The sequence below is a fragment of the Oncorhynchus clarkii genome, chromosome 27 (genome assembly GCF_045791955.1).
Source record: "Oncorhynchus clarkii lewisi isolate Uvic-CL-2024 chromosome 27, UVic_Ocla_1.0, whole genome shotgun sequence".
In the NCBI taxonomy this organism is placed as follows: Eukaryota; Metazoa; Chordata; class Actinopteri; order Salmoniformes; family Salmonidae; genus Oncorhynchus; species Oncorhynchus clarkii.
The window spans coordinates 144,774-205,721 of NC_092173.1; the positions used below are offsets into that span (position 1 = coordinate 144,774).

Below are 60,948 nucleotides of genomic sequence, written 5' to 3' on the forward strand. Positions count from 1 at the left end.
ATACCGTTAAGCTAGCTATGTTTATAAACTGTCTATGCTATTCATGATACAGGTTTAAAGTCACAGCTTGCATCACTATCAGTGACAATAACATAACCAGTTGCTACAATTATAAAGAACAAAACAAAATGTAACTGACATGTTCAGTAGCTAGTGCATTAGCGGCATGCCTATCATTAGCCTTCGAGTAAAGGATAGCCTAAAGCTAGCCAGCTAGGTGTCCTTCCTTGAAAGACGATCGATGGGATGTGAAAAAATGTCATTCGTTTTTCTGAACACGAGCGGCAATGCCCGCTTTACAACAAGTTATGGACTGCATGAGCGTGTAACAGCTCAACAGAATTTTAGATATGTCCCTTTGTAATAACTAACTATAAATACTAGTCTCAAACAGCTGTCTCCGCATACATGCAAGATGTTGCCAATCGCTTTTTGGAAATATCCGATGATGACTATTTTTCTGCTAGCGGCACTAACGATGATGTCACGTTCTTATGATAATGAGGAAACCTTCAAAGTAAAAGCCCCTATTTCAAAACATTGCAAGGTGGATAAATCATTCTAAAGATAATACATTTGAATCCATGTCGATTTTTATTGTGCTTCTTAGCAAATGCAAGAAGGAATTTATGGAAAATATATGTTTAAAAAAAAAAAAATTCAGACCACTGTTGAAAAATACACATTTTAGACTGGCATGTCACAATATTGGTGTTATAATGAAAAAACTATTATTTGTGCCAGTTTCAAAGTGGAGTTGGAAGTACTCATTAGAGTTTGTAGAATCTATATATGGTGTCATTTCATAGGGTACTGAATCATATGGAGTGTTGCTAGCCTTTTACTCCACCCATTTCATTGGCCACAATGAAAATCACTGTATATGCATTACATATAGGCTTATATAGAAAAAACGGTTGTTTGTGCGGATGTAAAAGTGGGGTTGAGAGTACTCATGATGGTCTGTAGAATCTACAGTGCCTTGCGAAAGTATTCGGCCCCCTTGAACTTTGCGACCTTTTGCCACATTTCAGGCTTCAAACATAAAGATATAAAACTGTATTTTTTTGTGAAGAATCAACAACAAGTGGGACACAATCATGAAGTGGAACGACATTTATTGGATATTTCAAACTTTTTTAACAAATCAAAAACTGAAAAATTGGGCGTGCAAAATTATTCAGCCCCCTTAAGTTAATACTTTGTAGCGCCACCTTTTGCTGCGATTGCAGCTGTAAATCGCTTGGGGTATGTCTCTGTCAGTTTTGCACATCGAGAGACTGAAATGTTTTCCCATTCCTCCTTGCAAAACAGCTCGAGCTCAGTGAGGTTGGATGGAGAGCATTTGTGAACAGCAGTTTTCAGTTCTTTTCACAGATTCTCGATTGGGTTCAGGTCTGGACTTTGACTTGGCCATTCTAACACCTGGATATGTTTATTTTTGAACCATTCCATTGTAGATTTTGCTTTATGTTTTGGATCATTGTCTTGTTGGAAGACAAATCTCCGTCCCAGTCTCAGGTCTTCTGCAGACTCCATCAGGTTTTCTTCCAGAATGGTCCTGTATTTGGCTCCATCCATCTTCCCATCAATTTTAACCATCTTCCCTGTCCCTGCTGAAGAAAAGCAGGCCCAAACCATGATGCTGCCACCACCATGTTTAACAGTGGGGATGGTGTGTTCAGGGTGATGCGCTGTGTTGCTTTTACGCCAAACATAACGTCTTGCATTGTTGCCAAAAAGTTCAATTTTGGTTTCATCTGACCAGAGCACCTTCTTCCACATGTTTGGTGTGTCTCCCAGGTGGCTTGTGGCAAACTTTAAACGACACTTTTTATGGATATCTTTAAGAAATGACTTTCTTCTTGCCACTCTTCCATAAAGGCCAGATTTGTGCAATATACGACTGATTGTCTCCCACCTCAGCTGTAGATCTCTGCAGTTCATCCAGAGTGATCATGGGCCTCTTGGCTGCATCTCTGATCAGTCTTCTCCTTGTATGAGCTGAACGTTTAGAGGGACGGCCAGGTCTTGGTAGATTTGCAGTGGTCTGATACTCCTTCCATTTCAATATTATCGCTTGCACAGTGCTCCTTGGGATGTTTAAAGCTTGGGAAATCTTTTTGTATCCAAATCCGGCTTTAAACTTCTTCACAACAGTATCTCGGACCTGCCTGGTGTGTTCCTTGTTCTTCATGATGCTCTCTGCGCTTTTAACGGACCTCTGAGACTATCACAGTGCAGGTGCATTTATACGGAGACTTGATTACACACAGGTGGATTGTATTTATCATCATTAGTCATTTAGGTCAACATTGGATCATTCAGAGATCCTCACTGAACTTCTGGAGAGAGTTTGCTGCACTGAAAGTAAAGGGGCTGAATAATTTTGCACGCCCAATTTTTCAGTTTTTGATTTGTTAAAAAAGTTTGAAATATTCAATAAATGTCGTTTCACTTCATGATTGTGTCCCACTTGTTGTTGATTCTTCACAAAAAAATACAGTTTTATATCTTTATGTTTGAAGCCTGAAATGTGGCAAAAGGTCGCAAAGTTCAAGGGGGCCGAATACTTTCGCAAGGCACTGTATATAAACATTATTTAAGTGGCATTATTTAAAGTGACAAGTGATCCATTTATTAAAATGGCCAATGATTTGAGTCTCTATGTAGGCCGCAGCCTTTCTGTGTTAGTGATGACTGTTTAACAGTCTGATGGCCTTGATATAGAAGCTGTTTCTCAATCTCTCAGTCCCAGCTTTGATGCATCGGTACTGACCTTACCTTCTGAATGGTAGCGAGGTGAACAGGCAGTGGCTCGGGTGGTTGTTGTCCTTGATTGTCATTTTGGCCTTCCTTTGATGGGAAAGTCTATACCAGTTGTATTCAGTGCATGTGACAAATACAATTTGATTTGTTTCACTCAATTGGAGAGGACACATCAGAGTAGGCATAATAAGGCCACATTATATGTAATCATCGTGTTTCTTCTATGTTGGTACATTTGCTTTTATTGTTTACAGAACTTATGAAAGCGATGTGTGTATCTAATCATCAGACAGTCTGTATTTAAAATACCATAAAGATAAACATTAGCTATATTGTTTTACCATAATTCTGACTAGGACTACACATATTATGATTGTATACATTCTAATCAATTCCATGTTTCAGGGCAGAATATTCTCATCATTCAATTAACAGATAAATCCAACTAACAAATGGTCACACCTATATTAAATCAGGCCACACCTACCAAACGGGAGCAAATACACCTGACTGTTGAAGAACTGTATGCCCCGATGTGGTCAATGAATTGAACGCACCCTTGGTGTCCATTCTGTTGTTTCTTTGACAGGTCTTTACAATAAAGACCTGTACGTGATAAAGACAGTGGTGTCCCTGTCGCCACGGTGATATGAGTCTATTCCGAAGACATCAACAAACTCTCCCTCAGACACTCCATCCAGAGAGCAGCTACTCAGGTCAGACGCTCGCTAGTCCACGGACCAGATACTCAGTTCAGACACAGTCTACTGTCCACTACCCAGGACGGACACTCTAGTCGAGACAAGTATCAGAGCATATCGCTGACACGGAGTCCATTCCTTTCAGGTATGGAGAGAAGAGGATGATTTTACCAGGGGCTCAAGAGAACCCAGAGAGGATTCATCTTCACTAGTTTTGTTTATCAGTGTGAGGACGTATACAATGCAAAACATTATATTGTACTTCGCTACAAATGGCCCCCAAAGGTATTTTTAATCACATTAAAGATCTTGTGTTTCAGGGCTACATTAAACAGATGCATCACTTGTGAATTACAGAAATATTAAACTATCAATAGGATCAATTAAACAAGTTGTGTTGCAACAATGAAAACTATCTTGAATGGAAACAGTGCATATAAAGATTGCTTTCGTAAAGCATTCTTACATGCTACTGATTTGTCAAAACTTGCATGTCATGATAGAGACTTGGTTTTAGCTTCCTCACTCATCCCTTTTTCACTCTACTGAGGGGAGCCAAACTGAGCCAAGCCAGTACTGCGCCAGCCTTGACCGGGATCCAATCGGATCGCGCTTGTAGACAATACAGCTTTTAAAGGCAATGTTACCTCATTCGTGGAGATTGCAAGGTAATGTCAGCTCAATTAGAATTATTTGTCAGCTCAATTATTGTCAGCTCAATTATTAGTCAAGCTCACTATAGTGCGGTTTTGGATTGAATCCCGACACTTGAAACTGTACTGGAAAGTAGAATGTGAAAGGAAAATATCCAAGCCAGCATGGTATTGTGCATCATTGGTATCATTCCACCCTGAACTGTGGTATACTAACCTACATACCTGTAATGTATGTAGTTTTCTGGCGTGCCATAGGATGGCACTGACACTAACAGTATTATGAAGTGTAGTCTATTAAATTAGTCTGACAGGTAGTAAATGTTGTTCTGTACCCGCATCCCTGGCCTCAGTGTATCAGGAAATTGAGAACATTGGTAGAATAAACAGATTATGATTAGGACGAGTAAATCAATCACAAGAAGGAGATTCATACTAATTATTTATTAATGGGCTAAAAACATACACAGACAAATTCTATTTAAAAATTGTAATTTTTAAAAATCAACCATAAAATCTGTACACCAGTATCATAGTAGTGAGTCTAGACATGCTGCACTGGACTGACAGGCTTATGCAACTACCACGGCTCAATGACTACAGAAATGTTTCACGTTTTCCGGGAGCTATTAATATGCGAACCCCGGACATTCAGCAAGCAGCAACAGACCTACAGTGCAACATTTCACAGTATCATCTAGGACATATGTCTGATCATTTGCCCCCAAAATTATATTGGTTTAGTTCAGCTGGACAACATGTTAACACCAAATCACACAGACAGCATTGACATTACAGCACTTGACTTAATTAAGCATTCTTAAATAACAGCACATGGCTCCTTAGAACGCGACCCATTATACACAGGTGGTCCACAGAAAGGGATACCAACACGTCACAGAACGTTGCTGCAAGGTTGGTTCCTCTTGTATTTTGCGGAACATATGAAGACAAATACAGGCAGAATTAGCATTTGAGAGACCCATTCCACCACTATATAACATAATGGTCAATAGTTAGTCTAAGAGGCAAATGGAAGGGGGGGGGGGGCGGGGGGGTATCCTATAAGTTCCTCTATGGCTAAAAACAGAAGAGCAAAATTTAGAGAGGGAAAACTTAAATGACTTGATTCCTTGGCAGACATTTTTCATAGTTATTGGTGGTCCATTGATAGCAGCATTGGAACGGAGGATAGAAGTCTTGGGAATAGGGTGCCATTTGGGACGCAGACCATATATACCGTGGCCCTGGGTCTCTGGACACTGCTTATTGGGTGCCTTCCATTTTCGAAACACTACCTCTTAAAACAACACCTCAAGAATTTGAACAGTACCTTCAACATCTCTTAAAAAATAGTGTACTTTTTGTCTTTGAGGCGCAAGATTAATAAATCATGATAAAAAATTAAATCAAACTTGTTAAAACCAAGTCATATGTTCCAAACCTGGACCTTCTCGGCCACCACGCACCAGTTGGCGTGGTCGAAGCAGGAGTAAAGGACGTGGAGCTCTTGGACGTGGCTCTCGATCAGCTCCGCCAGCTCGCCCTCCCGGAACACGTGGTAATAGCGCAGACACGAGGTGGCCTCCGGCTCCCCTTCACTGTCCTGTTTGAGGTCTCCTGGTGGGCCTGCTTCCCTCTCTCCTGGTCCCTCTGTGTGCTCCCTCTGGTAGGAGGAGACCAGGTCAGGCAGGGCCACAGAGCCACACTCCTGGACCAAGGCAGTAGGGACACTGGTCTTCTCTGTGGAGTTGGAGTGGTTGTCGTTGCCATGATCTCTCTGGCTCCTGGCTAAGTCTGTGACCGAGTCAAAGACATCTTCCTCCGAGTTGTTCCTGGAGAAGCCAGAAAAGAGGCTGGACAGCTGCTTGATGAGGCCCGCTCCCCTGCCTCTGCGGCCGACCTTTCCCCCCGCCGCCTCCCCAAGCCGGGAGGAGACGGTGCTGATGAGTTCCCTGGAGGTGGATCTGGAGATGGTCAGGCTGCCAAAGTCAAAGACCGAGTCCAGGGAGCGTGAGAAGAACCAGAGCCTGTGGCTCTGATGGGGACTGCAGGTCATTTCCTCTTTGTCCAGCATGGACGATGTGCTTTTCACCTTCCTGTTCTTGTCGCTGTAGAGGCATTCTTGGATAGGTAAGAAAATAAATCTTACTTGGTTAGTCCAAACACACACACACAATAAAACATATTTTAGGGGTTAAGAGCGTTGCTCAAGAGCACAACACCTGGGATCAACAACAAAAAAAATAGCAGCCTTCAAGATATTAAACCAGCAACCTTTCGGCACCTAACCAGCTACCTACCGCTCATGCTCTGTACAGCGCCCCTCCTCCTGGGTGTGGGCCGCTCCCTGCCCAGGGTGGGGGACGGGGGGTTGGGGTTCCAGGGCACAAAGATGTCCTGCTTCTGAAACTTCCGCCGTGTCTGCTCCATGGCCCACACGTAGATCATGATGCGCCCGCCCACGCGCAGGGTCCTTGCCATTTCCTTTATTGCTCGAATACGACGCTCTTTGGTGGACAGATGATGGATGACTAGAAGGAGAAAAAACATTTTGAGGGTTGGAAAGTTGAGCAGTTCAGCAGTGCAACTAGGAAAGTGGTGGGCATTGGAGCTTCTTGTACAGTATTGTCACAAGTTCAACAGATCTTTCTGAATGGCAAGTTCAGAATGGGAGGGGGGGCATTGAGATAGCGAAGAGGGTTCAATAATAGCATAAGGGGCATCAAAATATTTATTTATTTCAAAAGTTTTAAATTCAAATGACTTCCTGAATTGACTTCTTTCAATATGAATTGACCCCAATACTGATGGGCTGGATTGGAACCCACGCCAACGTCGCTATACTTGTGCTCTGAAGGCAGCGGCAGTAACTGTTCGACCTCCTGAGGCCACCGAGGGGCCAGTGTTTATGATTATTAATACTGTCCTAGGGCAAATGATCACCTGAATCCTGCCTACTCACGCGTTGGTAATTAGACACAGCTTTACCTTGCAATAAAACCATTCATTATTTCCCCAAACATACCCTTGTTATCTTGGTAACCCGGCTGCCGAGGCAACAAGGGCGCTGTGCCAGGAGGTGTATCTCATGTCAACTATGAAACTGGCCTCGTTTTCAACATTCGATTCATGTCACAACCGCTCTGATTTGAAGTGAAGCACTGAACATGAACAGCTACATGATACCCAAGCAGAGGCAGTTTGGAGTATGTTAAATGGGAAATTTGGGATTCAAAAACAACAAAACGGAACCAGACACTTTTTGGGTAAACAGCTTTGGGATGGGGCTGGAGAAATGGAACCACTAAAATTAATAGACAGAGCTATGGTTGCAAGGACTGACCATCCATGAGATCAAAATGATTTTTAACCATGTTTTGAAGCTGTACAGTATTTGTTTACAAATTACGATTGCAACATTTACAAACAATGGAGTAAAACCAGCTTATATTTTGGATGGTGAGGTAAGACAGTTCAACTAAGCTCATGAGGCATGCATACATTATATTTAAGCAGTAAGGCCCGTGGGGGTGTGGTATATAGCCAATATACCACGGCTAAGGGCTGTTCTTGGGCACAACGCAACGCTGTGGTATAGCCGTGATATATTGGCCATATATCACAAACCCGAGGTGCCTTATTGCTATTATAAATGTAATTTACAAAAAAAAATGTAGTTACCAATGTAACTAGAGCAGTTAAAATAAATGTTTTGTCGTACTCGTGGTATACAGTCTGATATATCACGGCTGTCAGCCAATCAGCATTCAGGGCTCAAACCACCCAGTTTATAATCAATGGCCATATATCATGAATTTAGAAGTCCAAAAATGTATGTACCAATCCCACATTGCCCCTTTAAATTGAAGAGAGATGGATAAATGAATATGATGCATGTGAGCCTCATGCCAAAGACGGATATACAAAGCTTTTTTTTTTTATTGAATTGAATGAAGTGCCCAGTTAGCCTAACACTGGGTCCCAATTCACCCTACCACAGTTCTTGATTTGGGCCGGAGCTTTCCAGAGCACCGTACTGGCACCTCTAATTTTTGGGGAATTGCATTTTGGCTCCTCTATAAAACAAAGTAGCATATCGCAGGCCCAGATTCACATACGGAGGTAAAAAAAAAAAAGGTTGATCAAAGCACAAAGGCAGGATCTGCATTGAATAGCCATGGAGAGCAGGCATTCAGTTCCTGATTCCGTTTTCTTCAAGTTTATTTGCCGCTAGTCTGTGAACCTGCATTAGTTAAAGGCTGTTAAAGATTGCGTTGGTACTGAAAAGGACACAACTTCCAACATTCTGGCACAGCCAGAAGAGGACTGGCCACCCCACATAGCCTGGTTCCTCTCTAGGTTTCTTCCTAGGTTTTGGCCTTTCTAGGGAGTTTTTCCTAGCCACCGTGCTTCTACACCTGCATTGCTTGCTGTTTGGGGTTTTAGGCTGGGTTTCTGTACAGCACTTTGAGATATCAGCTGATGTACGAAGGGCTATATAAATAAATTTGATTTGATCTGATTCAGTATAAGCAGGCCCAGGCCCTGGTGAGGAGAACTAAGAGGTCATGTTGGCGTTGGTTCTGTGACACCATTGGAAGGGCGACACCTGTGGGAGAAGTGTGGGGGATGATTAAGACGATGAGTGGGATCAGAAGGGCGTGGGAAAATCCAGTATTGATGAGTGGGGCCAGAAGGGCGTGGGATAATCCAGTATTGATGAGTGGGGCCAGAAGGGAGTGGGATAATCCAGTATTGATGAGTGGGGCCAGAAGGGAGTGGGATAATCCAGTATTGATGAGTGTGGTCAGAAAGGAGTGGAATAATCTAGTATTGATGAGTGGGGCCAGAAGGGAGTGGGATAATCCAGTATTGATGAGTGGGGCCAGAAGGGAGTGGGATAATCCAGTATTGATGAGTGGGGCCAGAAGGGAGTGGGATAATCCAGTATTGATGAGTGGGGCCAGAAGGGAGTGGGATAATCCAGTATTGATGAGTGGGGCCAGAAGGGAGTGGGATAATCCAGTATTGACGAGTGGGAAGGATGTGCCAGTAACAGATGAGGAGAGATGATGTCCAAAGCATTTGTCCAAATGAAAACCTGGTTAATTTGTCAGATGGAAGGGCAGAGAGAGAATGAGAGAGAAGCATCCAGGAGTGCTAGATAGGAGTTAGGATGTAAATTATGCGTTGAATGCACAAAAGGGAAATAGGTAAGACTGGGTTACCTTCACCTGGGAAATTTGAGGTGTGCCATGTTATGTTGGCCCATCTTATTGTTGAGGTACTGGATAAGGTATTGGGTGTTGTACAAGAGTGTGGGAGGAAGGTAAACTACAGTAGTGGTACCAATCTGAAAGGCAGGGAAGGACACGAGGCCAACAAGCTATCGGCCAATAGCTTTAACATCACATGCATTTAAGATTATGGAACATATGATTACAGAGAGGCTAACTTACTTCCTGGAGTGCAAGGGGCTAGTATCGCCACATCAGAGTTGGTTCAGGAAGGTTAGGGGAACTATGGACCCAGTGCTCTGCTTAGAAGCAGAGGTCAGGAAGGCTCAAGTGAACAAGGAGACTGTTGTATCTGTCTTTTGTGATGTGGTCAAAGGTGTATGATATGATGTAGGAGGGGTTGTTTATCGAGCTCAATATTCCGGGGGTTAGGAGGAAGAACGTACACTGGATAAAGGATTTTCTGTTTGGAAGGTCTATCCATGTGAGGTTGGGGAAGCCTCTCAGGCAGCTACCTGGTGGATAATGGTACACAGCAGGCGAGCATGATTAGTTCTCTGTTGTTCTCAATCATGATCAATAATGTTTACTCTCAGGTACAGCCAGATATTGGGAGGTCGTTATTTGCAGATGGGGCCTTATGGAAGAGGGGAAAAATGTGCCATACATAGTCAAGAAGGTACAGGAAGTAATTGAGGAGGTAGAGTGGTGGGCATTAATGACATCTTAGGGCTAGGCCCCTTTTTTTTCCCATTTCTGCCTGAATGATGTGCCCAAAGTAAACTGCCTGTCGCTCAGGCCCTGAAGCCAGGCTATGCATATAATTGGTACTATTGGAAAGAAAACACTAAAGTTTGTAGAAATTGTAAAATAATGTAGGAGAATATAACACAATAGATATGGTAGGAGGAAATGCAAAGAAAAAAAAAGAAAATACGGTTGGTTTGAGAGACCATCCTCTTAGAAATGCAAGAAAGCTAATATTGTAAAATAGCTCCCTGGATGTAATTCCTGTGGCTTCCACAGGGTGTCAGTCTATGTTCAAGGTTTCAGGCTTGTAAACTTCAAAAACAAATAAGAAATAACAGTTTTAGTATGAGGACACAGACTTGGAAATCTGTGTTATTGCACGCCACGACGAAGTTGCACACCTGCTAAAATTGGTTTCCTACTGAAAGTAAGACAATATTTAATCTTTATATTTGAATGTATGAAACCTGTGCCGGTGGAAAAATATTTTGATGTGGGGCGCCGTCCTCAAACAATCGTATGGCATGTTTTCGTTGTAATAGCTACTGTAAATCAGACAGTGCAGTTAGATTAACAATAATTAAAAATTTCAGCTGATATAAGACACTTACATGTACCTAAAATGTTTCAAATCCATAATATTTATTAGAATTTATTTTAATTACGCGCCCTCCCCGCTAGCGGGACACCGATCCTTAACATGTGGGGATTCAGGTCCTCTGTAGATAAAACTCAGACCGTGTTCTTTACCAGGAGGAAGGTGGGAGATGAGGTATGCTTGAGGTTGTATGGGAGAAACTTGGAGAGGGTGGGGGCCTTCAGGTTCCTTGGGGTATACTTTGACACTAGACTGACCTGGGCAGCACACATTGAGAGGAGTGGTGGGAAAGTGTAAGAAGGTGCTAAATGTGATGCTCTGTCTAACGGGGAAGGAGTGGGGGGCTGGGCTTTCCTTATTGAGGACCATGTATGTTGTATTAATCCAGTCTGATGGGGAAGGAGTGGGGGGGCTGGGCGTTCCTCATCGAGGACCATGTATGTTGCATTGATCCGGTCTGACGGGGAAGGAGTGGGGGGGGCTGGGCGTTCCTCATCGAGGACCATGTATGTTGCATTGATCCGGTCTGACGGGGAAGGAGTGGGGGGGCTGGGCGTTCCTCATTGAGGACCATGTATGTTGCATTGATCCGGTCTGATGGGGAAGGAGTGGAGGGGCTAGGCATTCCACATCGAGGACCATGTATGTTGCATTGATCCGGTCTGATGGGGAAGGCGTGGGGGGCTGGGCGTTCCTCAACGAGGACCATGTATGGACCATGTATGTTGCATTAATCCGGTCTGATGGGGAAGGAGTGGGGGGGCTGGGCGTTCCTCACTGAGGACCATGTATGTTGCATTGATCTGATCTGTAATAGACTATAGCAGTGAATGGTTCGACAGCCCGGACCTCATTTGAATGGCTAGATGTCATACAGGGGAAAGGACTCAAAATATGTAGTGGGGCATTTCAGACCTCCCTAGTGTCTGGACTACAGGTGGGGATGGGTGATATGCCATTGCAGATTAGGAGACACCAGCTGGCAATTAACTATTGGGTCAACCTACAGGTACATGGGGTGTCTCATCCTGAGAAAGGGGTTTTACAGGCATGCTGGGAACATGAGCGAAGACAGAACAGAGCGTTTGGGTGGGTGGGTAATACCCAGACGAGGGAGACAGGACTGTATGGAAGGGAGTTTAGTCCAACGGTAGCTATTCCTGTGAATCCACCATGGCTGCTCCCGCCTCCAGTAGTCTGGCAGTGTTGGGGAGATTATGGAAAGATAAGGAGGGTGTTGATCCATCTGATTTGTTTAAGAGACATCTGGATACTGTGTACTTCACTACATTCCGAAGGAAAATTATGTACTTTTACTCCATACATTTTCCCAGACATCCAAAAGTACTCGTTACATTTTGAATGCTTAACAGGCCAGGAAAATTGTGAAATTCACACACTTATCAAGAGAACACATGGTCATCCCTACTGCCTCTGATCTGGCGGACTCACTAAACACATATCGATCTTTTGTATATTATGTCTGTGTTGGAGTGTGCCACTGGATATGCATATTTTTTTAAAACAAAATGGTGCCGTCTGCTTTGCTTAATATAAGGAATTTTAAATTATTTATACTTTACTTTTGATACTTAAGTATATTTTAGCAATTACATTTACTTTTAATACTTAAGTATATTTAAAACCAAATACTTTTACTCAAGTGGTATTTTACTGGGTGATTTTCACTTTTACTTCAGTCATGGGCAACCATCCTCAGAGGTGGCACTCTTTTGTTCCAGCCCTGGTCTAACCACATTGTAGCATTAACATCAGCTGCTCAACAGAACCTCAATAAACAGACTAGGGTGTTTCACGGCTAGATCAAAAGACAAGCCCGCACACCCAGGAGCTCTCCAGACGGAGGGTTGACCACATGTGACTAACCGTGCAGTTCTACTTTGTGGGGGTTAAGTGCCTTGATCAATGGCACAATGGCAGGAGACGGTAGGTCTACATGGGATCAGACACAGCAGCCTTCCAGTGTCAATAATGCTTACTTTTTCATGTAGGCTATAATAGTCATGAACAATATGTACAAACCCTTAACAGTGAATAAACAGAGGTCTCTATAGCACAATGCAATTTGTGAACTTCGATGAACATAATCTAATGGACCGACCTGGAAGAAGACAGCTCCTGCACTTTCATCCTAAGTCAAGCACTATCCAGTGGATACCTGGATACCTATCCAGACACTTCCGATATGCAAACATTGTAGGGTTAGGCCCGAGGGGGAGTGAGGAGGACAGTGAAAATAAAGTAATGGTAGCAGGAGTGTGAGTCAGAATGCAAGCCAGTTGGTCTGACCCCCAATTGAACCGGGGTCTAGCAGTTAGTGTGTCTGACAACACAGGCCAGTACCCTCCCATGTTGAGTTGAAGCATTGGCCTACCTGCGATAGAGAGGACACCGTCAAAGCAGCTATCCCTGTAGGGCAGCCTGAGGCTGTCACACAGCTGCACCTCGTGGCCTTGGCTCCAGGCAGAGTCCACCAGGGGGCGACAAATGTCACAGCCCAGCTTGAACACACTGCCGTTGATGTGCAGGTACTTGCCATTGCCACAGCCTGTGATGGGGATGAGGGCAGACAATCAACAACAAACACCAGGTCCCAGTCCTGATTCTCCCCCCTTCTCCCAAACTGTGCACTTGCTCACTCACAATCATAGATTTCAAAGAATTGGATTGGTGTAAGCACTGGCTGGAGGGAGTTTCCACCATTGTTTAATCCATGACCGGGAGTGTGCATGTGCACCCTTTCGGAGAAGTGCAGAGAATCAGGATGCAGCTTAGATGTCAACCCCAGGAGAAAGACATGCATGAGGCCAGTATGAAATGGCACCCTATTTGCTTGCCTATACGGTGCACTCCTTTGGGAGTGCAACTTGTGTTTTGACATTGACATCATGACTTGAATAAAGGCCATCTCAGAATGACTGGTACTTTCGAGTGTGAAAACCAACTCCCTAGCGGGAAATTAAGAATATCACACACCATCTTAGACAGTAGCTGAAAGCAAGAGTCAACCAAAGACTAATATGCTTGTCAACAACGAAACATTGCATCATGAAATCAATCAATAGCAGGTAGAAAAACTTAGGCAGCATATGTTGTTATTGGACTTTTTGTTAGTTTCAATTGAACTCAGGCCACCAGAGATAGTCAGTGGTAGGACAGACCGAGGCCAGTATTAAGACAGAGACACATACACACTTAATGCATGTCCATCAGCAGTAGAACAGACACAGTAGCGTACATACCCACGTCAGCGATGATACTGCCAGGCTCATGGTCCAGTAGGAACTGGCGCACCTTGGGCCAGGCCTTGTAGCGGCTGTCGTTAAAATAAGAAGCAATCTTCTCGTAGACGCTGTGCACATGCTCCCTCTCCAGCCGAGTGGCAGCCTCCTCCATCACGGTCATCCAGGCTCGCTCATAAAACCAGCCCACCTCAGCCGCACAGCTACAGGGCAGACAATAACAACAGGTTGGATTTCCAAGGGAGAGGTAGCATTCCAAATGATACCCCTATTCCCCAGTGTACTACATAGGAAATAAGATGCCATTTGGGACATAACGCGAGTGTTCTTATGGGATAAGTTCAGGACAAGTAGTCCCTTGTCCAGTGGTGTAAAGTACTTTAAAGTAATACTTAAGTCATTTTGGGGGTGGTATCTGTACTTTACCTTACTATTTATATTTTTGACAACTTTTACTTCCCGAAGAAAATAAATGTACTTTTTACTCTATACATTTTCCCTGACACCCAAAAGTACTCGTTACATTGAGTCCTTAGCAGGATAGGAAAACGGTCCAATTCACACACTTATCAAGAGAACATCCCCGGTCATCCCTACTGCCTCTGATCTGGCAGACTTACTTAACACAAATGCTTTGTTTGTAAATTATGCCAGAGTGTTGGAGAGTGTCCCTGGCTATCAGTAAATAAAAATGCAAAAATAAAATTGTCTGGTTTACTAAATATAAGGAATTTTAAATGATTTATACTTTTGATACTTAAGTATATTTTAGCAATTACATTTACTTTAGATACTTAAGTATATATAAAATCAGATACTTATAGACTTATACTCAAGTAGTATTTTACTAGGTGACTTTCACTGTTACATGAGTAATTTTCTATTAAGGTATCTTTACTTATAGAAAAGTATGACAATTGGGTACTTTTCTACCAATGCCTTTGTCCCATTTCCACCCACCCAAAAATCAATTCCATTCATACAAAACACAACCCTGGCCTTTTTGTTCAGGACAGGTAGTCCCTTGTTCCATTTCAAAACATTTTCTGTCGTTTTGTTCCTACAGAACACGATCCTGGCCTTTTAAAATGTCCCTACATGATTAACAAAAGTATTCTTAAATCAATCAATATAAATGATTGGTGTGAGAATTACAATGCCAGTATGGATGTCAAACCCAGCAACATCATAGCAGATTTAGCATGATTGCTAGAGGTCAAGAAAGGTTCAAGGACAGGCAAAATAGAGGATCCTTATGTCATTAGGGACAGATCCAAATTCACAGAATGATTACCTGGAGGAAAGTCATGCTTTTTCTATTTCAGGCAAAGGGAGGGTTTAGTATATATATATATATATATATATATATATATATATATATATATATATATATATATATATCTTTTTTTTTTATCTGGTCCAGGGGAGGGTCATGTAATATGAAATGTATTACATTGCTATATTTCTAAGTGTTTTAGAATGAGTTGCTTATTAGGATATATAAACTATATAAAAAATAATTCGTAAAAATCCAAATAACTTCACAGATCTTCGTTGTAAAGGGTTTAAACACTGTTACCCATGCTTGTTCAATGAACCATAAACAATGAATGACCATGCACCTGTGGAATGGTAGTTAAGACACTAACAGCTTACAGACGGTAGGCAATTAAGGTCAAAGTTATGGAAACTTACGACACTAAAAAGAGGCCTTTCTACTGACTGAAAAACACCAAAAGAAAGATGCCCAGGGTCCCAGCTCATCTGCGTGAACATGCCTTAGGCATGATGACTGCAGATGTGGCCAGGGTAATAAATTGCAATGTCCGTACTGTGAGACGCCTAAGACTAGAAGTCGACCGATTAATTAGGGCCGATTTCAAGTTTTCATAACAAAAATCGGTAATCGGCATTTTTGGACGCCAATTATGGCCGATTACATTGCACTCCATGAGGAGACTGCGTGGCAGGCTGACCACCTGCTACGCGAGTGCAGCAAGGAGCCAAGGTAAGTTGCTAGCTAGCATTAAACTTATCTTATAAAAAACAATCCATCTTAACATAATCACTGGTTGACGACATATGGTTGATGATATTACTAGTTTAACTAGCTTGTCCTGCTTTGCAAATAATCAATGCGGTGCCTTTTTTCATCGATTCACAGCCTACTTGGCCAAACGGGTGATGATTTAACAAGCGCGTTCGCAAAAAAAAGCACTGCCGTTGCACTAATGTACCTAACCATAAACATCAATATCTTTCTTAAAATCAATACACAAGTATACTTTTAAACCTGCATATTTAGTTAAAAGTAATTCATGTTAGCAGGCAATATTACCTAGGAAAATGTCACTTCTCTTGCGTTCTGTGAAAGTAGAGTCAGGGTATATGCAGCTGTTTGGGCTGCCTGGCCCGCTGCGAAATGTGTGAAGACCATTTCTTCCTAACAAAGACCGTAATTAATTAGCCAGAATATTACATAAGTATGACATAACATTGAAGGTTGTGCAATGTAACAGCAATAATTAGACTTGTGGATGCCACCCGTTCGATAAAATACAGAACGGTTCCGTATTTCCCTGAAAGAATAAACGTTTTGTTTTCGAAATGATAGTATCCGGATTTTAACATATTAAATGACCTAAGGCACGTATTTCTGTGTGTTTATTATATTCTAATTAAGCCCGTCATTTGATATTTGATAGAGCAGTCTAACTGAGCGGTGGTAGGCAGCAGCAGGCTCGTAAGCGTTCATTCAAACAGCACTTTCCTGCGTTTGCCAGCAGCTCTTCGCAATGCTTGAAGCACAGCGCTGTTTATGACTAAGCCTGACTAATCACTGTGGGGATGGTGTTCTCGGGGTAATGGGGGGGTTATTAGGTTTGCGCCAGCGTTTTCCTTGATGGCCAAAAAGCTACATTTTAGTGTCGTCTGACCAGAGAGTACCTTCTTCCATATGTTTGGGTTGTCTCCCACTTGCCTTTTAGTGTACACCAAACGTGTTTTCTTATTTTTTCTTCAAGCAATGGCTTTTTTCTGGCCACTCTTCCGTAAAGCCCAGCTCTGTGGAGTGTACGGCTTAAAGTGGTCAAATGGGAGATAATCCAATATCCGCGGTGGAGCTTTGAAGCTCCTTCAGTGTTGCCTGGTCTGTGAGTTTTGGTGGGCAGCCCTCTATTGGCTGGTTTGTTGTGGTGCCATATTCTTTCCATTTTTTACTGATGGATTTAAATGGTGCTCCGTGAGATGTTAAAATGTTCAGATATTTTTTTATAACCCAACCCTGATCTGTACTTCTCTATACCTTTTTCTGGACCTGTTTGGAGAGCCCCTTGGTCTTCATGGTGCCCCTTGCTTAGTGGTGTTGCAGACTCTGTGGCCTTTCATAACATACATATATACATACACACACTGAGATCATGTGACAAATCATGTGAAACCTAAATAAAGTCCACCTGTGTGCAAACTAATTATGTAACATCTAAAGATAATTGGTTGCACAAGATCTTATTTAGGGGCTTCATAGCAAAGGGGGTGAATACATATTAATACACACCTCTTTTCAGTTTTTTATTTTGTCAATTTTTTTGGAAACATGGTTATTTTTCAAAATTTCACTTCACCAATTTGGAATATTTTGTGTATGTCCATTACATGAAGTCCAAATAAAAATGTATTTAAATTACAGGTTGTAATGCAACAAAATAGGAAAAACGCCAAGGAGGATGAATATTTTTGCAAGGCACTGTATTCCACCTCAGTTTCACTTCCATTCACTAAACTCTACTAATCAACTCAATCAATTAATATTATGTAATCACTTGTGAGATGCAAGGCTCCCCTGCCCAGTGCTCAGCCTCTGAATGACAAGAGACTAAAATTAGTTCACAGGTAACACAAAAAGATCAGCCCCAAAATTAATAACAAAGAATTCTGTGTTTGGGAGAAATTGTGCTCTTGTTTCTTTTCTCTCTGGTAGTCAAGATCATTTAAACAGTACTTTATGTTGCCCTCTCCTACTTGCTGCAATTACATTATAGGCAACAGGATTTTAAAAAATATATATATAACCAGGTAAAGGTTTGGACACACCTAATCATTCCAGGGTTTTTCATTATGTTTACTATGTTCTACATTGTAGAATAATAGTGAAGACATCCAAACTATGCAATAACACATATGGAATCATGTAGTGACCAAAAAAAAGTGTTAAACAAATCAAAATCTCTTTGATATTCTTCAAAGTAGCCACCCTTTGGCTTGATGACAGCTTTGCTCCATCTATCTCTCTGATTTGAACAGACACAGGCCACTGACCTTTAAATCTCAGCAGTTGCTAAAGGCTTTCTGCTGTGCAATGCGAGTCGGTTAGGCTAATGAAAATACTGCTAGGTAGTGTTACTTCCCCGCAGAGTACCATTGTAGAGATTAAAGAGGAACAGCCAGAGCGCGGCTTGAGCCAGCAATCCTGCAGTTATAGGGAACATGCCCCATCTACCACCTGTGCTATAAGGGCCGCTTTCTAGGACACAGATTAAGCCTAGTCCTGGACTAAACTTTGTAATCATTGTTTTTTGTATTCAAGTGAAATGTCTAACTGTTTGAGCAGGGTTTCCCAAACTCAGTCCTGGGTCCATTTAACAAACCATACGACTCTATGCACAAGGACTACTTTGAACAATTTACACGGAACATTTGACAAAAACACATTTACTTGAACAATGCAGATGCAAAGTTTGGAAACAGAATGACAGTTTGTGCCATGTGTGTCTTTATTCTGTTACCAAACTTTGCATCTGAGCAGAAAGATCAGAGTCTCTGTTACCGTGGAATTTCCCCATACAGTAGTTACAGACTGATTATTATTTAACTTCGATTAAGCTGATAATGCAACGAGGGCCTCAGGGGTCACAATAGAGCTAAATATGTGAGATCAGGATTGATTACATTGATGTACCCTTACCCTATGAAAATATGCTTAATTCTAATCCTAATGTCTAACCCCCATCAGAAGTTTGTAAAATGAAATGCAGTAAAAAATATATAAAATATTTAAAAGTGGTTTAACAATGTATTAAGCCAAATATATATTCTAGACAATACACGCATGCTTCTGAAATGTGGTTCACGAGCTCCAATACATTGACTGAAAAGTGATATGATTTACCATACATTGGTAGACGCATAAGTAATTGTTGTCCTCTTTTAGACAAATAAAAGGGGAAACTTCCCTTTCAACAACTCATACAGTGGTTCCTAGCCCATTACATTACAGAGTCATTAAAGGAAGGCTTCTTCTGTACGGGGGGAGGTAAGGTTTTGGAAGCACAAGGACCTTATTTTTCATATCAGTGAGATATCATTATCGAAAAAGAAAAATGTTAAATTGATACACACCTTTATAAGGTTAGTGTTCCCACATGGCCATATCTCCATTTTACAGCACGTGTTTACGGAAGACAGAGGGACCACCTGTGCTAATTAGCTACAGTATATTGTATGCTCTGAACACCTGTGTGTAATGGAAGGCCGCCAGAAATGTATTATCACTGAAAAATACAGTCTGCTGCAACTGTGACGAAGCAGGTTAAAACAGTTTACAGTGCGCAAATCTCACCATCTTCCTCATCAATCTACACATAATATATAATAATTATCTTCTTAATACACATAATTCTCTTCTATTATAATCACAGCCGTATATATGGCTCTGAACAAACTTTATTTGACTCTTTGCAAACTGGAATCCATACATCCTGAGGCTGCATTCATTGTAGCTGGGGATTTTAACAAGGCTAATCTGAAAACAAGACTCCCTAAATTGTATCAACATATCGATTGCGCAACCAGGGCTGGAAAAACCTTGGATCATTGTTATTCTAACTTCCGCGACGCATATAAGGCCCTGCCCCGCCCTCCTTTCGGAAAAGCTGACCACGACTCCATTTTGCTGATCCCTGCCTACAGACAGAAACTAAAACAAGAAGCTCCCACGCTGAGGTCTGTCCAACGCTGGTCCGACCAAGCTGATTCCACACTCCAAGACTGCTTCCATCACGTGGACTGGGATATGTTTCGTATTGCGTCAGATAACAACATTGACGAATACGCTGATTCGGTGTGCGAGTTCATTAGAACGTGCGTTGAAGATGTCGTTCCCATAGCAACGATTAAAACATTCCCTAACCAGAAACCGTGGATTGATGGCAGCATTCGCGTGAAACTGAAAGCGCGAACCACTGCTTTTAATCAGGGCAAGGTGACCGGTAACATGACCGAATACAAACAGTGCAGCTATTCCCTCCGCAAGGCTATCAAACAAGCTAAGCGTTAGTATAGAGACAAAGTAGAATCTCAATTCAACGGCTCAGACACAAGAGGTATGTGGCAGGGTCTACAGTCAATCACGGACTACAAGAAGAAAACCAGCCCAGTCACGGACCAGGATGTCTTGCTCCCAGGCAGACTAAATAACTTTTTTGCCCGCTTTGAGGACAATACAGTGCCACTGACACGGCCTGCAACGAAAACATGCGGACTCTCCTTCACTGCAGCCGAGGTGAGTAAAACATTTAAACGTGTTAACCCTCGCAAGGCTGCAGGACCAGACGGCATCCCCAGCCGCGCCCTCAGAGCATGCGCAGACCAGCTGGCCGGTGTGTTTACGGACATATTCAATCAATCCCTATACCAGTCTGCTGTTCCCACATGCTTCAAGAGGGCCACCATTGTTCCTGTTCCCAAGAAAGCTAAGGTAACTGAGCTAAACGACTACCGCCCCGTAGCACTCACTTCCGTCATCATGAAGTGCTTTGAGAGACTAGTCAAGGACCATATCACCTCCACCCTACCTGACACCCTAGACCCACTCCAATTTGCTTACCGCCCAAATAGGTCCACAGACGATGCAATCTCAACCACACTGCACACTGCCCTAACCCATCTGGACAAGAGGAATACCTATGTGAGAATGCTGTTCATCGACTACAGCTCGGCATTCAACACCATAGTACCCTCCAAGCTCGTCATCAAGCTCGAGACCCTGGGACTCGACCCCGCCCTGTGCAACTGAGTACTGGACTTCCTGACGGGCCGCCCCCAGGTGGTGAGGGTAGGCAACAACATCTCCACCCCGCTGATCCTCAACACTGGGGCCCCACAAGGGTGCGTTCTGAGCCCTCTCCTGTACTCCCTGTTCACCCACGACTGCGTGGCCACGCACGCCTCCAACTCAATCATCAAGTTTGTGGACGACACAACAGTGGTAGGCTTGATTACCAACAACGACGAGACGGCCTCGGAGTGTGGTGTCAGGAAAATAACCTCACACTCAACGTCAACAAAACTAAGGAGATGATTGTGGACTTCAGGAAACAGCAGAGGGAACACCCCCCTATCCACATCGATGGAACAGTAGTGGAGAGAGTAGTAAGTTTTAAGTTCCTCGGCATACACATCACAGACAAACTGAATTGGTCCACTCACACAGACAGCATCTTGAAGAAGGCACAGCAGCGCCTCTTCAACCTCAGGAGGCTGAAGAAATTCGGCTTGTCACCAAAAGCACTCAAACTTCTACAGATGCACAATCGAGAGCATCCTGGCGGGCTGTATCACCGCCTGGTACGGCAACTGCTCCGCCCACAACCGTAAGGCTCTCCAGAGGGTAGTGAGGTCTGCACAACGCATCACCGGGGGCAAACTACCTGCCCTCCAGGACACCTACACCACCCGATGTTACAGGAAGGCCATAAAGATCATCAAGGACAACAACCACCCGAGCCACTGCCTGTTCACCCCGCTATCATCCAGAAGGCGAGGTCAGTACAGGTGCATCAAAGCTGGGACCGAGAGACTGAAAAACAGCTTCTATCTCAAGGCCATCAGACTGTTAAACAGTCACCACTAACATTGAGTGGCTGCTGCCAACACACTGACTCAACTCCAGCCACTTTAATAATGGGAATTGATGGGAAATGTAAAATATATCACTAGCCACTTTAAACAATGCTACCTAATATAATGTTTACATACCCTACATTATTCACCCCATATGTATACGTATATACTGTACTCTATATCATCTACTGCGTCCTTATGTAATACATGTATCACTAGCCACTTTAACTATGCCACTTTGTTTACATACTCATCTCATATGTATATACTGTACTCGATACCATCTACTGTATCTTGCCTATGCTGCTCTGTACCATCACTGATTCATATATCTTTATGTACATATTCTTTATCCCCTTACACTGTGTATAAGACAGTAGTTTTGGAATTGTTAGTTAGATTACTTGTTGGTTATTACTGCATTTTCGGAACTAGAAGCACAAGCATTTCGCTACACTCACATTAACATATGCTAACCATGTGTATGTGACAAATAAAATTTGATTTGATTTGATTTAATACCCCATAATGACTAAGTGAAAACACATTTAGAAATGTTTGCTAATGTATTAAAAAGAAAAACAGAAATTTCACATTTACACAAGTATTCAGACCCTTTACTCAGTACTTTGTTGAAGCACCTTTGGCAGCTACTACAAACAAGTATTTTTGGGTATGACGCTACAAGCTTGGCACACCTGTATTTGGGGCGTTTCTCACATTCTTCTCTGCAGATCCTCTCAAGCTCTGTCAGGTTGGATGGGAGCGTTGCAACACGGCTATTTTCAGGTCTCTCCAGAGATGTTCGATCAGGTTCAAGTCCTGGATCTGGTAGGGCCACTCAAGGACATTCAGAGACTTGTCCCGAAGCCACGCCTGCGTAGTCTTGGCTGTGTGCTTAGGGTCGTTGTCCTGTTGGAATGTGAACCTTTGCCCCAGTCTGATGTCCTGAGTGATCTGGAGCAGGTTTTTATCAAGGATCTATGCACGTTGCTCCGTTCATCTTTCCCTCGATCCTGACTAGTCTCCCAGTCCCTGAAAAACATTCCCACAGCATGATGCTGCCACCACCATGCAGTATTTTTATTAACCTACGAAATTGTAAAAACATGGACTTTGTAGCAGTGGTAAGGGCATGAAATCAGCAGAAGGAAAGGCAGGTTGACGTACTCAGTGTCGAGTTATTGACAGGTCTTGGTGATCCAATGGTGAAAGACCCATATCATACAAAATATACAAGTAGATTTACCAAATATACACAGGCAATAGCCCAAAAGAAATAGCCTCTGTATCAGGCTTAACTTGTCCTCCCTGACCAAGGCCCTACTCCCACGATTGCTCAGTTTGGCAGAGGGGGCCAGAACTAGGAAGAGTCTTGGTGGTTCCAAACTTCTTCCATTTAAGAATGATGTTGGCCACTGTGTTCTTGGGGACCTTCAATTTTCAGGATGCTGGGGAAACTCCATTAAATCCAATCAATTTAATTTACCACAGATGGACTCCAATCAAGTTGTAGAAACAGCTCAAGGATGATCAATGGAAACAGGATGCACCGGAGCAAAATTTGTCTGAATATTTACGCAAATCTTTTTTCTTTTTAATACAAATTTCTAAAAACCTGTTTTCACTTTGTCATTATAAGGTATTATGTGTAGATTGATGAGGAATATTTTTTATTCATTACATTTTGGAATAAGGTTGTAACGTAACAAAATGAGAAAAAAGTCAAAGGGGTCTGAATACTTTCCGAATGCACCGTATGATTTGCACTCTTTCAGAGTTCTAAAAGCAAGCACAGCAGAAACTGGTTACTCTTTAGTTGACAAGGTAACTGCTGTTTAACTTTACATACAAAAAACTAAACTAGTGTTTATTCCCAGTGCTGAGCTAGTATTGTAACTGACATGTAACGTTAGCGAATGTTTAATCCCCTCTCGACCGAGGTGAATTAGCTGCACTAGCTAGTAGCTACCACATTCAGGTAGAGGCTAGAGCTGACCCATCTGTCAGACAGATAGCAATATGAGGCAGCTATTATTACTAACAGCTTTTGGTCGGTATGGAAATGTATGTAGCCTTTGTTTTGAGAGGTTTTATTAGTCATGTATGGCAATGTAACGTTATTGAGCTGTCCGTTTCCCTTGCTAATTCCCTACTTTTCACACTGACACAGTAATACACAGCTCTAACATTACAGGCTTCACGGTCTCGACGCACAGTAGAGGTCTGCGCCAGCATCCGCAGCTTTTCATACCTCACCGGCTTTCTGTCCGACTCCCACAAGAACTGGTCCCAAACCCAACTGCAGTCCCGCAATGTTATTTTAGGCGTATGTGATGCAGCTCACTTGGTCGCAGCAATTTTGAGCCCTAATATCAAATGAGCAAAAATACCTTCAAATAGTTTAAATTACCAGGAGATTCTCACATGGCCCCGATATTAGGCTATCTGTATTACTGGGCTAGATCAGCCAATATGTTAGATTGAAGATAGCAGAGTTGGAGAGACTTGCACTTTCTCTTGAGCTATTTTAAAGGATACTTTCTAGGAGTGGGAAGATTTTCAGACAGACATTTTTTATTTATTTTATTTTACCTTTATTTAACTAGGCAAGTCAGTTAAGAACAAATTCTTATTTTCAATGACGGCCTAGGAACAGGTTAACTGCCTGTTCAGGGGCAGAACGACAGATTTGTACCATGTCAGCTCAGGGGTTTGAACTTGCAACCTTCCGGTTACTAGTCCAACGCCCCAGAAATGTGGGTGATTAGTATTTAGAACTTTCTAGGCAATATAGGAAGTACATTTCCTTGGAAAGAGAACTGCGCTGTGCTTCTCTGCTCATGCATAGGCTATATCCTACTCTATTTAATTGAGACCACACGCACCTGATCTTGCAGGTAGCTACTGAACTGGAAGCAGCATGAATAACACACTTGCTACGTTTTGCTTAGTCCAATAGAATATCGCCCACCTATTAGGAGGACAATTTGCAGGCAGAGGCAAATAAAAGGATAATCAATACTTAAATGAATAGGCGCAATGGTCGCTCACCATAGTAACCTAACCTGTGTGTGCTTTGTGCCTTTTCAATGATGATTCCATGTTTTGATTGCAGGTCGACTCACGTTGGTTGAGCGCCCTCCACTTCTTTCCATTATCTTTTTTAAAATGTTTTTACACACACTGTCAACTGAAGTATAATCTTATTTGATATTTAACTGCCACGTGATTATCTGCCTATGTAGGCAGCCTACTCTATTTTAATGAGACCACACATACTAGGAACACTTGAACGCTCACGTCCAACTGTGAGATAGGCTACTGAAGAAGTTGAAGCAGCAAAATCTGAGTGTGTGAATAATGCGAAAAGGATGTGAGGCTAACGCATACCAAGCAGACAGAGGACCGTTTCCAAATAATCTGTGGGACAACAATAAATAAAAACTAAAATATAGAACACCACAATACTACATAAAGAGAGACCTAAGGCAACACAGCATGGCAGCAACACAACATGGCGGCAACACAACATGGCGGCAACACAAAACATGGTACAAACATTATTGGGCACAGACAACAGCACAAAGGGAAAGGTAGATAGAACATTACATCACGCAAAGCAGCCACAACTGTCGGTAAGTGTCTATGATTGCGTCTTTGAATGAAGAGATGGAGATAAAACTGTCCAGTTTGAGTCTGTTGCAGCTTATTCCAGTTGCTAGCTGCAGCGAACTGAAACATGTAAAACAAAAGTGTGAAGACCTGGTAGAAGCTATTGATGATGATGTTTGAATGTCCAGTCATGTTCATATCATCTCAGACATAAATTACTAGTTTAAGGCCATCCATAGAAAGTACTATATGCCAGTGAAACTGAATAACATGCACTCAACCATGTAATTCCTCTGCTAGAGGTGTATAACACAAAAAGGGGACACATTTGCATATGTTATGGTCTCGTGAAGGCTGGCTGAATTCTGGCAAACAGTATGTTCCTTTATCTCTGCATGTCTACAGATTCACTCTTCTTATTGGTTTTGTTTGCTTGGAAATGTTGATACTGGAGACCTATCTGAAGAAACTGTTTAACCAAGCATTTATAGCAGATAAGAAACATGTCCATTAATTGGAAGGTTGGTTATCCTGCCAGTGTCAAGTTATGCATCAATAGCTTTGATTTATTACCAGATTAAGGGTATACTGAGCAACTTGCAAAAGGTCTGGATGCCTAATATGGAATACATTATGACTGAAGGAGTCTGTATTGAAAACATTCATACTTCTGGGGATATAACAATTTAGGCAATCCCTAGCTGATGGGCTGCTCAGTCCTTGCCATGTGGGTCTGCCGTCCTGTGGGTTATCACTCTGGCTTTGGCCTAACACACCCAAAACTAAAAATACATGTTTTCATTAAGATCCTAAACCTGAGTAGGTTGTGTGGTTTGGGGTTACATACATACACCTTAGCCAAATACATCTAAACTCAGTTTTTCCACAATTCCTGACATTTAATCCTTGTAAAAAGTCCCTGTCTTAGGTCAGTTAGGATCACCACTTTATTTTAAGAATGTGAAATGTCAGAATAATAGTAGAGAATAAATTATTTCAGCTTTTATTTATTTCATCACATTCCCAGTAGATCAGAAGTTTACATGCACTCAATCAGTATTTGGTAGCATTGCCTTTAAAATTGTTAACTTTCTTCAAACTTTTTGGGTAGCCTTCCACAAGCTTCCCACAATAAGTTGGATGAATTATGGCCCATTCCTCCTGGCAGAGCTGGTGTAACTGAGTCAAGTTTGTAGGCCTCCTTCCTCGCACATGCTTTTTCAGTTCTGCCCACAAATTGAGGGATTGAGGTCAGGGCTTTGTGATGGCCACTCTAATACCTACACTTTGTTGTCCTTAAGCCATTTTGCAACAACTTTGGAAGTATGCTTGGGTTCATTGTCCATTTGGAAGACCCATTTGCGATCAAGCTTTTAACTTCCAGACTGAGGTCTTGAGATGTTGCTTCAATATATCCACAATTTTCCTACCACATGATGCCATCTATTTTGAAGTGCACCAGTCCCTCCTGCAGCAAAGCACCCCCACAACATAATGCTGCCACCCCCATGCTTCACGGTTGGAATGGTGTTCTTCGGCTTACAAGCCTCCCCTTTTCCCCCCCAAACATAACGATGTTCATGATGGCCAAACAGTTCTATTTTTGTTTCATCAGACCAGAGGACATTTCTCCAAAAAGTACGATCTTTGTCCCCATGTGCAGTTGCAAACCGTAGTCTGGCTTTTTTTTAATGCCGGTTTTGGAGCAGTGGCTTCTTCCTTGCTGAGCGGCCTTTCAGGTTATGTCGATATAAGACTAGTTTTACTGTGGATATAGATACTTTTGTACCGGTTTCCTCCAGCATCTTCACAAGGGCTTTTGCTGTTGTTCTGGGATTGATTTGCACTTTTCACACCAAAATACAGTCATCTCTAGGAGACAGAATGAGGGGTCTGACAGCTGCGTGGTCCCATGGTGTTTATACTTGCGTACTATTGTTTGTACAGATGAACGTGGTACCTTCAGGCATTTGGAAAATGCTCCCAAGGATGAACCAGACTTGAGGTCTACAATTTTTTTTCTGAGGTCTTGGCTGATTTCTTTTGATTTTCCCATGATGTCAAGCAATGAGGCACTGAATTTGAAGGTAGGCCTTGAAATACATCCTCAGGTACACCTCCAATTGACTCAAATGATGTCAATTAGCCTATCAGAAGCTCCTAAGCCACAGTCAACTTAGTGCATGTAAAATTCTGACCCACTGGAATTGTGATACAGTGAATTATAAGTGAAATAATCTGTCTGTAAACAATTATTGGAAAAATTACTTGTGTCATGCACAAAGTAGATGTCCTAACCGACTTGCCAAAACTACAGTTTGTTTTCAAGAAATTTGTGGAGTGGTTGAAAAATGAGTTTTAATGACTCCAACTTAAGTCTAAGTAAACGTCTGACTTCAACTGTATGTTTTTTGTTTCCAAAACGTTCCCTTGGGAACAAAAAAAAATTAAGGTGGGAACTATTTACTGGACTGGTGGGGCTCGGGCTGGCAGGTCAGTCTGACTGAAATTTGATATAGAGGATGTCTTAATAAAGTCAATCAAAAGTCGACTTAGTTTTTCAAGTTGTTCATTTGTTAGTATATAATATTGTGCAACAATATTTATTATTGAATTACCTTTGATCTTGTTCAGTCTGATTAATCACATTAAACATACTTAATAATGATCTCTTACCTAGCTTGATGACAGTGGGCATGTTTGCTTACTTCTTGTTCTAAATAGAGACAGCATATTGGATTGTGTAAAAATGCAAGAAAATAGCTTTAGATGTCCCCCAAACAATCTGGGGGAGGACCACCACCAGATTATGTCCCCCCCACTTCTAAAACCAAAGTGGTGCCCCTGGTGTACAGTAAGTGTATATTTTGTAATTGTGGAATTATTCTGATGTGATAGTAAAGGGCTTTATGTTTCTAGAATCATATCGCAATTGAGAAATCAATTTATTTTCAGATGGAGTATTTGGCTGTTTTGGCTGCCAGAGCCAGTTTACCGCTGAAAATAACATACAAGGTTGTTAGACCTTAAAATTAAGAATACATCTTGGGTTTAGTGGGCTAACCTTTTTCGGTTACTGTACCACTGGCGGGCAAATTAATTTTGGTCTGCCTGGAGTACCCCTGAAGTGTCCCTCATGTGCATTTTACCAGTAGGCCTAAGGTCTCATGAGACTTCTCAATTATCAACTGTGGCTAGGCCAAGTACCCCTGGTTGAGAACTAGGCTGGGAACAACTGCATTTGTACATATACTCTAGCTAGCCTAAAGAGACCGCTCTACGTTAAAACTAGAACCACAAATTCATCCGAGAAGGTATCTTCGCGTAGCATACTCACTTACATTTGTAACGCTTACACTCGGCAACAATGTAACATCATAATTACCGTAAATACTTCTGCCGGCCAATTTATCGTGTCGGCTACATGTCAGCAACGGATGAAATATGTTCAAATCGGTTGTCAGCGTTGATAAAGGCTGAGTGAAATTGGCGTTCTGATTCAGTCCTATTTTGACTAGATGGGATACAGTTTATGTCAGAATTGACTTTCCGTGGCAGGTTAGGATAATTTACTCTGCAGGTAAAGCGAATTGATGTAGCAGGTCAGGAGAATTAGATTAAGGTTATGAAAATGGTTATGGTTAGCTAGAATGAAAAATAATTAAACTTTATTAGAAGTCAATTTGACCCAAACAGTCTCCCATCTAGCCATTGTGTCCGCGGTCAAGGCACACTGGCGGCGTCTAATCCACGACTGCCATTGGCTAGCTGTCTCACATGACCACACACACACACACACACACACACACACACACACACACACACACACACACACACACACCGACTATAGAAAGTCTACGCCCCATGAATTTTTACATTTTGTTGCGTTACAAAGTGGGATTGAAATCTGTTGACATGACAAGAAATTACAATTAAAAGTGAAAATAAAATTATACACATTTTTACAAATTAATATCTAATCTGAGAACATGGCAACCATGTTCTGTGTACGTTTGGTGGAACATTGATGGGATATTCTCCTAACCCACAGAAAACTGGATTCATGAATATTCTTGCAACATTCTCATGAAACATGGTCTAACAATATCATCAATTCTGGGAACATGGTAACCACATTCTGTGAAAATTCTAATTGGAATTAAGGAGATGGTCTCTTGGAAACATTACTTGCCCATCACAGGAACATTCCTATGAAAATGATTTTTTATTTTTATTTTACCTTTATTTAACCAGGCAAGTCAGTTAAGAACAAATTCTTATTTTCAATGACGGCCTGGGAACAGTGGGTTAACTGCCTGTTCAGGGGCAGAACGACAGATTTGTACCTTGTCAGCTCGGGGGTTTGAACTCGCAACCTTCCGGTTACTAGTCCAACGCTCTAACCACTAGGCTACCCTGCCGCCCCCTATGAAAATGATAGTTAATGACCCAACGAGACTCTTAAAGAAATGTTCTCTAGTTGTGGGAAAGTTTTTTGTTAACTGGGAGCTCACCGGTCCTGTCAAACAAAACTGTTCAAAGGAGTAACAGTATAACTTTAGACCATCCCCTCGCCCATACCCGGGCGCGAATCAGGGACCCTCTGCACACATCAACAACAGTCACCCACGAAGCATCGTTACCCATCGCTCCACAAAAGCCGCGGCCCTTGCAGAGCAAGGGGAAACACTACTTCAAGGTCTCAGAGCAAGTCACCGCTAACTAGCTAGCTATTTCACATCTGTTATACTCACCCCCCTTTTGACCTCCTCCTTTTCCACAGCAACCAGTGATCCGGGTCACGGCACCAATGTAACAGTATAACATCGTTACCCATCGCTCCACAAAAGCCGCGGGGAACACTACTTCAAGGTCTCAGAGCAAGTGACGTCACCGATTGAAACGCTATTTAGCGCGCACCACCGCTAACTAGCTAGCTATTTCACATCAATTCATTAACTATGAATTGTTAGAAAAGGCCCCATCAGTAAGCATTTCACTGTTCGTCAACACCTGTTGTTTGCGAAGCATGTGACAAATAACATTTGATTTGGGACACAGACACCATGCAGAAGGACCAATTCCACAGAGGAATACAAAGGAAACACATATTTCATATAGAATATTTGATTAATTAAACAGACTGGAAAAATGTATGAGGAAATTGCAATTAGTTAATTGTATTCTTATCTATTTAATACTCCTTTCTCCGTCTCAAAACACTAATAAAACAATGCCTGGCAGCAAAATGGACCAAATACTTGATTTAATCTTGGATTTGTCACTTGTCATTTTTTTTCATAATCTGCAAAAGCACCTTTGCACATGCACAATAAAATGCAAATCGCCTAGGCGATCGATGTACAGCTCCTCTCCATTTGTTCTTGTCCTCGTGGTCACGGGCCCCCTGACCTTGGAGAAAAAAACATGATCTCTGTCTCATCTTCTCCTGCCCATCTTCCGTCGCACCTGAGCACAACAACAGCATGGAGGTCCTGGTTAGAAAGCCCACTAGACATACAGTAACAGTCAAACGTTCGGACGAACCTACTCATTCAAGGGTTTTTCTTTATAATAGTGAAGACATCAACACTAGTAAATAACACATATGGAATCATGTAATAACCAAAAAAGGTGTTAAACAAATCAAAATATATTTAATATTTTAGATTCTTCAATGTAACCACCCTTTACCTTGATGACAGCTGTGCACACTAACATTCTCTCAACCAGCTTCATGAGGAATGCTTTTCCAACAGTCTTGCAGGAGTTGCCACATACGCTGATGGCTGCTTTTCCTTCACTCTGGAGGCCAGGTCATCTGATGCAGCACTCCATCACTCTCCTTGGTCAAATAGCCCTTACCCAGCCTGGAGGTGTGTTGGGTCATTGTCCTGTTGAAAAACAAATGATAGCGCAAACCAGAAGGGAAGGCATATCGCTGGAGAATGCTGTGGTAGCCATGCTGGTTAAGTGTGCCTTGAATTCTAAATAAATCACAGACAGTGTCACTAGCAAAGCACCCCCAGACCATCACACCTCCTCCTCCATGCTTCACGGTGGGAACCACACATGCGGAGATCATCCGTTCACCCATTCTGCGTCTCACAAAAACACAGTGTTTAGAACCAAACATCTCCAATTTGGACTCATCAGACCAAAGGACAGATTTCCACCGGTCTAATGTCCATTGCTCGTGTTTCTTGGCATAAGCAAGTCTCTTCTTCCTATTGGTGTCCTTTAGTAGTGGTTTCTTTGCAGAAAATCGACCATGAAGGCCTGATTCACGCAGTCTCCTCTGAACAGTTGATGTTGAGATGTGTCTGTTACTTTAACTCTGTGAAGTATTTATTTGGGCTGCAATCTGATGAACTTATCCTCTGCAGCAAAGTAAACTCTGGGTCTTCCTTTCCTGTGACGGTCCTCATGAGAGCCAATTTCATCATAGCGCTTGATTTTCAAAAGTTCTTGAAATTTTCCAGATTGACTGACCTTCATGTCTTAAAAGTAATGATGGACTGTCATTTCTCTTTGCTTATTTGAGCTGTTCTTGCCATAATATGGACTTGGTCTGAACTTGGTCTTCTGTATACCACCCCTACCTTGTCACAACACAACTGATTGGCTCAAACGCATTAAGAAGGAATGAAATTCCACAAATTAACTTTTAACATGGCACACTTGTTAATTGAAATGCATTCCAGGTGACTACCTCATGAAGCTGGTTGAGAGAATGCCAAGAGTGTGCAAAGCTGTCATCAAGGAAAAGGGTGGCTTCTTTGAAGAATCTAAAATACATTTTGATTTGTTTAACACTTTTTTGGTTACTACATGATTCCATATGTATTTCATAGTGTTGATGTCTTCACTATTATTCTACAATGTAGAAAATAGTAAAAAATAAAGAAAACCCCTGGAATTAGTAGGTGTTCCAAACTTTTGACTGGTCCTGTATATAAAGACTTTACCAGCACAGCTGAGAGATGGCACATTGAGGTGGGTGAGAATTGAGAGAGGCGGGTCAAGGGGTAGAGGAGTATGTGGAGGAGGGTGACGAGGTGGGGAGGGGGCTGAGAGGAGAGGGGTGGGTGAGGGAGTGTAGGGTCAGGTGAAGAGGTGGAGGTGAGGCGGGGACTGGAGGTCAAGGGGGAGGTAGGTGAGGGGTGGAGTGTGTGTGAGGGGGGGGGGGCAGAGGTGAGTGAGGGGACTACTTACTCTGGTTGTGGTCTTGCTCTCCTCCTCTTCCTGGCTCTGAGACATCTCCATCTCCTCCACCTCGGACTCGTTCTCTTTACTCAAACGTCCTGTGTGACTGAAACACACAGCAGGTCATTGTACAGCCTGATCCTCACTGAGGAACAGGGTTAACATTGAAGTCAAATCAAAACAAAAAACAAAAACCTACAAACAGCAACTCAAGGCACTGAATTAATTCAAAATATAAAGGATAAGGAATGAAGTTGAAGAAAATGCCACATGAGTTACATATTTTTCATGGCTGAATGTTGCTGTGCTTTGAGAGGTCTCCCCCATCTTTTCTGTGGCGTGGATTCTGCAGTCGTCTGTAAAATAACACATACAAAAACAAAATGTCACAAAAGATTTCCCATCCACACCTTCTCTTTCAAGAGATTAGTAGCATGTTAGGCGTTGGCTATCGATTTATCAACCTATCAATGTGTCCATTTAGACCAAGGGCCTGAAACCCGAGGCTCCAGAGCAACATATTGCTCCACGGCGATCTACAATTAGCCATTTAAAAAAAGTAATCAGTAGCCTCTGCTTCGACCTCCGTGGTGCCCTGCCTCCTCTCTGCACCGTGGGCTTCACTTCCATGTTCTCACTGCTGCCTTCTTCCTCCTCTCCCTGCTCCTCTTCCTCCTCAGCTTGACAAGCAGCCTTCTTCCGGCCCCTCATGCCCTTGGTAAGTGTGTCATTATTAGGCACAGCAGCCTCAATATTGATCATAATAATACATTTTATTACAACTAACTTCCAAGAACACTTTATAGAGTAAAAGTATTAAGTACAAGAACAGATCAAACAACCGCAACAAGACCCACAGTCTTGTTGTAAACATTGGTTGCGTTCCAGACCATCTTTATAGCAGTGGCGCTATAAAGATGGTCTGTATAAACACTTCTCTTGAGTATTGTGAGATCTGATAAATTATGTGAGCTGTGTTGAAGATAGGTTGGATAGCAACCATTAAGCGGTAAGTTCAGGATTTTACAACTTGATATAGATGGTTCCTCACACTGTATTTGTCTATGGGCCACTAAAAATTAAGTTGTAAAATCCTGAACTTCCCCATTAAAATAAGGCAACCGGGGTCAAAAAACAAAATGGTACCTTGGGGGCTGTCTCCTGCGACCCCTTTTGGGAGGATTGTTCTGTTCACCTTTCGTCTCCAGGGTGGTGTCTGCGGCATTGGTCTCGGCCCACGGCTCCTCCCCCACGTTTGGGCTTGGCCTCCTGGCCTGCCTTGTCGTCCTGGCTGGAAGCGGCTGTCCGTCGTTTGCGTCACCTGCAGGGCTTGCTGTCGTCGTCCTGTGCAGCCAGACTCTTCATGACTGTGATATCCTCGTTCTCACTGTGGTCCAACCTCGGCACTGTCGATCCTGGGACATTAAGAGATAGTGTTTTATTAAGCGTGTTTGCCTTGACACAGGGACTGGACAAAAAAAATACAATTAACTGTAGATGTGGTCTGGGTGGTCTAAGCCAGTGGTTCCCAAACTGCCAGTGGTTTCTTACTGAGTAACTATAGGAAAAAGGTAACATTCCTGCTCTCTTTTGTGGAAGTAGCAGTGAGTGGATTTGACCCTTTTTTCTGCAGCTCTCCTGGAACATGGCTGCATCATACTGTTCCTGCAGTGTAAATGTAGCTAAACAACACCTGCTACAGACTATAATATATGCACCTGTCCTCTCAAGGCAAAGTGGAAAGATTGACGAGTAGCGACATCCATCTGACTTCCCACTCCCTCCACCTACGTATACAGCTATAATATTTTATTTAGGCATCTAGTAGCGACATCCATCTGACTTCCCACTCCCTCCACCTACGTATACAGCTATAATCTTTTATTTAGGCATCTAGTAGCAACATTCATCTGACTTCCCACTCCCTCCACCTACGTATACAGCTATGATCTTTTATTTACTCATCTAGTAGCGACATCCATCTGACTTCCCACTCCCTCCACCTACGTATACAGCTATAATCTTTTATTTACTCATCTAGTAGCGACATCCATCTGACTTCCCACTCCAGGACCTTGAAATGCTTCTTACGAAACCACTCCTTCGTTGCCCGGGCGGTGTGTTTGGGATCATTGTCATGCTGAAAGACCCAGCCACATTTCATCTTCAATGCCCTTGCTGATGGAAGGAGGTTTTCACTCAAAATCTCACGATACATGGCCCCATTCATTCTTTCCTTTACACGGATCAATCGTCCTGGTCCCTTTGCAGAAAAACAGCCCCAAAGCATGATGTTTCCACCCCCATGCTTCACAGTAGGTATGGTGTTCTTTGGATGCAACCCAGCATTCTTTGTCCTCCAAACACGATTTTTGCTCACCTTTCTTGTGATCATTTTGACCCCACGGGGTGAGATCTTGCTTGGAGCCCCAGATCGAGGGAGATTATAAGTGGTCTTTTATGTCTTCCATTTTCTAATAATTGCTCCCACAGTTGATTTCTTCAAACCAAGCTGCTTACCTATTGCAGATGCAGTCTTCCCAGCCTGGTGCAGGTCTACCATTTTGTTTCTGGTGTCCTTTGACAGCTCTTTGGTCTTGGCCATAGTGGAGTTTGGAGTGTGACTATTTGAGGTTGTGGACAGGTGTCTTTTATACTGATAACAAGTTCAAACAGGTGCCATTAATACAGGTGCCATGAGTGGAGGACAGAGGAGCCTCTTAAAGAAGAAGTTACAGGTCTGTGAGAGCCAGAAGTCTTGCTTGTTTGTAGGTGACCAAATACTTATTTTCCACCATAATTTGCAAATAAATTCATTAAAAATCCTACAATGTGATTTTCTGGATTTTTTTCTTCTCATTTTGTCTGCCATGGTTGAAGTGTACCTATGATGAAAATTACAGGCCTCTCATCTTTTTAAGTGGGAGAACTTGCACAATTGGTGGCTGACTAAATACTTTTTTGCCCCACTGTACACTAAATTGACTGTGCCTTTAAACGGCTTGGAAAATTCCAGAAAATTATGTCATGGCTTTAGAAGCTTCTGATAAGCTAATTGACATCATTTGAGTCAACTGAAGGTGTACTTGAGGATGCATTTCAAGGAATACCTTCAAACTCAGTGCCTCTTTGCTTGACATCATGGGAAAATCAAAAGAAATCAGCCAAGATCTCAGAAAAACATTTGTAGACCTCCACAAGTCTGGTTCATCCTTGGGAGCAATTGAAGGTACCACATTCATCTGTACAAAAAAATAGTATGCAAGTGTAAACACCATGGAACCACGCAGCCGTATACCGCTCAGGAAGGAGACGCGTTCTGTCTCCTAAAGATGAACGTACTTTGGTGCGAAATGTCCAAATCAGTCCCAAAACAACAGCAAAGGACCTTGTGAAGATGCTGGAGGAAACAGGATACAAAAGTATCTATATCCACAGTAAAACAAGTCCTATATCGACATAACCTGAAAGACTGCTCAGCAAGGAAGAAGCCACTGCTCCAAAACCCCAATAAAAAAGCCAGACTATCGTTTGCAACTGCACATGGGGACAAAGATCGTACTTTTTGGAGAAATTATAGAACTGTTTGGCCATAATGACCATCGTTATGAGTGTGGATGGCTACCTGAAAGGTTTGACCCAAGTTAAACAATTTAAAGGCAATGCTACCAAATAATAATCGAGTGTATGTAAACGTATGATCCACTGGGAATGTGATTAAATAAATAAAAGCTGAATTAAATAATTCTCTCTACTATTATTCTGACATTTCATTCTTAAAATAAAATGGTGATCCTAACTGACGTAAGACAGGGAATTTTTTACGAGGATTAAATGTCAGGAATTGTGAAAAAATGAGTTTAAATGAAGTTGGCTAGGGTGTATGTAAACTTCTTAACCAACTTGCCAAAACTATAGTTTGTTAACAAGAAATTTGTGGAGTGGTAGAAAAATTGTATGTAAACGTCCGACTTCAACTGTATATATTTTTTATCTAGTCCAGGAGAGGGTCATGTTATTTGTAATTGATTACACTTCTATATTTCTAAGTGTTTTAGTTGCTTATTAGGATATATAAACTCAGCAAAAAAGAAACGTCCCTTTTTCAGGACCCTGTCTTTCAAATATAATTCATAAAAATCAAATTCCGTTGCACTAATGTACCTAACCATAAACATCAATATCTTTCTTAAAATCAATACACAAGTATATTTTTAAACCTTCATATTTAGTTAAAAGTAATTAATGTAAGCAGGCAATATTAACTAAGAAAATGGTGTCACTTCTCTTGCGTTCTGTGAAAGTAGAGTCAGGGTATATGCAGCATTTTGGGCCGCCTGACTCGTTGCGAACTGTGTGAAGACCATTTCTTCCTAACAAAGACCGTAATTATTTAGCCAGAATTTTACATAAGTATGACATAACATTGAAGGTTGTGCAATGTAACAGCAATAATTAGACTTATGGATGCAACCCGTTCGATAAAATACGGAACGGTTCCGTATTTCACTGAAAGAATAAACGTTTTCTTTTCGAAATGATAGTTTCCAGATTTGAACATATTAATTACCTAATGCTCATATTTCTGTGTGTTTATTATATTATAATTAAGTCCATCATTTGATATTTGATAGAGCAGTCTGACTGAGCGGTGGTAGGCAGCAGCAGGCTCGTAAGCGTTCATTCAAACAGCACTTTCCTGCATTTGCCAGCAGCTCTTCGCAATGCTTGAAGCACAGAGCTGTTTATGACTTCAAGCCAATCAATTCCCGAGATTAGGCTGGCAATACTATAGTGCCTATAAGAACATCCAATAGTAAAAAGGTATATGAAATACAAATGGTATAGAGAAACAATCCTATAATAACTACAACCTAAAACTTCTTAACTGGGATTATTGAAGAAAAAGGAGCCACCAGCTTTCATATGTTCTCATGTTCTGAGCAAGGTTCTTAAATGTTAGCTTTTTTACATGGCACATGTTGCACTTTTACTTTCTTCTCCAACACTGTGTTTTTGCATTATTTAAACCAAATTGAACATGTTTCAATATTTATTTGAGACTAAATTGTTTTTATTTGTGAATCATATTAAGTTAAAATAATAGTGTTCATTCAGTATTGTTGTAATTGTCATTATTACAAATGTTTAAAAAAAAAAACAAATATAAAATATTAAAAAATATTAAAAAATTGTCCGAATAATCAGACAATTTTTTGGGGTCCTCCAATAAATCAGTATCGGCGTTGAAAAATCATAGTCGGTCGACCTAAACCTAAGACAGACAGACAGGACAGACAGCTGATTGTCCTCGCAGTGGCAGACCACGTGTAACAACACCTGCACAGGATCGGTACATCCGAACATCACACCTGCGGGACAGGTACAGGATGGCAACAACAACTGCCCGAGTTACACCAGGAACGCTCAGACTGTCCCAAATAGGCTGAGAGAGGTTGGACTTAGGGCTTGAAGGCCTGTTGTATAAGGCAGGTCCTCACCAGACATCACTGGCAACAACGTTGCCTATAGGCACAAACCCACCGTCGCTGGACCAGACAGGACTGGCAAAAAGTGTTCTTCACTGACGAGTCGCGGTTTTGTCTCACCAGGGGTGATGGTCGGATTCACGTTTATCGTCGATGGAATTAGCGTTACACCGAGGCCTGTACACTGGAGTGGGATCGGAGGTGGAGTGTCACAGTATCATCGGACTAAGCTTGTTGTCATTGCAGACATTGCAGACATCCTCCTCCCTCATGTGGTACCCTTCCTGCAGGCTCATCCTGACACGACCCTCCAGCATGACAATGCCACCAGCCATACTGCTCGTTCTGTGTGTGATTTCCTGCAAGACATGAATGTCAGTGTTCTGCCATGGCCAGCTAAGAGCCCGGATCTCAATCCCATTGAGCACGTCTGGGACCTGTTGGATCGGAGGGTGAGGGCTAGGGCCGTTTCCCCCAGAAATGTCCGGGAACTTGCAGGTGCCTTGGTGGAAGAGTGGGGTAACATCTCACAGCAAGAACTGGCAAATCTGGTGCAGTTCATGAGGAGGAGATGCACTGCAGTACTTAATGCAGCTGGTGGCCACACCACATACTGACTGTTACTTTTAATTTTGACCCCGCCTTTGTTCAGAGACACATTATTCAATTTCTGTTAGTCACATGTCTGTGGAACTTGTTCAGTCTAAGTCTCAGTTGTTGAATCGTGTTATGTTCATACAAATATTTACACATGTTAAGTTTGCTGAAAATAAACGCAGTTGACAGCGAGAGGACGTTTCTTTTTTTACGGATATATAAATATATATATCCGCAAAAAAAGAAACGTGAGAGGACGTGAAATATCAAATGCACCTATAGGCTATTTAGTGTGGTCTGAGAAGCACAGAGCAACGTTACATTTCTAAGATGGCTGCTGGGTAGGTGGGAATAAAACTAGGCTGCATTACAGACTGCAATGGAGCAGGCCAGGCCTCTTGCTGATCAAAAACGTTTTTGTGTGCTGCTAAACCAATCGCTGTGCTGTATAGGGCTACAGTTCAGAAGGAGAGTCAAAGGTTTCTTCTGAAAATACATTTTGATTAGGGTTAGTCCCCACAAAAAATAAAAAAATCTTGGGCGCAGACTAGCCTATAGCCTATGTTCTGTTCAGTTTGAGAAGGAGAACCAGAGGTCAACTTTGACAGCATGATACTATTTATTTTTTAAATAACATGATCCTCCAAATCGTGCTTCTTAACACCAGCCCGTTTAACCCGGAAGCCAGCTGCACGAATGTGTTATTGGAGGAAACACCGTTCAACTGATGACCGGGGTCAGCCTGCAGGCGCCCGGTCTACCACAAGGTGTTGCTAGAGCACGATGTGCCAAGTCAAACCCCCCTGGGCCAAACCCTCCCCTAACCCGGACGACGCTGGGCCATTTGTGCGCCACCCTATGGGACTCCCGGTCACGGCCGGTTGTGACACAGCCTGGGATTGAACCTGGGCTGTCGGAAGTTTACATACACCTTAGCCAAATACATTTAAACTCAGTTTCACAATTCCTGACATTTAATTCAAATAAAAATTCCCTGTTTTAGGTCAGTTAGGATCACCACTTTATTTTAAGAATGTAAAATGTCAGAATAATAGCAGCTTTTATTTCTTTCATCACATTCCCAGTGGGTCAGAAGTTTAAATACACTCCATTAGTATTTGGCAGAGGTGTGGACTCGAGTCACAAATATGATGACTTGCAACTCGACTTTGACTTTAACACCAATGACTCGTGACTTAACTTGGACTTAGGCCCTTTGACTCAAACTGACTTGATACCCTCCCCAAGCTCAAATATTAAAAGTTATGTTATTTAAAAAAGTGTGCAGTGCCTCAACTCTTCATTTAACGGATTACAGTTTGAATCGGACAGCAGCCAATCAAATTGTGCTAGCTGAGAAAAAGTTGCACTTGACAGTGCAGAGGAACATCGGCGGGCGAATTCAGATGGAGCCCTTGGAAAGGTGATACCCCAAATTATTATTTTCGGATATAAAGACTACACTGTATCAACAAAAAACAGATTGCAACTTGCAAAACATGCGGGGAGAAAATGACAGACGGAGGCGCAACAACTTCCAACTTTGTTAGACATTTGAAGCTGCACAAAGAACAGTAAGTCATGGCTAATATAGCCGACAGCTATATCATTCATAACTTTGCTAGTGTAGCATGTTGGCTAACGTAACGTTAATCAATGAGAATCCACACAGTCAGTACGAGAACGTGATCATTGCACCCAAGATTGAGCTACAACTGGCTAGGCAGTTGGTAGCCTAAATCCTGCCTGACGTTACTGCAGTTCCTAAAACCATTGACATATGTTAGCCTACTGTAACCATGTACACAGCGTGTGTGTGTGTGTTAAGGTTGGGCGATTATGTACAAGCCTACATCACCATATTGCGCCCCATAGCGATCCTCGATAGTCGATAGCTATTGGGAGGTTTTTATTTTCTCTTATGGCTACCCATGTATTTCCATGGAAATATGAAGTTTATTTGAAAAGTAATAAATATATTTCCTAAAAGAATTCATGATTTGCGTAAATGTAATATACTAACTATTACTCTTGTTAAAAATATAGTAGTTTAGGACTTGAGACTTGCCTTGAGACAGTTGGCCTTGACTTGAGACTTGACTCGGACTTGCCTGTCTTGACATGGGACATGAGTGCTAAGACTCGAGACATACTTGTGACTTGTAAAACAATGACTTGGTCCCACCTCTGGGATTTGGTAGCATTGCCTTTAAAACAAGCTTCCCACAATAAGTTGGGTGAAGTTTGGCCCATTTCTCCTGAAGAAGCTGGTGTAACTGAATCAGGTTTGTTGGCCTCCTTGCTCGCACACGCTTTTTCAGTTCTGCCCACAAATGTTCTATAGGATTGAGGTCAGGGCTTTGTGATGGCCACTCCAAAACCTTGACATTGTTGTCCTTAAGCCATTTTGCCACAACTTTGGAAGTATGCTTGGGATCATTGTCCATTTGGAAGACCCATTTGCGACCAAGATTCAACTTCCAGACTGGTATCTTGAGATGTTGCTTCAATATATCCACATAATGTTCCTACCTCATGATGCCATCTATTTTGTGAAGTGCACTAGTCCCTCCTGCAGCAAAACAACCCCACAACATGATACTGCCACCCCCGTGCTTCACGATTGGGATGTGTTCTTCGGCTTGCAATCCCACCCCCTTTTTCCTCTAAACATAACGATGGTAATTTTAGCCAAACAGTTCTATTTTTGTTTCATCAGACCAGAGTACATTTCTCTAAAAAGTACAATCTAAGTCCCCATGTGCAGTTGCAAACTGTAGTCTGGCTTTTTTATGGGGTTTTTGGAGCAGTGGCTTCTTCCTTGCTGAGCGGCCTTTCAGGTTATGTCGATATAGGACTCGTTTCCTCCAGCATCTTCAAAAGGTCCTTTGCTGTTGTTCTGGGATTGATTTGCATTTTTTGCACCAAAGTACGTTCATTTCTAGGAGACAGAACACCTCTCCTTCCTAAGCGGTATGACGGCTGCGTGGTCCCATGGTGTTTATACTTGCGTACTATTGTTTGTACAGATGAACGTGGTACCTTCAGGCACCTGGAAATTGCTCCCAAGGATGAACCAGACTTGTGGAGGTCTGCACATTTCTTTTCCGAGGTCTTGGCTGATTTCTTTTGATTTTCCCATGATTTTAAGCAAAGAGGCACTGAGTTTGAAGGTAGGCCTTGAAATACATCCTCAGGTACACCTCCAATTGACTCAAATGATGTAAATTAGCCTATCAGAAGTTTCTAAAGCCATTACATAATTTTCTGGAATTTTCGAAAGCTGTTTAAAGGCACAGTCAACTTAGTGCATGTATACTTCTGACCCACTGGAATTGTGATACAGTAAATTATAAGTGAAATAATCTGTCTGTAAACAATTATTGAAAAAATTACTTGTGTCACGCACAAAGTAGATGTCCTAACCGACTTGCCAAAACTATAGTTTGTTAACAAGAAATTTGTGGAGTGGTTGAAAATTAAGTTTTAATGACCCCAACCTAAGTGTATGTAAACTTCCAACTTCAACTGTATATATAAAAAATCCTGCTCATCTTAATTTCCATAATTAACATTTGTAATAATGTAGGTAGTTCATGCAAAGGATTGTTACCTTTAACTAGGATGGCCATTACAAAAATTACATTTTGGCAAGCAATTATTATTTTAGCAAACAATTATTGTGATTAAGTCCCTGACATCTTTACTCCCTAGCAACAGTTGTGGAAAACACACACACAACCATAAACTCAGATGTTCCATCCCAGAGCCCAACTCAAGAAAGGACTTGATTTACGAATGCATAAACAGTTGCAGCTGTATGAGAAGGCATGCAAAACTGAGCAAAAACAGGGGGAAATGGGAGATTTGATTAACCATTATCAAGTCCTAGGTGATGGAGATCCGATACACCTCCTTCCCCTGATACACCCACACACTGGTCCCCCTTTGTGATCATAATTATTCTCAAGCATCTCTGTGCAGCCTCAATAACATGCCCCCTTTCTGAATGTCTGAGTGTGATCCTCTCCCCATGGGTTACTGCAGTGAGTGTTGCCAGCACTGCCACTGCCTGGGTGGGGCACCCCACCAGAATCCCCACTAGGTACAAGGTCGTCAAGGTTCTCATTAGCAGCTTTGAGAATTTCCTTGTATATTATGCCCTCCCATCAGGGGGCTCTGTAGGACCAACCCTTCCAGGCAGGCTCAGAATCTTGAGGGGATGCGGTGCTGCTTAAGTAGGTCTCTGACCACATTCATCTTTCAGATTTGGCTGCATATAGGCTAGTTACATTAGGTCCATAAAACAGATAAGGCAGGGTTATATCCTGCCTGTTTGGCCCTGTCCGGGGGTATCGTCGGATGGGGTCACAGTGTCTCCTGACCCCTCCTGACTCAGCCTCCAGTATTTATGCTGCAATTATTTGTGTCGGGGGCTAGGGTCAGTCTGATATATTTGGAGTATTTCTCCTGTCTTATCTGGTGTCCTGTGTGAATTTACATACAGTATGCTCTCTCTAATTCTTTTTTTTTTCTCTCGCGCTTTTTCTCTCCCTCTCTGAGGACCTGAGCCCTAGGACCATGCCTCAGGACTACCTGGCCTGAGGACTCCTTGCTGTCCCCAGTCCACCTGGTTGTGCTGCTGCTCCAGTTTCAACTGTTCTGACTGCGGCTATGGAACCCTGACCTTTTCACCGGACGTGCTACCTTGTCCCAGACCTGCTGTTTTCAACTCTCTAGAGACAGCAGGAGCGGTAGAGATACTCTGAATGATCGGCTTTGAAAAGACAACTGACATTTTCTCCTGAGGTGCTGACCTGTTGCACGCTCTACAACCACTGTGATTATTATTATTTGACCATGCTGGTCATCTATGAACATTTGAACATCTTGGCCATGTTCTGTTATAATCTCCACCCGGCAGAGCAAGAGGACTGGCCAACCCTCATAACCTGGTTCCTCTCTAGGTATCTTCCTAGGTTCTGGCCTTTCTAGGGAGTTTTTCCTAGCCAATGTGCTTCTACACCTGCATTGCTTGCTGTTTGGGGTTTTAGGCTGGGTTTCTGTACAGCACTTTGTGACATCAGCTGATGTAAGAAGGGCTTTATAAATACATTTGATAAGGACTTCTTCTTAGTGTATTGGTCACTCAGGTGGGTGTCTATGATAGGCTTGGGGACCATTCCATCATGACAGGACAGTAAATAAATAAACTATATGATAAGGAAATGTGTTTTAATAAATTATTAGAATGTTACAGTCCTGAAACCATAGGTCTGATACCATGTGATTGTATGAAATTAATTTGAATCATTATATTATTATAATACATGTGTGTAAGAGTTAGACTCATTCAATGATTATATTATAATACGGTGTGTGGTTTTAGTCAGAATCAACGTTTTGGGAACAATGTGTCTAGTGTTTTGAGAACAGACTATCTGTCTGAGCCAGATCCGGGGAGACCTTGGGTGGGATACTGAGAACTTCCCAGTCCCAGGTCTCTCCCTATCTTAGGGGAGGGTAGGAAGACACTATTCTCACGTACTACCCTAGGCTCTATTGGCGGGCGGATTGAATGGTTGGTGTGGAAGTATGTGTGTCGCTATAAATTGAAGGTCTTGTACTGTACACGTCAGAACGTTCCCGTGAATAAACATTTAACTTTGGTAGACTGGGCCTGTCTGTTTTCGTTTCTATCAGTATCTTACAAATCCTGATATAACAGACTGAGGGTAATATAATAAAGTTTTGAAATGTTGCGTTAATATTTTTGTTCAGAATACTTACTTTGGTCTATTCAGAAATAAAATAGTTAAAGATACTTCACCAGAAAGCATGACTTAGCCACAGAGGAATCATGGACGATTAGCTTATTTTCAAAAATAGCTGTGGATTGTTTCAAATCACAAGCTCATAGGCCTGTCTATTTGGGAAGGTGGCAATAGGCCTGATTATTGACTTGCGGCTATCACTGAACAGCATCCAAAATAAATGTGAAGATAAATGTGTCTTGAGTATAATTTAAAATGTAGAGACAAGAAAGGGAGGGTTGTGTGGCGAATATATAGGCAAGCCTCTTTTCAGAATGGCTCAGCTGTCTTCCGCCAATTCTTGCGCATTCATTGTGTGAATTGTTTGCACTTAATTTGTTGGTAGCATGCCTTTAAATTGTTATATGTATACGTAAGACGGCTAAATAAAGAGCAAAATGATTATTATTATTTGTATTTTACTTCCCACGAGTCGGGTTGTGACAAAAACGCACACTCATTATGTTTAATAAATAGTGTGTGTGTGGCAGGCTTACAAAAACAACATTTGAGAGTGCGCTGACCCTGGTGCTAGAGGGGGTACACGCAGCTGGAGATTGAATTAACCGTTTGGGAACAATCTAATGATTAATTCTGTGGTTCATAATGACATACGTTAAAGAAAACTAGGTTTAGACATTAATTTAGTAGCACCCTCTTGAATTTACTGGTATTTAACTACATTCAAGAGCAGTGAGTGAATGGCATAAATATTAAAATAAATACTTGGGGGGGGGGGGGAATTGATTATCCTGTCTTTCAAGAATCCCTTTGATCTAAAAACAGAAATATTTTCTCTCAGAATCATGGCAAAATAGCATGAGATTAGCGATAACACCGCACATTTATCTAGCCCATGGAAGTAAACAAAGAAAAAAGGGTGGCCCATCTCGGACTTTGCGAAACTTCTCTATGCCACTGTGCCCATCCCTGGCCGAGGTCCATTCCCCAAGCCATAGATACTGCATCTCCTGCTGGCTGCGCGGTGTCCCACATTCAGAAATAGCACCGTTCCAACTACAGAGACGTACTGAACGTCGAGTCGGAGTTATGGTTAGACTAACGCCATGCCATTGACCAGGCTATTCTTATTCAGCTAGTTAGCTGATAGTTACAGCCTTATAGACACATCTAGCTACGGTTCAATGACTGCGTTGTATGCGGCGAGGAACTAGAATAGATGGCAAATCTGAAGCAATTCAATAATAACACTGCAGTCACACTGGCTATCTTGGCTGGACAGGGTGGGCACACGCAAGCTATGGCTAGCCACTACAATCAAATGCATTACAAATACGTCCTTTGAATCATAGCTAGCTATTTACATTAATCTGTCGCCTCTTCGTTGAAGTACAAAATCGACTTCATGCCATGTTGGAATACAACACTACACGTTAACCGGGTTTTAATGAAATACTACCTTATTTGATTAATTGTAGCCAATCGTCTTTCCCTCTACGGCTGTGATCCTCCTCTCGGCTTCAAAATGGCGCCAATTTGTCCATAGCTGCACCAATCCAGTGCTGGGTGGTTTGCCTGGCTACCCACACTGGAAAAGTCTAGAAGGACACGCCTGACGCCCACACCGATATTTCAGTTCAGAATTAATTAAACTTAGGTTTAGGGTTTGGTTAAGGTAAGGGTCGGTTTTAGTTTTTTGCTAGTCGGTTTAAGCGTCAGGTGTGTCCTTTTAGTCTGTCCCACCAACACTCCTTGCTCTGGCTAAACACAGCGCCACGCACACGGACTTAAAAATCATTTAGTTTGAGTCGTCAGGCTAGACAATGGTGCTGACTGACAAAAATCGAAAATGCTCTTATAGTGACCCCTGCAAATTGGTCTACTTAAGTAAAAGCAAACTAACACCCAATGATTTTCACTAGGTGGAATGGAATGATACTTGCAGCAGTTCTGCATTGATAGATGCATACCCCAAGAACTACAGTTGAAGTCAGAAGTTTACATAGGTTGGAGTCATTAAAATTAAAACTTTAAAACCACTCCACAAATTTCTTGTTAATTAACAAACTATAGTTTTGGCAAGTCGGTTAGGACATCTACTTTGTGCATGACACAATACATTTGTCCAACAATTGTTTACAGATATTTCTGTATTTATTTTTATTTACAGATATTTCACTGTCACAATTCCATTGGGTCAAAAATGTATGTACACTGAGTTGACTGTACCTTCAAACAGCTTGGAAAATTCCAGAGAATGTCATGGCTTTAGAAGCTTCTGATGGGCTAATTTGACATAATTTGAGGCAATTGGGGGTGTACCTGTGGATGAATTTCAAGGCATATCTTCAAACTCAGTGCCTCTTTGCTTGACATCATGGGAAAAATCAAAATAAATCAGACAAGACCTCAGAAAAATCTGGTTAATCCTTGGGAGCAATTTCCAAACGCCTGAACGTACCACATTCACTTGTGCAAACTATAGTATGCAAGTATAAACACCATGGGACCACACAGCAGTCATACTGCTCAGGAAGGAGACGCGTTCTGTCCCCTAGAGAACTTTGGAAAAGTGCAAATCAATCCCAGAACAGCAGCAAAGGACCTTGTGAAGTTGCTGGAGGAAACAGGTACAAAAGTATCTACATCCACAGTAAAGGAGTCCTATATTGACATAACCCGAAAGGCCGCTCAGCAAGGAAGAAGCCACTGCTCCAAAACCGCCATAAAAAAGCCAGACTACAGTTTGCAACTGCACATGGGGACAATCATACTCCAAATCATACTTTTTGGAGAAATGTCCTCTGGTCTGATGAAACAAAAATTGAACTGTTTGGCAATAATGACCATTGTTATGTTTGGAAAAAAAAGGGGGAGGCTTGCAAGCTGAAGAAAACCATACCAACCGTGAAGCACGGGGGTGGCAGCATCATGTTGTGGGGTTGTTTTGCTGCAGGAGGGACTGGTGCACTAAACAAAATAGATGGCATCATGAGGGAGGACAATTATGTGGATATATTGAAGCAACATCTCAAGGCATCAGTAAGGAAGTTAAAGCTTGGTCACAAATGGGTCTTCCAAATGGACAATGACCCCAAGTACTTCCAAAGTTGTGGCAAAATAGCTTTAAGGACAACCAAGTCAAGGTATTGAAGTGGCCATTACAAAGCCCTGACCTCAATCCTATGGAAAATTTGTGGGCAGAACTGGAAAAGCGTGTGCGAGCAAAGAGGCCTACAAACCTGACTCAGCTACACCAGCTCTGTCAGGAGGAATGTGCCAAAATTCACCCATTTCACATTCTTAAATAAAGTGATGATTCTAACTGACCTAAGACAGGGAATTTTTACTAGGATTAAATGTCAGGAATTGTGAAAAACTGAGTTTAAATGTAGTTGGCTTAGGTGTTTGTAAACTTCTGACTTCAACTTAATATTACATATGAGAAGGGTAAGACCCCCCCCCCCCCCCCCCCACACACACACAACATGCAGGATAGACTTGAAGAACACAACACCCATTTAACCATTTTTAATGACAAAAATGTACAAGTAAAAAATCTAATCAAACTACTGGTCTCGTACACATATTTAGCAGATGTTATTGCAGGTGTAGCGAAATGCTTGTGTTCCTAGCTCCAACAGTGCAGTAGTATCTAAAAATTCACACATATCTAAAAGTAAAATAATGGAATTAAGAAATGTATACACTACCAGTCAAACGTTTGGCCACCTACTCATTCAAGGGTTTTTATTTTTTACTATTTTCTACATTGTAGAATAATAGTGACGACAAAACTACGAAATGACACATCATGTAGTAACCAAAAAAGTGTTAATCAAAATATATTTTATATTTGAGAAGCCACCCTTTGCCTTGGTGACCAGCTTCATGAGGTAGTCACCTGGAATGCATTTCAATTAACAGGTGTGCCTTGTTAAACATTAACTTGTGGAATTTCTTTCCTTCTTAATGCGTTTGAGCCAATCACTTATGTTGTGACAAGGTATAGGTGGTATACAGAAGATAGCCCTATCTGGTAAAAAGACCAAGTCCATATATTGGCAAGAACAGCTCAAATAAGCAAAGAGAAACGACAGTCCATCATTCATTTAAGACATGAAGGTCAGTCAATACAGAACATTTCAAGAACTTTGAAAGTTTCTTCAAGTGCAGTCGCAAAAACCATCAAGCGCCATGATGAAACTGGTTCTCATGAGGACCGACACAGGAAAGCAAGACCCAGAGTTACCTCTACTGCAGAGGATAAGTTCATTAGAGTTACCAGGCTCAGAAATTGCAGCCCAAATAAATGCTTCTCAGAGTTCAAGTAACAGACACATCTCAACATCAACTGTTCTGAGGAGACTGCGTGAATCAAGCCTTCATGGTCAAATTGTTGCAAAGAAACCACTACTAAAGGACACCAATAAGAAAAAGATAATTGCTTGAGCCAAGAAATATGAGCAATGGACATTAAACCAGTGGAAATCTGTCCTTTGGTCTGATGAGTCCAAATTTTAGATTTTTGGTTCCAACCGCCGTGTCTTTATGAAACGCTGAGTAGGTGAACGGATGATCTCTGCATGTGTGGTTCCCACCGTGAAGTACGGAGGAGGTGGTGTGATGGTGCTTTGCTGGTGACACTGTCTGTGATTTATGCAGAATTCAAGGCACACTTAACCAGCATGGCTACCACAGCATTCTGCAACGATACGCCGTCCCATCTGGTTTGCGCTTCGTGGGACCATCATGTGTTTTTCAACAGGACAATGATCCAACAAACCTCCAGGCTGTGTAAGGGCTATTTGACCAAGAAGGAGAGTGATGGAGTGCTGCATCAGATGACCTGGCCTCCACAATCCCACCGACATCAACCCAATTGAGTTGATGGTTGGTTTGGGATGAGTTGGACCTCAGAGTGAAGGAAAAGCAGCCAACAAGTGCTCAGCATATGTGGAAACTCCTTCAAGACTGTTGGAAAAGCATTCCAGGTGAAGCTGGTTGAGAGAATGCCAAGTGTGCAAAGCTGCCACCAAGGCAAAGAATGGCTACTTTGAAGAACTAGAAAATATATTTTGATTTGTTTAACCCTTTTTTGGTTACTACATGATTCCATTTGTGTTATTTCATTGTTTGATGTCACTACTATTCTACAATGGAGAAAATAGTAAAAATAAATAAAAACCCTGTAATTTATACAGTTGAAATACATAGAAAAAAAGTGACTACAGTGCCACTGAAAATGTTATTATGACAAAAATAGGTTTAAATTCTGCCAGTATAAATCAAATACAGTAAGAATCCTGTAAAATGCTGGTAATATCATTTAAAAAAATAAATTTGTAATACAGCTCTGTCTCTGATCATTGACTGTGGTTGGTTGATAGTCATCAGGGTTGTATTTACTAGGGGGGAAAGCAGAAATGGGGAGGGACTACTTAAACTTGCAATAAGAAAGACTTGCTTTTGTTTTCCTTCGCATAGCGTTTTGCGAAAGTGAAGAACATTTTGCTATGGTGTACACTAATGAATACACCAGGACATCGAGACTAGTGGAAGTCTGAGTGGTTGGCCCTGCTGTGTCTCTGCTGCTGTGAGGGATGTCTTGTGGGTCTAATGGGCTCCTGGGAGTTCATCACAATGTCCAAGGACATGGGCAGCTCAAACCGCTCCAGCATCTGCCCAATCTTCTCCCTTGACACACTGTGCTTGTTTCTCCTGGAGGGGGGAAGGACGGGTGTATTGGGAGGTTTCTTCTGCTCTACATACGATTTGTTTTATAAATAAGCTATAAAGTATGTCTTCATGCAAAACATATAAAAAACAGGCATTCAATTATAGGGTGTTAACCTATAAAACGAGTCTCATTCAAGGTTTGTAAAAACCAGTCTCTATCATGTAAAATGTAAAAACCAGTCTCTATCACCCCTCAGATACCAGTCTTACCTCTGATGTATCAACACTCTAGGATAGCAATGTTCCAAGTTTAACCCAGAATCCAACAACCTTATACTAAAGTGGATTAAATAGTAATACATTTTTAAAAAACGGTTTTCAAATTGTTATTACGGGGTACTGTGTGTAGATTGATGAGGGCATTTTATTTAATCCATTTTAGAATAAATCTGTAACCTAACAATTTTGATAAATTCAATGGGTCTAAATACTTTCGAATGCACGGTTTCTATACACACAGTATATTCATTTACAAAGCTAACAGACTAAATCTACCCTCCTCGAAAGTGATCTGTTCCAGTTGTCATGGTGTATTTCTGAGTCTTTCCCTTTAATGGACCACTCCAGAGGAAGTTATCGCTCCTATTTCGATCTATCTAGTCCTAGAGCGGAAATGTTCGTTAACGTTCCATGTCCGAAGAATGATGCAGGCTATTATGTATTGTAATGTCTATTCATTACAATACATAATCATAAATTGGGGGTGGGAAGGAACGTTGTGGTGATTTCCACAGGGAGTGGATCAATATCAACAAATAGGGCACAGACAGGTGTCAGTGTAGCTAGCTAAGGTGCATCCTTTAGTAGGTAGGCTGCTGCTAGGCTTCAGTACAGCAAAGCCAAGTCAGATCGTGCTCATGGTTCTCACAGGGGAAGTGAAATGATAGGAAACTACGACTTTGCCCATGATGCACACCGCAAATGACATGTAACATCCTGGGCATCGGATACGAAACACCAATACAAATGTAACAGCACAACATAGATAAGGGACTTGTTTTTCTTCCGTGGGTGCTGTATCATTTAAGTGATAATGCCCGAGAAACCGTTTGGAGGATATTTTGGCACAGGTGCTTGGAGGATATATTGGCAAACCGTGCCAATATATCCTCCAAACACTGGCTTCAAGTGCATTATGACTTTTATACAATGGGTTACCAACATATTCAAATAATGATTGACATATTTTCTTTAAACACGTTGATGCATTTATTCATACTATTTAATCCTTCCAAAAGATATAGCCCTGATACAAATATAGGGTTGCTATCCAAGCCGGCTGGTCGTTCGTTCTATTGGTTCGGGTTGCGAGAGACACGACTCAGTCGTTCAGTCTTTTGGTTCTGCATCTATGGACGCGACCCAGTCGTTTATTCTAAATGTTCCATTGCCATACTGGCTGGCAACGTTCTTATCCTTTGCTTGCTAGTTAGCCAACTACAGCTAACTTAGTCACGTCAAACAATGCAGCCAGAATAACAGTAGCTGCATTTGTGTTTGTTTAAGCTGTTTTCTAGTGATTTTTTGTTGTTGTTGCTCTCTCGTCAGAACACTGTTGTTTAAAGGAGCTAGCCAACAACACAGTTAACACAATAACTTCAAACTGAAGCTGCAAAGACTGCAAACTAGCTGCACTTCTTTTTGTTGAACCTTTTTTCAATTGACATTTCTTTGTATATATCCATAAAAATGAAGCCAGCTGATTCATGATTTCAACTTGCTGAGAAACGCTGCCTGCATATCTTGTCCGGACTCCTACACGTTCATTACTATGGGACAGCTGGAGATCGAATTTAAATATTGAAACAATGATGCAAATGTCGGAGAAACAGACAAAGGTTGATACACATTTCCTTTGTTGAAAACTAAATGTTAGTCTTAAAAAATGTGAGATAGTGTCAAGATGCTTTTTATAGTAGAGATCAAGTTCATAACTTGCCTGGCTGGGCTGATGAGACAGTGGATTGCGCAGTCAGATGGAACAGAGTAAATAGGCATTTTAATGTCATAGATTTAGCCTGTTGTAATTTTTGGAATAGACACCAGCTGGAATGCGCTTTTAACCAATCAGTATTCGACCCAACTATAATTTTCATAGGAAGACACGGCATTGACACGGATTACCACAAATGTCTCACTTCAGATTTCCCACGTTAAGGCCAAATATATCATACTTTGACAAAAATGACCTTTTGACATAAATCGTTGTACATCATGGGTAAACTCTGGCCATCATCTTTCACCTCGAAAAAGTGGATTTCTGCTGGTGTGGTCGTTTAAATCGCCATAACAGCCCAGATTGATCGTGGCTAAAGCCAGATTGATCGGGGTTAAAGCCAATGATCTGGAGATGAAACTGAAAAGGGTGTAAAGTTGATTTGGATTGGTTCAATGCGTGGAAACACCTCCAAATGCCGAAAATGGAAGAGATTCAACTAAGAGCAGCACAGTCTAAACTATAAACGGTCACAACAAACTAATGTTCTTATTTCATCAACACTGTTAGTACAAGCATAGTAAGATTCTAATACTGTAGAGAACAATCTAATCATTGTATTTGATGACATGAGGCAATGTCATGTTTTGACATGAAGTTAGTAGCACCCTCTTGAATTGACCTGTTTTCCCCTGCATTCTAGAGCAGCGAGTGAACGCCCTACGATGTACCGTATATAATTTGAATAATGTATATTCTCTAAATACATAGCATCTTACATGACGATAGTATCTTTTACTGCAGACAATCATGGACAGACTTACTTCTCTAACTCGACGGGATCAAATTTCCAGCTGGTGTGAGGCTCATGAAAGTTGATACTGTATCCTCTCTCCAAGGCCTGCATGATGAGAAATAAGTATTCATCATATTCATTCCAATGTACATCAAATGGGTAGATTTTTGATAACTGAAAAATACTGTCTGCAAAAAAGACAATATAACAGGATAAACATACCAGTTTAACGTATGGCTTCATTTCCCAAGCTTGCATATTTGTGTTATCAATAATGACAGGAGAACAGCATTTACACATGGCTTCTTGGGCTGAAAGAATACAAAGCATTGAGGCAAAATCATTTATACACTCCTTTTTTTACATGTTTACAAAACAAACAAGATAATAAATTAAACATATCCAATAAAACAATATATAATATTAATAGCAATGATGGTGGCCTGGCTGTATCGGCATAGGTTTGATTCAGAGCTACTGCCCTTAGACAAATCTCTTTCCCACTGTCATTCTCTATGTGTTCAATAAAATCAGAATATACCTTAAAAATATATTTCAAAACAATAGCAACGATGGACCTCATTTATTACTACTTTATCAAAAGAAAATCAAGCGCATTTTTAAAGACACTGCTATAGAGCCAACCTCGGTTCTGGTTCCAGTGGTGTGCGGCCCCCAGCAGACTGGGATCGTAGAGGTAGCCTTCTTCCTGGGAGAAGTAGTCATCTGTACTCAGAACCTGCCCACTGGAGCCTGTCGACAGCAGTTCCCTGGAGAAACACACATGCAATGGCTCAAAACAAATGCTTTTAAAATAGAGGTAAATTCTTTCAAACATGAGTAAACAGTTAACATATGACTTATTGGTTGAAATTGTGCGATTGTAATCTTGATGCTTGAAAAAGACACATTTACAACTGTTTTATTACTGATTCATAAAATGTCTATATACTTGTTCTAAACCTATTATAGTTTGTTAGTTACCCAACAATGTTTCCCTGATAAAAACATACCTGGCCAGTGTTGATTTCCCAGATCCTGGGGCTCCCCTCATCAGAATGAGAACCAGAGAAGGATCATAGTCATATGTTTTATCTTCTGGTGGTTGGTGCTGATCCTCTGGCAGAGGTGGCTCAAGTGCTCTGTCAAACCTCTGCTGCCATTCAGAACAACCTTGCTGGTTATAAGGCTGGTCATTACCCTGCTGATCATACTTGTCATCTCTCCAACCGTAGCCCCCTCTGTCTCTGTTGTTAGAGTGCTGTGGGGGAATGGCATGGCCATCCAAGTCTGGAGAGTTCCTGTACCCATCAGGGACAGGGAACCTGTGAAAAGGTGGGACCTGCTGGGAGCCCTCTCGTTGGGGGTGATACCGGTGGTCTGTGGGAGGTAGTGGCGGGAGGCAGGGGATTGGAGGTGGTGGCAGGAAGCGGTGGGGAGGTCTGTGGAACCTGTAATATGGCTGACTGTGGAAAGGTGGGGGAGGTTGCCAGTGATTATGATCGGAGTAGGGACCATAGCTGGGCCCCTTAGGTATCGGTCTCCTGGGCTGGTATGGCTCGTTGTCATACCAGTGTGGGCAAGGCACATGATTAGGTTGCTTATGGCCATGGCTTGCGTTTGACACTTCTCTTGCAGGGGGTGGGTTATGAGCCGTGAGTAATTCAACTGAGCCTTCATTTTTGGCCGTGCTACTGTCAACGCTGTCTTTTGGATCAATCTCCTCAAGCTCTTTGTAGAACTCACTCAGTGTCTCTTCAATGTTAGGTTTGGAAAGTTTCCTTACTTTTGGGGGTTTGGGAGCTCTCTGGACTGCCTTAGGAGGACAGCATACAGGTCCAATGAAGGCAGTGCTGCTGGTACCCAGCTTTTTTATAACTGGCTCTCGGCCTCTTACGCCAGGACCTCCATTAATTCTCACTGGCAGCACTCTGTCTGTTGCAGATGCTCCATTTGTCTCCGCTTTTGAACACTCCAGTAGTTCTCCATTTCTTCCAGTGTGAGAAGTTAACGAGTTGGCATTTCCATGAGACATCGAGATGGTGGGGGGAAATCCTTTGAATCAATATGCTATGAAGGTAACAAGACCTCAATGACAAATCAAAAATCCCTCTACTAGCAATACTTAGCTAGCAAATTAGCTTGGTAGTGAAGCTGAATCAGTGGCAAAAGGTTTGATGCTTTTTAAAGAAAGCTAAGTTAACTAAACAAAACAACGCTAAATAGCTAGCCAGCCAGCCAACATTAGCAAACGTATTTTTTTTATTGTAAAGCAATTCAAATTATACAATCTAGATCAAACTAAGAGTATACAACGGAGTGTAGCTAACGTACAACAGTTACAATCATTAGCAAGTTAGCCAATGTCAAAACAAGCCTTGCAAAGTTATTGCTTGGCAAGATTTTGGTAACTGATACAATCCTGGCTGTTGCCTATGGGTATTTTGCGATACTTACCATAAAGTGATCAATTTGAAGCATTACATGTTATCGTGTTCATAATTTTGAATTAGCTAACTAGCATTTTGTTTACGGTAGTTAACAGGAAGTCCGACTTCTTCTATCTGTGTGAAACACTGGAGGCAGTTTCGCAGCGACACTGCCACCTGCTGTTACGGTGAAAGTGTTTGACCACACCAGTAAAAAGTCTGCTTATAAATTACACTACATATTCATATTGAATAATAAATTAGAACATTTATTGTGAATATGCAGATGTGAGAGACATGAGGTCATAAAAAACGTTTTTACGTATTTTTAGATTTATATTATACAGTTAGCTCTTCTGATGCCATTTAAGAAAACACTGAAGCAGCCTCACTAAAAATGTTCAGGAGTTGGCCAAGACAACCCCTCTTCTGTCTGTCCGATGCATTTTGTTGGGCTCCTCTTCTGGCTGTGCTGGGTGGAGATTATAACAGTACATACAAAATCCAATCAAATGTATTTATATAGCCCTTCGTACATCAGCTGATATCTCAAAGTGCTGTACAGAAACCCAGCCTAAAACCCCAAACAGCAAGCAATGCAGGTGTAGAAGCACGGTGGCTAGGAAAAACTTCCTAGAAAGGCCAAAACCTAGGAAGAAACCTAGAGAGGAACCAGGCTATGTGGGGTGGCCAGTCCTCTTCTGGCTGTGCCGGGTGGAGATTATAACAGAACATGGCCAAGATGTTCAAATGTTCATAAATGACCAGCATGGTCAAATAATAATAATCACAGGCAGAACAGTTGAAACTGGAGCAGCAGCACGGCCAGGTGGACTGGGGACAGCAAGGAGTCATCATGTCAGGTAGTCCTGAGGCATGGTCCTACGGCTCAGGTCTTCCGAGAGGGAGAGAGAATGTTAGAGAGCATACTAAAATTCACACAGGACACCAGATAAGACAGGATAAATACTCCAGATATAACAGTCTGACCCTAGCCCCCCGACACAAACTATTGCAGCATAGAAGTGTTCCTAGACCTGCTTGAACCACACACACATGAAACTCAAACACACACCAGTATCCTCAAATCAGTGGCAGTGAGGAAGACACATCTTGACCTCACAAGAGTAGCCAATTTCCCTGCATAACAGCTTCTCTGTCACTTTCCCACTCCAGGTTTGATTGTGACATTTTGAAACCTTCAAAACGTCCTCAATCCCTAGCTACCTGGACAAGGGTCTTGAGTTGAGCGGCAGCCTCCTGCAGATGTGGCTCCTTAGGGTTGGTGGAAAACAAGGCCCGATCTCCAGCGTACAGGCCACGGATGGCACAGCGGATGGGCGAGGGCTGGGCTCTGAGCTTTAGGTTACAAAGGGCCACCAGAGAATTGACCAGCTCCTCCAAGCCCTGCTGGACCAGACTGCTGCACTAGCGCAACCTTGACAAAATCCAGCCGGCCATCCTCTAGATACACCACTGGAGAGTGACCTTCAGGCACAGCATGTCAACGGAGTTAGTCATATCGACAGCCTTGCCACATAGCTGGACTTCATGCCTGAAGTGTGCATCTGTCCTGTCTTGTTCTTGATATGCCATATGTTGTTGGTTATATATGGTTATGCATTTGTCCCAGACCTGTGTTCAAATCATATCTATTTAAATAACCTGAATACATTTCGAAGTAAGTATTTAGACAAAGCTCCTTTGAAAATACATGTAGTTGAATATTGTAATGTATTTGAAAAAAAAACTTGTGGAATGTATTGGCATGTACTTTATAAAAAAAATGAAAATACTCAAATACACAGAAAACTGTATTTAAAATACAATTACATAAAGGCTCAGTGCAGTCAAAAATGTGATTTGCCTGTGTTTTACATATATTTCCACGCTACGGGGTTGGAGAAATATTGTGAAAATGATGGTGATGCCTTTTTAGATTAACGGGTTGAAAAAAAACGCCTGAAATGTTTTGCCTGGTTTGGTAGAATGGAGTTTTGGCCGGCCTGCTGACATCACCAGGCAGTAAATGAGTTACTAGACCAATAATAAAGATAATTCATAACCTCTGCCAATAACAACTAGTTGTTTTCCCCTGCCCACTCAGACTAATCCCAGACAGTCTTGGAAGAATTATTTGCTAAGAAATCATTTTTGTTGCTTTTTGACAACAACAATCACAGTAAGGTGCTTAATTGTTACCAGGAAATTATTGTCTATAAAAAAGGCTGCATTGGATCTTTAAATGCATGAATTTGAACCCAGGTCTGATTTGTCCTATTATATGTTCTCTGTATGTTACTTTTTAAGCCCAGCTATAAATTGACTCTTGGGGGATAAAATTGATTGAACTGAACAGAACCACCCAGTTCAGAACTGAACAACCCTTTACAGACTGAACCGGGCCATGTCTAGGGCTGTGGCAGTCATGAAATTTTGTCAAGTCAATAATTGATGGTCTCATGGTAATTGACCGATAATTAAACACATTAAGCATCTCCTGGCTTCCACGCATAGTCACATGAAAGGCATGAACTATGGTTAGTTTTTTGCACAGGCTGTACACAATTCATCAGTCTCTCATTTACAATTTGACAAGCACTTGATAATACCTAGAATTTTCCGGCGGCAAATATATAATTCACAAGTGATATTATTTTTGTGCACTCTGGAAAACAACATTTACTTAGTTTTACACGTATTCATTAATCATTCAATAAAGGTTTTTCTGCAAAATAATGAAAGCATACTGTTGTTCAGATTAGAGCATGACGAGGTCACATAAGTCAATTCATTGCTCCCTTTGCCTTTATAAAGCTCTTTGACATACTGTAAACTCCCTCTGTAGCTAAAATATATAATAACCATTAGAAGTACGAGTCGGAGTTATCATACCCAGCCTCAGGGATTGCTAGCTCTGGAAATTCCTTTGCTCTGTATAGAGTTATGTAAATCAGCTCTTTGCACCATACTTGTGGAATAATCTCCAAGCTTCTCTAAACGTTGATGTTTTGGTGCCTCTAGGTTAATTCTGACTGCTGACTGTGGCCTGTTACAACTTACTTACAAAACCTTTAAAGGAATCCATTAAACTATTCTGTCATGGATGTATGTAAACTTATTTAACACATATTCCTTTCTACAAAAGACTACTATTGTACATTGAATAGCCTTTTCATCACTGTTACACCTCCTTGAGGTGGCGCCGACAGAGATGGTCGTCTTGCTTCGAGTCCTTAGGAAACTATGCAGTATTTTTTTTTTTTTAAATGTATTATTATTATTATTTCATTGTTAGCCCAGAAAATCTTAAGTGTTATTACATACAGCTGGGAAGAACTATTGGATAAAAGAACGAAATCAGCTTACCAACATTACGACCAGGAATAAGACTTTCCCGAAATGGGATCCATTATTCGGACCACCACCCAGGACAGTGGATCTCATCCCATAAACCGACCCAAAACAACGTCACCGCAGAAGAGGCAGACGGAGCGGCCTCCTGGGTCAGGCTCCGTAGAAGTGCACACCGCCCATTGCTTCTGAATATACTACTCACCAATGTCTTGTCTCTTGACAACAAGGTAGACGAAATTCGAACAAGGGTTGCCTTCCAGAGAGACATCAGAGATTGTAACAGTCTCTGTTTCACGGAAACATGGCTCTCTAGGGATAGGTTGTTGGAGTCGTTTCAGCCACTGGGATTCTTCATGCGTCGCACCGACAGAGATAAACACCTCTCTGGGAAGAAGTGCAGGGGTGTAAGCTTCATGAATAACGACTCATGGTGTAATCATAATAACATACAGGAACTCAAGTCCTTCTGCTCACCCGACCTAGAATTCCTTACAATCAAATTCCGGCCATATTATCTCCCAAGAGAATTCTGATCATTTATCGTCACAGCTGTGTATATACCCCTTCAAGCAGACACCACGATGGCCCTCAAGGAACTTCACTGGACTCTATGTAAACTGGAAACCATATATCCCGAGGCTGCATTTATTGTAGCTGGGGATTTTAACACATTTGAGAACAAGGCTACCTAAATTCTATCAGCATATTGATTGCGGCACTCGCGTTGGCAATACACTCTATCACTGCTACTCTAACTTAAGCGATGCATACAAAGCCCTCCCTCTCCCTCCCGTCGGCAAATCCGACCACGACTCCATCATGCTCCTACCGTTTTATAGGCAGAAACTCAAACAGGATGTACAGTGGGGCAAAAAAGTATTTAGTCAGCCACCAATTGTGCAAGTTCTCCCACTTAAAAAGATGAGAGGCCTGTAATTTTCATCATAGGTACACTTCAACTATGACAGACAAAATGAGAAAAAAAATCCAGAAAATCCCGTTGTAGGATTTTTTATGAATTTATTTGCAAATTATGGTGGAAAATAAGTATTTGGTCACCTACAAACAAACAAGATTTCTGGCTCTCACAGACCTGTAACTTCTTCTTTAAGAGGCTCCTCTGTCCTCCACTCATGGCACCTGTATTAATGGCACCTGTTTGAACTTGTTATCAGTATAAGAGATACCTGTCCACAACCTCAAACAGTCACACTCCAAACTCCACTATGGCCAAGACCAAAGAGCTGTCAAAGAACACCAGAAACAAAATTGTAGACCTGCACCAGGCTGGGAAGACTGCATCTGCAATAGGTAAGCAGCTTGGTTTGAAGAAATCAACTGTGGGAGCAATTATTAGAAAATGGAAGACATACAAGACCACTGATAATCTCCCTCGATCTGGGGCTCCACGCAAGATCTCACCCCGTGGGGTCAAAATGATCACAAGAACGGTGAGCAAAAATCCCAGAACCACACGGGGGGACCTAGTGAATGACCTGCAGAGAGCTGGGCCCAAAGTAAGAAAGCCTACCATCAGTAACACACTACGCCGCCAGGGACTCAAATCCTGCAGTGCCAGACGTGTCCCCCTGCTTAAGCCAGTACATGTCCAGGCCCGTCTGAAGTTTGCTAGAGAGCATTTCGATGATCCAGAAGAAGATTGGGAGAATGTCATGTGGTCAGATGAAACCAAAATATAACTTTTTGGTAAAAACTCAACTCGTCGTGTTTGGAGGACAAAGAATGCTGAGTTGCATCCAAAGAACACTATACCTATTGTGAAGCATGGGGGTGGAAACATCATGCGTTGGGGCTGTTTTTCTGCAAAGGGACCAGGACGACTGATCCGTGTAAAGGAAAGAATGAATGGGGCCATGTATCGTGAGATTTTGAGTGAAAACCTCCTTCCATCAGCAAGGGCATTGAAGATGAAACGTGGCTGGGTCTTTCAGCATGACAATGATCCCAAACACACCGCCCGGGCAACGAAGGAGTGGCTTCGTAAGAAGCATTTCAAGTTCCTGGAGTGGCCTAGCCAGTCTCCAGATCTCAACTCCATAGAAAATCTTTGGAGGGAGTTGAAAGTCCGTGTTGCCCAGCATCAGCACCAAAACATCACTGCTCTAGAGGAGATCTG

At 41.9% G+C, this 60,948-nt stretch overlaps 3 protein-coding genes across 7 annotated transcripts in view; all 3 read right to left on the reverse strand.

Annotated features, from left to right (window-relative positions):
• Nucleotides 1-494, reverse strand: part of LOC139385662 (arf-GAP with coiled-coil, ANK repeat and PH domain-containing protein 2) — a 13,147-nt gene extending 12,653 nt beyond the window's left edge. The window contains exon 1 of the mRNA XM_071130908.1: nt 1-494. This exon is cut by the window's left edge and continues 152 nt beyond it. The gene's annotated coding sequence lies outside the window, so the exon portion shown is untranslated.
• Nucleotides 495-4,548: 4,054 nt separating this feature from the next.
• Nucleotides 4,549-46,266, reverse strand: LOC139385660 (tRNA methyltransferase 9B). 4 transcript variants are annotated; one of them, XM_071130903.1, is made up of 9 exons: nt 46,014-46,266; nt 33,841-34,109; nt 32,974-33,050; nt 32,704-32,800; nt 30,806-30,957; nt 13,975-14,177; nt 13,107-13,280; nt 6,427-6,657; nt 5,184-6,247 (listed from the first exon to the last, which is right to left on the reverse strand). In XM_071130903.1, the coding sequence occupies exons 6-9, from the start codon at nt 14,135-14,137 to the stop codon at nt 5,553-5,555; spliced, it is 1,263 nt and encodes a 420-aa protein (XP_070987004.1). In that variant the 5' UTR covers nt 14,138-14,177; nt 30,806-30,957; nt 32,704-32,800; nt 32,974-33,050; nt 33,841-34,109; nt 46,014-46,266; the 3' UTR covers nt 5,184-5,552. The 4 variants fall into 4 exon arrangements, with proteins under 4 accessions (XP_070987007.1, XP_070987004.1, XP_070987005.1 ...); XM_071130904.1 differs by lacking the exons at nt 32,704-32,800; nt 32,974-33,050; nt 33,841-34,109; nt 46,014-46,266 and adding an exon at nt 31,183-32,186; XM_071130906.1 differs by lacking the exons at nt 30,806-30,957; nt 32,704-32,800; nt 32,974-33,050; nt 33,841-34,109; nt 46,014-46,266 and adding an exon at nt 28,874-28,980 and having other exon boundaries at nt 4,549-6,247.
• A 1,804-nt stretch (nt 46,267-48,070) lies between these two features.
• Nucleotides 48,071-55,593, reverse strand: LOC139385658 (NEDD4-binding protein 2-like 2). 2 transcript variants are annotated; one of them, XM_071130901.1, is made up of 6 exons: nt 55,483-55,593; nt 54,039-55,095; nt 53,671-53,795; nt 53,248-53,336; nt 53,054-53,130; nt 48,071-50,275 (listed from the first exon to the last, which is right to left on the reverse strand). In XM_071130901.1, exons 2-6 carry the CDS (start codon nt 55,058-55,060, stop codon nt 50,107-50,109), a joined length of 1,482 nt encoding a protein of 493 aa, XP_070987002.1. In that variant the 5' UTR covers nt 55,061-55,095; nt 55,483-55,593; the 3' UTR covers nt 48,071-50,106. The 2 variants fall into 2 exon arrangements, with proteins under 2 accessions (XP_070987002.1, XP_070987003.1); XM_071130902.1 differs by lacking the exon at nt 55,483-55,593 and having other exon boundaries at nt 54,039-55,467.
• Nucleotides 55,594-60,948: the final 5,355 nt, after the last annotated feature.

Coding starts and splice junctions, on each gene's coding strand:
- LOC139385660 (XM_071130906.1), bottom strand. CDS start 14,137: ATGACCGTGATGGAGGAGGCTGCCACTCGGCTGGAGAGGGAGCATGTG. Junction 13,281..13,974: donor CAGTATCATCGCTGACGTGG/GTATGTACGCTA, acceptor TCCCCATCACAG/GCTGTGGCAATGGCAAGTAC. Junction 6,248..6,426: donor CGCTGTACAGAGCATGAGCG/GTAGGTAGCTGG, acceptor TACCTATCCAAG/AATGCCTCTACAGCGACAAG.
- LOC139385658 (XM_071130901.1), bottom strand. CDS start 55,060: ATGTCTCATGGAAATGCCAACTCGTTAACTTCTCACACTGGAAGAAAT. Junction 53,131..53,247: donor TGAAGCCATACGTTAAACTG/GTATGTTTATCC, acceptor CTCATCATGCAG/GCCTTGGAGAGAGGATACAG. Junction 50,276..53,053: donor GATCCCGTCGAGTTAGAGAA/GTAAGTCTGTCC, acceptor TCCCCCCTCCAG/GAGAAACAAGCACAGTGTGT.